Below are 64,238 nucleotides of genomic sequence, written 5' to 3'. Positions count from 1 at the left end.
TTAAATTTTTTTTTTTTTTTTTTTTTAAAAAACTCTAACACTTTTTTAATCTTTTCGTGAAAAACCAATAATAAACTTATAAGTCTGAAAATTCTTATTTTATTTATACGTCTTTTGCTTTTTTTTTTTTCCTTATTCTTTAAATTACATAAGGTTTACAAATTGGGGGATCAAATTCCCAAATTTCATCCAAAAAGGCTAAGAAAAGCTTCATAAGCCTAAGAAGTCTGTAACAGTCTTTCCTTTAAGTTTTTCAATAATCGTCAAGTTGAGTAACAAATTCAATTATGCTTCGTATTTTGCTTGCCAAATGAGATTCTCCTTCCCTTTTCAAACCTACAAAATGGAATTGATCTTACTGTTTAATTGAATTTGGTCAAACTCGATAAGATGCAGTTTTTATCATTGAAGTGTGTGTTTCAGGTTAGATTGCTACGAGTTGGCAAAAACAAGAAGAGCGAGTTAAAGCAAATTCACGTTTGACCTTTTAAAACTCAATCTTAACTCAGATCTAAATTTATAAATGGCATAAATTAATGTATCAAATGGTGATAAGATGGGCCAAAATAAATAAAAGATATTCTAGAAAGCTGGACAGGGTATTGGGCATTAGGCCCAAAATAAAAGAAGAGCTGAATAGTTAATTTAGGTGAAATCACTAAGTGGGTAAAAAATTAATGGAAATAACTTAGGAATGGGATCTTATCAAGAGTATTGGGTCACTGGCCTATTAAAGTGAGGACTGTTAAAAAAATTGGGTATAAAATTAGGAATGGGCTTCATAAGATTTTTTAAGAAATCAAAGAGAGGTAAGGTGTTATTACTAGTAAAAGAAAATAACTGATAAGCCTAATATAATTGAATAACAGTATAAAAAAATTAATTGATTATTGGAAATTTAAATACGTTATCAAGAAAACACAAAATATGCAAATTTCTAAAAGTTGCAGTGAATGATTAAGGAAGCCATACAACTATAATAATTTTGGAAATCTTAATTAGACCCTCCAAGGTTATGAGATCAAAAATTAGAGGAAAATAGGTAAGAAAGAAGATTAAATATACATAAATGTATATTAAGAAAATAAAAAGTACACACACAAATTCTATTGAAGGGAAGCTTAAAAGTAACGACAAAGTTCAAATTAAAATGTGAAAACAAATTAAAGTGAGATAAGGTAAAGATAAATCATGGGCATGTGATTAGCCACCATTTGATCATTATCATTAGGGATGCATGTGTGCATGGCTGAGAGCTAGTCGAAGTGAGTAAGTGTGGAACCTTGTCACATGGACGATAAAGAGCATCGTACATAATATGTGATGAGATTACTGTTCTCCGTGGTGGGTGGGGGGGGGGAGTGCATGTGTGGCTGTTTTCGGTTGAATAGTGAACCTCATTCAGTGAATGTATGTGTTGTTGTATGTCCACCGAGGGTGGGTGGGTGCGTGGCCAGTTTCGGTCGAATAATAAACTCTATTTGATGGACATGTTGAAATGTTTTCCATTATTACTATGAACATGTCCATGTTGATAGAAAGGATCCTTACTGATCCTTTTTTACAATGATTAAAACGATATTATATGATGGAAGTACTATTCTACACACATAACCTGGTAATTTTACGCAATAATAAAAGAAAGTTCAAGATTCAATCATCCTCTATATAAAATTACAAGTCACGAAGCTTACAAAATTCTTTATATTGTATCGCTATAATACAATTAAATTGACTTTACAAGACAAAAATTTTAAGATCGCTAATGGTTATTCAAGGTCTTTCATCGATCTTGAACTTGCTTTTGATTTGAATTAATCTGCATTAAGAAGTGTGAATTAAGGTAAACTTCACAGACTCAGTAAAAAAAATGGATAGTGCCCATAACAAAGACTTGCACACACTCAATCACACAAGATTTACAAGACATGTATTTTTTTTTTAAAACTAATTTTCAAGCAATACAGTAACCATAATTTCACATATCTTAATAATTCCTTCATTCATATTTGATTTCATAAACATCATAAATATCCTAACATCAGATTTATATAAACAAATAATGTTGTTTATTGATTTCATAACACTTGCACTTACACTCTCTGACAATCACTTGTACTTGTCACTAGATTACTTATCATTGCATATGTTAATATCGCTTTTACTTTGTATTGTTCACTTATCACTTTTCAGTTGCACTTTCATTCTCAATTACATTTTTATTAAGGTTTATGATTTCTATTTTTTTTCGTCTTTTAAGAGTTTCATGTGCGATACTATTTTCGTTGGCATCAACGAGGGCACTAAAGATCCCCTTCACCACATGGATACATCACATATCACTTTTTACTTTTCACTTTCACTTTCACTTTTCCAATGCATCCAAACACAGAACGGTTATGCATTAGGTATCACTAATCACTTTCTACATACACCCGAACATGGAACGGTTATGTATAGGACTTCTTAGTCACATATGGCTGAGGTTATATCCACGGATAGGGTTCACTACACTTCACTTGCTAAAATGGCTACACACACACATCCTCCCCTCATTGATACTAGTTCAATGGATTTCCATATTTTTTAAATATTCATTATTATTTTGCAAATCAATCTCATCGCTCTAACATACTTATTTACAAAACTTAAATACTTACATATCTCCAGATATAACAAGTATACGCTATTTACACATATTCCGATACAAAGTTTAACTTTCATAACTATCCAATTATTAACCAATACTCATATATACATGCACACAATTTATACAAATAGTTTTATACATATACATACACACAACACATATATGTATAGCTTTACATATATACATACATAACTTTATTAGTTTACTGAAATTTAAAGGATAATCCCTACAACCACAACACTTATACATTCTTACCTATATACACTATACCCATACATAGACTCATACATCATTTATTTACATTAATTCACAAACCATTCATTTACACATATTCTAATGCTTATATACTCATTATGCATACACAGAAATCATGTTTATGTAGGTTTACACTTATCATATCATACACATAAACTTGCTTTTACACATTTAATTATATATATTCATGAAACACTCACACACGATAACATACATACACATGATGAGTTTACTGAAAATACGTCAAAAAACTTAAACAATTTATAAAATTTGTAAATAATTTATTTTAAGGAAAATAAAATTTTATAGAAACATGAGCGTTTCTAAATGAGACTAACACAATCCCTTACCTACAATCGAATTGGAAATTATCGAAATATTTATTATCGAATTTATAGTCATATCCACATCCTAGTTATTACCCGAATAATTTTCTTATTTATAAATAGAAATTACATGAGTTAAATAATGAAAACTATAATACAAAAGTGGATAGATTTTTTTTTTTAACCTTTGACACGCGATTCAATTCGCCAAGGTCCCTGCATGTCAGCACACGCCTAACACGTGTCTCCGTGCATCGCCACATGCTTAGACATGTGGCACTCATTGGACCACCACGCACCACTATCGGAACTGCCGTTTGCTGTCGCGACTTGATTAGCAACCACCACAGAACACCTTGTGCGCTCAAATTTGGTACAGATATGTTGGAATCACATTAAAAAACACCATAGACCCACTGAATTGCACGATCGACCACTACACATAAGCCTTTTTCTTCGAGCATATCCGTTGCAGGTCTTCTTCTTTCCTGGCCGTGTACTGTATCCTTTTATTTTTAGATTCACACGTCGATCACACAGATCCAATCGTCGCACGTACCAGACCGCCTTATCTCTCTATCTCTCTCTCTCCCCAAGCTGCTTTCTCTCTCTTCGTGACCCACTCTCTCTCTTTCTACTCTTTCGACTTTATCTCTCTTCTTTTTCGATTTTCTTCTACTTTCCTTTACTAAGTGGGTATAGAAAGGCTCCTTCACACCTTGCATCCTCTTTCTCTGGGGGGTTTCAAAGGCATATATACTAATTCCTCTTCTTCTTACAGAGGCGTGTTCATCTTTGCAACACCCCCTTTCTTTTTTTTTTTCTTTTCCTATCATTAAAATGCTATTATTTTGATGCTCTCAAATAAACCGTGGACAGATTGATCAAGATCGCCCATTTTTTTTCTCATCAGAACCACTGACTCCATCAGTAAGTTAGCTCGCTTATATGTTGAGACTGTTCGACTTCATGGTGTTCCTTCATCCATTGTGTCTGACTGCAATCCTTGGTTTACCTTCCACTTTTGGGACAACTTACAAGAAGCTTTGGGGTCTAGGTTTTATTTCAGTGCCGCTTATCATTCTCAAACGGATAGTTAGACAGAATGTACGATCCAGATATTATAAGATATGTTGCATGCTTGCGCCCTCGAATTTGGGGATAACTAGTATGAGTATCTTCCCCTTTGTGAATTTACTTATAATAACAGTTATCATTCCAGCATCGGCATGACCCTCGTATGAAGCACTGTATAGAAAGCTTTGCCATTCTCTTACTTGTTGGAGTGAATTTGGAAACTAGCGCCATGTAAGACCATATTCGTTCAAGAGACCACTGAGAAGGTTGCAATCATCCACAATAACTTGGCCACTGCCTAGAGGCATCAAAAGAGTTACGCCGACAATTGTAGGCGACCCTTAGAGTTTGCCATGGGAGATTAGGTCTTCTTCAAGGTTTTTTCAGGGAAAGATGTGGTTCGGGAAGAGAGAAAAGTTGAGCCCTCGTTATGTAGGACATTTCTGGATCATCGAGTGCATTAGACCCATGGCATACTGTCTCGCTCTATCCCAAGAGTTTATGGGTCTACACGATGTCTTTCATGTCTCGATGCTTAAGAGGTACCACCCTGATCCTTCTAATATTATTCCTTGCGATGAGGTGTAGGTACAAGCCGTCATGACTTATGAGAAAGTTCTCGTGGAGATTCTTGGGTGGACTAATAAGATCTTGTGTAACAAGACAATCCCCATGGTAAAGGTGCAATGGCACCATCATACCACAGAGGAAGCCACCTAAGAGTTGGAGAGCGAGATGAGGGAGAAGTATCCGGACCTATTTGAGACAAATTTGGGGAGAAAATATTTTTAAGGTCAGGGAGATGTAAGACCTTGTCCATCATTGTACTTAATTAATTTGAAAAATCCAAATTATTCAGGCCTTTGGCTGCATTAAACTCATTTAAATTACACCGCATATCATTTACTGTAATTTGTAAATTTTGTTAATTTTTAATTATTTTTTTATTTAATTTTATTTTTATTATTTAATTTACAATTAACTTTATTTTATTTAATTTTAAAAATTGGGAAAATTCGTAAAAATAGTGAAACGAGAAGAAATCCCGAGGTAAAAATCCCGCAGGGAAGCATAAGTGCCTGCGCAGATGCCGCGCACAACAGATGCAGGACGTACAGACAGTGCCCAAGTCCCATCTACGCGAACGGCATAGGGATAGGTCTTGCGCGTGTCTTGTCGAGTGCAGGCGGGCCATACGCGCGTCACCTTATGTGTAGACAAGCGTTGCACATTGTGCGCGTGCTGTCTACGCAGCAGGCTTGCATGCTTGGGGCAGTGCACTGCCGTTGCCTCGGGCGATGCACTGTCGTCGCGGTGGAGGAAGCCCTCATTCCTTGGTTTTCATGCCGGACATCTTTTTCTCCTCTCTCTTTACAAGATTTCACCACTTGGCACGAATCTAACAGTTCTAAAATTCTACAAATAGGCCTTCCTACCTCATTCTTCCCCACACTTTCATTCTTCCTTTTTTTTAGACTTAGAGAGAGAAATGGAGAGAGAGAGTAATCTAGCGAGAGAAGGAAGAAAAGAAAAGAGGAATGGTTAAGGAGAAAACATCAAGTATTCGGTAAGGAATTTAGTATTTCTTTCGATGTCTTAAGTGATATTTTTTTAAAAAATAAAATTATTAAACACGATGATTGTAATTTTGCCTGCTTGTATGCCTTGTGTTTATAGTTCAGATAAATCAAATTGTTATTGTTTTTAAGCATGCTATGTAAATTATAGGCGCTTTGTGATTTGCATGTAATAAAATATAATATGAACTCGGTATTATTGTCTGGTAAAAATAAAGAGTAAAAAGAAAAAAAAGAAGAAAAAAGTAGAATGAAGCATGAATGGTCCAAAATATATATATATATTGACATGCATACTGCATCAAGTGTCTCGTTAGATTTTTATTTTTGAGAGATATCTATTCTCCTAGCTCTTCGGGGTATCTGTTTCTCCATCCCCTATCTTGTTTAGAAATACGTAAGAGGAATGCTTCTAGTGGATGACGGTGTACCCTCTGACAAGAGTGGTAATGTGAATATCTATTAGGGGTCACTCTTAATTAAGTATTGTCATGACTGTAGATATTTGATAGGGCCACTATGGTTTGTACGACATTTGTCGTAGATCGTACCATGGTTTGCCTAGTCAGAAATGGGCCTGAGTAAATTGTCGTATCTATATCTGATCTAGTCATTCTACTTGGGTAGTTGGAAATTTGTATCTACCTTCAGATATGGAAGTTGTAACAACTTCACAAAGCATGACATAAAAATCTGAGCATTTCATGATTTATTTAATTTTCTCTATTATTTGGCATGATGTATGTTTGATTGTTCATGTTAATATACTATTTTCTTAATTAATAAATTATTTTTATAATGAAAGATCGGTCTACGATGTGGCCAAATGGTAAACTTTTAAGTTAAATAATTCACCTTTAAAATTTTATGACATTAATTTAATACTATTTTTTTTACTGAGCATATGGAACTTACTCTTTCCATCGCCTCCCCAGATGAGAAAGAAAATGAGGAACCGCAAGCTAACCTACCCTTTGAAGTCTATGAGGCTCCTATGGATCCACAAAATTTGAGTGCATGATTGTTTCTGCACTCTGATGAGTCCAATAGCATAGTAAAAGAAGTGGCATTATTTTGTGTTTTGTTTTTTTAATTTATTTTGCAGCCACTTCAGGCCTCAGTTATATATATGTAATTAGAACTTATATATATATTTGTAAAGGATTTGTATTAATTATTTCGCACCATAAAATTTTATCATGAACTCGTTATTCTGAATCTGTATCTGACACCCATTTATTTTATTTAGCATATGTGATGTCACGTAACCTTACCGGTTTCACACTATTTTAATTACATACAAATTATTAATTGTTTATAAATCATATAGCATGCTTGAAATAAAAAAACAATTCAACTTATTAAGCCTACTAACATAAAGGAAGCAAAACAGGCAAAATCACAAAATTATCAATTTAATCTTTTTTTGTCTAAACATACCCCTTAAGACGTTTAAAGAAATATTAAATTCCTTACTGAAATCTTGATGGTTCTTCTTCTCCTCCTCTCTTTCTCTCTCTAGATCACTCTTTGTTTTTTCTCTTTCTAACTCTTAAGGTGAAAAAATGGAAGTGGGAAAAATGGGAGGAAGTGACCCTATTTATAAAAATGAGAGCCGTTGGATTTGTGCTAAGTGGCAAAATCCGGTGAAGAGAGAGAGTAAAAAGATGTTTGGCACAAAAAATAAAGTATAAAAAGACCTTCTCCACTGGAAGCCGCACCACAAGCGGCAACACGCTACTTGAGGTAAACGATGGCACACTGCTCGAGGCAACAGTGGCCTCACCTGCCTAGCACGCGTTGTAGGCCTAGCCTGCAGGCGCTGGGCTACCCTGCCGCACTAGGGCACCACACGCAGGCCTATTCATGCAGGCGTGCTGCGCGGATGGCCCGAGCATGTGTGCATCGCCTACCTGGCCACGCGGGAATAGGTCCTGCCTGTGCGCAACAGGATGCGGGCACAGGCCTGTCCTCTGTGCCGCATGAGATAGGACTTGCGCACTGGGTGCACGTCCTGTGCCTGCGCGGGCAGCCTATTTCAGTGGGATTTTCCCTCCCTATTTTTCATTTTGTTTGAAAATCGTTTATTTTAAAAAAATGACGATTAAATAATTAAATCAAAATAAAATTAGATAAAATTAAATAAAATTCAAATAAATAAAAATCTTTATAATTTATGAATTATGATAATAAACTGTATTAAAATAAATGAGTTTAATGTGGCCTTAAGGCTTGAATAATTAGGAGTTTCCAAATATAAATTAAGCAAAATGGTGAGTTAGGTGTTACAATTGATCTTCATTCATTTGCTTTCCTAACATTATTCCCGGTTACCCCGCTGATAACTTCAAATAATTTTCAAATTAAACTATTTTAAATTCACGAAAACTAGATTTTAACACTCACACACGCACACACTATGTTTTCCTTTCACACATGCACGTAACAGGATTAATTCACCAAAACATGTTATTTAAAGCATCTAAAAATTACATATCATGCATCAACAAGATTTCAGCCTATCTTACCTATAAATATGTGAAACAGAAACAAATTTTATACGAAGGAATGCTAGAAATTTCAAAAAACTCTCCTTTGCAACTTACGATAGTTAAAATAGAGTATGGTCAGAGTTTTGATTAATTTTCAAGTTCATAATTCATTTAACTTTGAGAAATAATTTCCTAACACTCCTAACATGTTATTCTAACAACTAACTACAAGATTTTTTAAAGGAAAACACAAATTAGGAAGGAATTTAAACGAAGAACGAACACCTACCTAAACAGGGGTGTTATTCCGATGCAGCAGCACAACTTGAACTTCCAAAGCTTGCTGCAGAAAATTTGGTGATTTAGTAGCGTATATAAGTGATCATAAACATCTAAGGAAGTGAGGAATTTTAATTTATTTAAAGTAATAGGAATTTTAGTTCTTCTTACTATTCACTTAAGGTAATAGAATTTTTAGGAGCTTTTAATTCTTATGAATTTTAAGAATTTAATTAAAAATACACCATTTCTTTGAGATTTATAAGTTTAACTCTCCTATTTTAGAATAATTATATTTCACATGTTATTCCATTCTATTATATTTTTATTAGAGAATTTATATTTATATATTATTTAGTTTACATTTGTAAATAAAATTCATAAAAACTTCCTAAACCCAGTATATGGAAGCACATAACTGACTGTTATAAAGAAAAAAAAAAAAGAAGAAAGAAAAGAAAATAGAAAAAAGAGAAAGAAAAGAAAAAAATAAGAGAAAGAAAAGAAAAGAAAAAAAAGAAAAAAAAAGAGAGAGAAGAAAAAATAAGCGTAGTGACCAGATCTGCTGCTGGTACATCGCATGTGGCGACGCGCATTGCTCTCGACATTGATGCCTGGCATTTTCGGTGACATGTGTGTGGTAGCGCGTGGTGACACTGGCGACTAGGATCGTGTGTCCCAAGATAAAATCTGTTCTTCATTTCGCGTTATATTGTTTTCAAAATTATTCATAATTTAATATGTTTATTTTTCATTGTAAACAAAAAAAATTATCTAAACAGTATACAATTTTTTGAGAGGACAAAGCTAGAAAGGATTACCAAAGCTTTTCCAATTACATCGTAGGTAAAAATTATGTATATTCAGTATTGAGATATAAATTATATGTTTATGTAAATATGTATATATATAGTGCAATATGTGTGAATGTTTAAATGTATATGTAATGTAATATATATATATATATATATATATTTATATGTGTACATATAAATATAATTAGTATCTTTAAGTATGTGTGGAAATGAAACCCAAGTATCATCATTTGTTTGTCATAAGTAAGTTCAATTTGGAGGACCAAATTCTTTTTTAAGGGGAGAAGGATGTAATAACCCGTATGTTTCCCATTATGATTTCTAGTGTTTAATATAGTCAAATATGTGTGCATAGGTAGCTAGGAAGTGTAATGGACTCTATTTCAACTCAAATTTAGTTAGTAAGTAGCTAAAGGATAGAAAATGATAAAGAAGCAAGTGGAAAAGTGCGAAAAAATCTAGAATAAACATGAAGAGGCATGAATAAATCTTGAGACCCTTTTTGATGAAGTGACATAATGAAAGTTGAAAACCTCTTAAATAAAGTTGTATGATGAAATATGACAATCTTTAAATTTAGTGGTATGACGGAAGGGTGACAATCTTTCTCTTGTGGCTCTCCACTTTTATAAATAAGGGATGTAGGAATGAAGAGAGAACATGGTGGATGGAAGATAAATAGTGAGAAATAGAGAGGTGAAGAAAAAAGAAAGAATACGAAGTGTGTGATTTTGTGAGACTATTATGAGATTTTTAGATACAAATCTTGGAAAATTTTTGCTTAAATTTGTGAGACAAAAGAAAAAGAGAGAAAAGGGAACGAAAAACAAAAGAAAAATGAACGAAAGATGAAGGCTCATGATAAAGAAGGACATGAATTGTGAGAAAGGTAAGTCTTTTTTTTAAGTTTTAAATTCGATATCTTTTCGATTTTTGGGATTAACTTTTGCATTAAAAATTTTTGAGTAAAGAAAGTGACTAAAATCATCATGGAACTCTGCTGGATTTTTGAGAAGAAAATGTTATAAATGAAACAAGAAAATTGAAGCAATATAATGGGAGACTCTATCCAAGTAGATACGTAAAACATAGATAAATGAAAAGGTTTGAAATACGACTACTTAGAACTTAAGGTAAGTGGATATTATGGATTCATTAGCTTATGTAAATTTAAAGTATTTTACGTACTTTTAATATAAAAGAATATGCAAATGGATGTTGTGATATTATGACTTACGTATTTTTTGAAAATATTTTATTTGTATTTTCGTATATGCTAAGCAAATATTTGTTAAAGTTTACTTCGATTTAAGTGCACTTCACTTTTTGTTTTCGAATTTTATTTTGACATGTGTGCATCAATCATTATAGAAAAGAGTTGTTTCGAAAACATTTATATTATGCTAGGCTTCAATGTGACTACATATGTCGTTCCATATTCGGGTCTATTAGCAAAATAATAAACGTGTACCCATATATAGTTGTTCTGCATTCGGATGTATGGAAAAATAGTGTAATATGCATGTCTTAATTGTTCCGTGTTCGGAGAGTATCAGTGTTTCAAGGTACTCATGTATGTCGTTCTGTGTTCGGGTGCATGAGAAATTAATGATAAGTATGTGTGTTATACATAATCTATGGTAACTGATTGATACTCCATAATAGTGATGACGTATACAATGAAGTAATATGAATTCGTTTTTTTTTATTTTATTAATCTGATTTAAGTGTTATGTGTTTATTCAATTCTGATGTAAGTGCTATGTGACCTAAAAAATATTTTTGTTTTGTGTACATCATTAATTAAGGAGACGAATCATTCTGTTCCACCTCAATCATGCTAGAAATCAATGTGATTTGGGTGCCTCATCGTTTCGTGTTCGGGGGATCTCAATGTTTTAATTGCCTATACATATCGTTTCGTGTTCGGTTGTATGATAAATCATGTGATCTGCGTGCTTTAACCATTTCGTGTTCGGGGGGTGGCGGTGTTTCGAGGTACCCATATTTACCGTTCCGTGTTCAGATACATGAGGAACTAATGATAAATATGTATGTTTATGCATGATGTGTGGTAACCGATTGATCCTCCATAATAATGATTGAGTATACAACGAAATATTTATGAGTTCATTTTCTGATTTGTGTATTTATCTTCTGATTCGTGTATCTATTTTTGGTAAGTGTATACAATATATGTTTTGTTATATAAATAAAACTATATACTGTATGTAATATGTTCTGATTTCATAATATTATTTATTGGGATATTTTATTTTATTTTTTTTTCACCATTTAGATATCGAAGATAGTGCTGATGAAAAAAAAATTATAAAACTATACCTTGAGATTAAGGTTACTACTTTATGCATTTAGTTTGTAATGTAAGCATATGTTTATGTTTATGTTTACATTTAATGAATGTAACACTTATACGACTCTGTTATGATTAATAAAGTTAAATTACTTTACTTAATTCGAGTTTATGTAATTTAAATATGCTCCGATCATTGCTTTGTAAGACGAGATATGGTCCATGACAATTTCAAACAATAGAAAGATTCACATGAATGATACAAAAAACTTTCCTCATGAAACTTATCATTACTACTATGCTCCTAGAAATGTAAAATATTTTGAGCAACCTGTAAGCATTTGTGATCCTTACGTCAATACTCAGGGATTAGAGATAGTTCAGTTGTTGCCTAACCCAATATCGGCTGAATATGGTTACCCAACCAAAAAAGGGATGGTTTGGGTTGGTGTTCTAAGGACTTGGGAGCTTCATATTGGTGGTTAGGCAAGCAAACTTCACTTTGATCAAGTTCGAATATTTTACTCTTTTTTAGTTATAAAACTAAATCTAAATGTTGACTTTTTATTACTTTCGTATTATTTCAGGATCTAAGTAAGCCTCCTGCTAGAAGAATCTGGGCATTCATTAATTTGGGTATTGTAATTTTTGTGAGTGATCAAGAGGAAGTTGCAAAGTGAACACTATAAAACTTTGATGTTATTCTCACATAATCTCCCCATCCCACCTTTTCTATTTATTTTTATTTTTATTTCACTTTTTGTTTCATGCTAAAGTAGTCAATTTTAGCAAGACAATCTTATCTTTAAAATTTTAGTATTCTCCACGTATTATAAACTAGAAAGATTAACAGTTTTTTGAAAATAAATATTTATTTCTTTTTTAGTTAAGTATATTTTAATTTCTTTTTATCCGAAAGCAAATAAAACTTAAAAGTTTTTTCTAAATCTATTATTAAATTTTGTCTTTATTTGATTATAAAATAAATTGGATTTGAATATGATCTTCTTCTTTTTTTTTTTAAAAAAAAGGCTATCTATGATGTCAATTTTTTTACAAGGAAGCAGAACTCACCCACCAAACTTCTTGTTGGAGTGTGGTTTAATTACCATGTGGATCAAGGTGAAAATGTTGCAGATCTCAACCACTTAAAGTTCACATGCCATCTACTATTTACCAATGAAGCAGAAACATTTCAAAAGCTCTTGAAGCTTTTTGCTTTGATCTAATTACCCTTTTTTACTTCATTTTTGCCTTTCTCTATAAGCATTAGATATCCAATGAGGAGAAAAAAAAAACATTTTCACTACTATTTTTCTTTTTCGAATTTTTTCAAATTATTATCAGAAAGTCAATTGAAGTAAAAAGTTAAGAGAGAACTGAAGCTCCTTAGCTATAGCACTTTAAAAAAAAAAAAAAATTGTTTAAAAAGAGCAGTGGTCTTGGTAGCTAGCCACCATTGCCATATGTAAGAGGAGAGAGTAAAACGTGTATAAAACAGAAAGTTGAAACCTAATTTTCTTGGAGTTGGAGTATAAGTTCCAGTTCCCTGGCTGGCATTTTTCTAGAAAATTTTATCTACTACAAACTATGGATTGATTAAGTCTGCAAACTAAATTTACCACAGAGATCTAATGATAAAATTACCTAAATCATAAGCTATGTTCATGAATTTGAGCAGCAATGAATCCTCCATCTCATGAACAGCAATGAATCCACCATCTCTTGAAATCAATCAATTTATGTTCAATTGGAGCAGCAAGCTGTAATCACAGTCAAATTCAAGATCATATATTCAGTTTCTAATAATAATAATAAAAAATGTTATTTGAAACTGAAGGGGCTATCAAGTGCTAGGCAGAGAGCTCTTGTTCTATCTTGGCTGCAGCTAATGATGCAAAATATGGATTGATCAACATCAATGCGAAATATGAATTGATAAGCGTCAATGTGAAATGCATCAACTTAGTCATAATACCCAAAAGAATGACACTAGCACTTCCAACATATCTTCTCTTTCATTACTTTTTGAGAACAGAACTACCATGTCTAATACTTGTCGCAGAAGAGAAAGAACGAGAAATTGACATTCAAAGGCTATGTTTAGGTGGAAATATTTAATAAATTGATAACAATTGATTTGATGGTCTATGTTTATCATTTCCTAGTAGAATTTGCATCCTCTACTAGTTAAACTAAACGTGATTTGCAAATAAATTGCATAAATTTCAAGATTTGTTCCAATCATACCGTAACTTTTCTTTTGTAATCACAAGAATACATGTGAAAGGAGGGATTTCCCAGTTTTATCACAAGAAATTACTGTAGAAATTCAAGACGTCTGATTCACTGTTGGAGATCAATCAAATAGTTTTATGAAAAAAAAATGGAAGAATGTGAGAGAGGAAGATGTACCCATGTCATAATACCGAATGATGTTTGAATACCAGTATTGGTTCGTTTAGTTCAATTACTACTCAATTTTTATTTTATTTCTTTGCTTAAATTATGATTTTGATATATAGAATTGAATTACTGATTTTAAGTTTGAATTATTTATACCAAGTAGGAATTGGAAATTAGTTCAGCAATTAAATTAAAAAAAGAATAGGGACGGAATGGATGATAATTTATCAAGAAAGATACTATAATCTATGTAGGATCAAAGATGTCCAAGAATAGGAACCCAGATGAGAAAATAAATTCTCTGTTGATATTTTTTGTTTTGCATTGCATAGATGGTGTAAACTGAAAATAATACGGAACAGAATTGACCTAATCATAAACAAACAAGGAGGTCCGACGAAAGATTAAAGAAGAGACAGAAGAGAAATGAAATTAATATACCTGTTATCTTCATCAGTCCAGCATAGAGATTGATTACAGTCTAGTTCAACTTGAAAAGCTTCTCCACCAAGTTTATGGTCGAGTTTACCAGATTCTATGAACTGCAAATCTTCCAAAAGAATCACATAATGTTTCTGCACATCCTCCGCACTCTTCTCTCCACCAACCATGGCAGCCACCAGCTCCCATCGATCTGGTACTTGTTCATCCACCATTGTTAAAGCCAGTTCAAATAGCTTGTTCTCTTCCCAACTCCAACCGCAGAATATGTTCGGAAAGCTATCCATGTCGCTAAACCAGAGGTTTGATTCTTTGGAGAAATTGTAAAAAAATTTGAATTTACATTTGCTTGGAAGGAGAGAGAGGAGAATCTTTTCAGATTCCTAGCCGGATTCTCTCTACCAGAGTCTAGCACACTTCTTGTTTAGGAGATGTCAGATATACATCATTTAAAACGTATGATATCCCAGTTAATGAGCAGGAAATCTTCTCTTTCTAGTTCAATCTGCGTTTTCTTTTTTTATAAAGGGATGTTTGGGTGACAGACCAGATCCGAGTCTAACAAAAAATTCTGTTTCTTCATTTTTTTTTTTTTTTTATAAAAAGACTCCTGAACAGGAAATCAATCATAAAAAATAGACAAAACCCAAATACTTATCCAATCCCTTTCTTGCAAGACCTAGAATCTATTTCCTTCCCAATTATAGTGTTGGGTTCAAAGAGGAAATACCTTATCACATGTAATTCAAGTCAAACTTAGAGATCATAAAACCACTAATAGAAAAAGAAAGAGACATTTCACCTTAATCCAATCAATTTTATAAACTTTTTACCTTGAAAGTGAAGAAAGAGACTTCTGTGGGCAGGATTGAGTATTACTTGATTTTTCTAAATTTCCAATTACCCCTTTTTTTTTAGTTGGCTAAGAAATAGAAAGGCTTAGAAGCAACAAAAATGTTTCCCCCCCCCCCCCAAAAAAAAAAAAAAAAAAAAAAGATAAAAAATAGTTATCCTAACTGGATGCCTTAGCACTTGGTAGTGAAATTTGAAAAACTAATCCAAACCCACTCTTTTTCCATTTTTCCTGCAGTAAGGTATAGCTTTTAGATTTGTATATACTGACCTGTCTCCTTCAATCCGGACACTAATGGACCCAGAGGGATTTGCATCGTATCTTTTAGCTTCCACTGTGGGCATAACATATACATATCGCCACTATATAGGCATAGCCATGTAGACATATTTCATATGTAAAAGAAATAAAGAATATCTCCCCTAACTACCAAACCAAACTTGAAGCAACCAAAAATGCTAGGAAATGACAATTACATCCAATCACTCTACCTAATCATAATTGATGACTTCAGCATCAACTTACAATGATTTTGTCAATTCATTCTCTATAATTTTCTTCTAGGTAGGCTGTCGATAATAACAATTCAAAATTAACTCCACTTGACAATCAATATTACGTCCATATCAGAGTTTGGGCCCATTGGATTATGCAACTAATACTGCTAAGCTGACACTGACACCGGCCTCTTGTCAGCTTTGAAATCCTTGCTAGGCAGACGAAAAATGACATGCACAACTATAGAAGTTACCCCACTCGCATTACCTTCTGCAAGTCTACAAGTTACCCAGTTTGGTAACTTCCCCATACTGCGTTTCCAACCAGCTCAAGCTGGACACGTTTTTTTAAACAGTCCAAGAGACAGAATATATTGGATAGAACATTACAAATAATTAACATACAACCTGTGATACATCAAAGTAGCATCCTGTTCTTAAAAAAACGTAAAATGACTTTCTATTGGGAAGCGAATGATGCAATTGCATCCATTTCATGCTGCAAGAGAAGAGCATCAATAAAGACATCTAGATCCTCGCCCTGCATAACATCATCTATGGCGTGATGAGTGATGCCAATACGATGGTCTGTGACTCGTCCTTGAGGAAAATTGTATGTTCTAATACGTTCAGATCGATCACCACTTCCAATCTGTTAAGGCGACAATAGCTCTGCATCAATGATGAAATGAAAAAGGAACGACTGATTTTTGTATGGAAGTCATCATACCTGCTCTGATCGAAGTTTCGATCGGGTTATGTGAACTCTAGACCTTTCCATTTCATATAGCTTTGCACACAGCACTTTCAGAGCTTTGGCCTTGTTCTGTGGAAGAACCAAACCGTACAGGAAACAAAAATCAAGGGGTCAAAAGCCAAAAGGGTAAATACTGTCCAATAAGGCATGAATATTGCAATAGAATGCTTGCTTACCTTTCATATTAATGCGACAATATGGCATATATATTACAATAGAATGCTCGGGCACCACTTATATTAATGCAACAATAATGCACATCACGACAACACAAATGAATACAAGGATTAATTCCCCTTAACTACATAGAACTGTCTCATATAATTACACCCAGCAGAAATGCAGATATTATCAGTGATTTAAAAGGAACCAGACAATATGCTTTTGGCTTGTTGTGTATCAACATGGAAAAGAGTGCCAAAAGCAGCACCTAATCTCAAGTTAAATAGACAAAATAGCAACTTATAACCTGTTTGTTTCAATTGTTACTGAACTCCTTTAATTACGTTAATAGAATATTGACTTCCTTTACTTAATTACTACGATATTCTTGACATTTAATATTAGGTCATACTTTTTCATATTTGAATCAATTAATATTAGGAATTCCTAACCAGAATTCCTCGTCGATGGGTTTTTAATAAATTTAGCCAAAAGAAATCAGTGGGAGAATTGAATGATTCAAACATTAGGATTATTATAAAATTCTATTTATCAAGCATATTCTAGTAAAGTAAAAGACTGTTGCAGGAATTGACCAAACAGGTCATTATCATTAAAGCATTTACAATCTAGAATTCATATCTCTGAATGATTCACATAACAGGAAAAGAAGTTTTATTTCAAAAGAAAAAAAAAAAAAAAGAATAGGCACAATTGTACATGAAAAAGTAATATGAGAACAGGATTTTTCATTTTTATATTTTTACAGACTAGCACATAAAATAACAAAATAACAAGAGAGCAGGCCATAAGCATATACCATAAATAATAAACTATCAGACCATTAATAACCTTTGGTGTTAGATCATTCAATATGCAAAGGAGTTCTCAGTGCAACCAAGGGAAAAAAATATCCAAAAGCAGCAGCATAGCTGTTAATTATCATAATAATTATCTTCCAGTAAACAGAAACAAAAGGCACTTTATGCCTGAAAGCATGTATATTCAAGAAATTCTAAACTGCTTTAGGAGTATCTTTACCATATGTTGTGATCTTTCATCTTGTATGGACACTGTCATCCCAGTGGGCAAATGTGTCATTCTAACAGCACTATTTGTGGTATTTGCATGCTGACCACCAGAACCGCCAGATCTGTAAGTATCAATCCTCAAATCCTCGTTCCTCAACTGGATATCTACCTATAGAAATCACAAAAATGACTAAGTGACAGAGGATTTGTTTATCTTACTTCCAGTACTCCACTATAACATAACTGATGGAATAACAAAAATATAGACCTAAAATTGAAATAATGTCCCTGTATGTACAAATGAGCATCTGCTGCCAGCCTCTAATGACTAAATGCAAATATCTGATAATTGCACTGTAGCTCAGACAAAAATTCATAAAATATCCAACTTTAAGCCAATTACCTCATCAGCCTGTGGGAGTATGGCAACAGATACAGCACTGGTATGAATACGTCCAGACTTCTCTGTTAGAGGTACTCGCTACCAAAGCAGAATTGTTAGTAACTGCAGCTAGAAGTCACATTTTGTGAGGTTAATAGGAGGTAGGAAAACCTGAACTCTGTGAATTCCACTTTCAAATTTTAGCTTCCCATAAACACCAGGTCCGGAAATTGCAGCACTAGCTTCCTGGCGAGGAGAATGAGACTTTAAAAAACACAGCAACAGAAAGGCACGATTCTGTATGAAATGTCTACAACATAAAGTTCCAAACTAGATGCATTGTCATTAATTGGGACAACTAGCAACAGACGAAAGACATACTTTATATCCTTTCAAGTCAGATTCAGTTACATCTACGACTTCAAATTTCCAACCAATCTTCTGCGAGTATCTCTCATACCTAATGTAATTCAAACCATATTAAAATTTTTCAAATGGCAAGGTGCAAAAACTAGAAATAAGCTAAAACAAATTCTTCTACAGCTTCTAACTATGCCACGGTAACTTACATTTTATATATGTCCATTGCAAACAAAGAAGCCTCTTCGCCTCCAGTTCCTGATTAACACCTTTATCAAAATTCAAGAGAAGGAAAACATTTTCTAAGAGGCAGGCTAACTGCCTAAACAATTGCTTCCCATGCGATTTAACTCAAAGGGTAACATCAAAACATATCCTTGCACTTTTATATTTATGTCAAATTGAACATCACATTTTTAATTGTATCAAACTAAAATGCATTTTCTGTTAATAATTTCCATTAAAGTTAACAGCATTCTACTTTTTTATCATTTAAATAAAAAATAATTGTCATATTTTTTTTTATAAAAAGCTTGGTTACCCTTTCTTTAAACCGCCATCATTATTCCTCAAATTTCTCTATCTTCAGCACTTTATTGTTCTGCCTCAAACTCGGTTACAAAAATTTCAAGCAGAAGCTTAAAATTTCTCCTATTTAGTAAGAACAAAGTCAAAATTTTCATGAAACCCAGTGATGCAAAGATGGATCTCTCATCTGCACAATGGTGCTTGCTGTGACTTCTGCTGGAAGCAAATATCTGCTCCATGATATTAAGTTTGAGTATCGTCTCTACCTTATCTTCACCATTAAAGTTTACATGGATTGCCATTGGATAAAGAAACTTTGACTTTTTGGAGAAAAAAAAGAACACAGCAAGATGATTTCTGCATGTTGATTTATTGGGCTGCTTTGTTATGGGTTTCTTTCGGTTAAGGTTGAAGAAGATTTTTCTTTTTTTGGTGGGGGCTGGTGGTTGGTGGTTGTCAGTTTGAAATAAAGAACAAGATATGTACATTAGCATGAGCTAAAGAAGGAAGAGAGATAAAAGAGAAGGTAGAAATGGAAAAAAAAAGAGCAAAAATAAGAGAAATGAGTTTATTCTGTTCTTTCGAATGATATTTTAAATTTAATTAGTAAAAAACTAGAGTTCTGCTAATTTAATTGTAAAAAACGAGAATTCTGTAAATTATAACAGAAATTATCGACAGATGTTATTCATACGTTGTAATAGTTTGAGGTGCATACTCATATAATAGAAATGAAAGGTGCAATTTCATATAAATGCAAAAGCGTGAGGGTATTTTGACATTATCCCTTAATTTAACATTTCTTACCTGCTCTTACCTCCAGAATACAGTCCCTCTCATCAGCATCATCCTTAGGAAGTAATGCCCTCAGCAACAAATTCTGCAGTCTTTTCTCTTCTTCCATGGCCCCACCCAACTCCTCAGTTGCCATAGCAAGCATGTCTTTGTCATTAGGGAATTCAGCTACCAGTGACTTCAACCCATGAATCTCCTGCATGAAAAAAAAAGAAAAAGAAAAGAAAAGCAAAAAGTATCAAGCAGCTGCTTCTGAGCCAGTCACAAGAATCACTTAAAACAAGCAAAAATACAAAGATATGAACAACCTTGAAAGGATCTGTACAAGATACATACCAACATCCAACGGAATGTTAGGATTTGATGTAGAATGGATCAGGTTTTGATTGCCTATATAGATTAGAAACTATAATCCTGAAAGTAAAAACTACTGGACTATTACGAGCGTGATATTACAGTTGTAGTAACTTTAGCATTTCACCATTATTAGTTTTTAGTTTTCCTATTTGTATTACTAATATTATTTTCTAATTCTATAAGTATTAATATTTCTTAGTTTAATCTTATTTAGAAAAGGTCACTAAGAAGCATTATGTAAGATGTCTATAATCTTGTTCCTAAAATTCCTAAGTAGATAAATTAATTGTAATTTATTATATCAAGATTGCTTATAGAAATGTGTCTTTTAAGTTAAAGCACTCACATACTTAAAAAATAAATAATTATGTATAAGCAAGCAAATAAGTAACTTAAATGAATGAAAAAACAAGCACCCATAAAAGTTAGATAGAACACTTAATACTTTTCTTGCTTGAAGTTACTTTTAAGCACCTCACAAACACCCTTTTATTTGCTAAACAGGTGGACTGAAACAGAATATTTAAAATTACTTATAAGCACCCAATGAGCAATTCCATACATACTTAGTATCTCATAAATTGAAGTCGTCGTCTGGATAAAAGACTGATGCAATTCCATCTCTTGCCAAGATTAACCAAAAATCAGGACATAGGTTTCTCCGTTTAGTTTTATATGTTCCTTAGCTCAGATCTGGTTATAGGTTTCAACTGTTGTTAGAATTGCACGTTGGATTCAAAATCAAAACAATTTAAATTGTACGGTTGAATCGCAATAAATCAAGTATAAAAGACGAAAAAATAATTCATTGAACGAACCAGAATTGAATTATTTGATTGATTCTAGTTAAAGACTCGTTGGTCAAATTCAATTCAATTGACTGTAAGGTGGATCTAGAAATTGAAATAAAAAATAGTTTTCTAATTTTTAAGATGCTTTTTGACATGAAATGTGGAAAAATAAAAACAATTTCTTTTACTTTTGACTTTTTTTTTCTAAAAAAAGGAAAGACATTCCATTTTCATCTATTTCCCTAGTTTTTCTAAAGCTTCAAACATATTTACACCATTTAATTTAAAAATATGCACCTTTTTGGTTCTCTGCAATACCAGCAATATATAATTTTAAATTTCTTAAATATCTTACCTTTAAATACTGTTTATTTGTATAATATATATGTGGCAGCAAATTATGATTTATTAACTATGTTTTAGGTCTTCATTTTGATTCCTGATTCTCGATTTAAAAAATTGGGATTCCAATTCATAGTTTGTATCCAATTCAACAATTGTACTTTTGACAAAAGAAAAATATGCTTCTGCAATGCTCTAGCTCTCTGACCTATTTTGACTGTAAAATCCGGGTTCATTACGAGAGAATCTGACACTCTCCTCGAGCAAGAAAATTTAAAAAAATTGTCTGAAAGTACTGCACAATAGTTTCTGAATTTCAGAACAGCACTTATATCTTGCAGGAAAGTAAAGGACTTTTCTTCGAGAAACAGGAAAGTAGAAAATAACTGACAGATGATGAGAATAACTGACAAAGAAACTAGAACACAGTTCAATAGTTTAGAACACAATATCAGAGTGCTTAACTCTGACCAAAAACCTTCTTCGCACATGAGTAAATCCCTTGAAGATCCTAACACCAAATGGAATAATTTCCGTAAGCAAATCTGATTGAATTACTTTTTAACAGCGTGCCTATAAGAGTATATTTTATGAGTAAAGAACCAACATAAATGTCAAACCCAATTATCCAACAACTCTATGCAGCTAAATAGCTACTTATATAGTTGAACTGATAATAACAAACACCCAGGTGAACAATGGGCAAGAAAGGCTTAGAGTTACAAGTGTATATGCACACTCGTGGACCACAAATCTTTTAGATGCATAGACCAGTCCTCCCTTGAATTTTTAATTATTTGGGCTATATCCCTTGTTCCAGACATGCTTGCCATTCTACTTGCATATAATATAAAGATAGTAAAACAGCACATACTGGACTCAGCGAGATCAAATTTGAATAATTTTGGAAATGGAGTGTGTTCATCAAATAGAAGCTGATCATAGAGCCAAAGCAATTCATTACCTTTTGCTTGGTCCTTAGCTCATTTATAAGGTCCATGGAATCCCTCAACTTCCGCAACTCTTTATTAGATCTTGAATACTCTGCTGGCGAGGCCTCTGGCTGTCTTCAACCAACACCACAATTCAGATATCAAAAAATCCATTATGGGCATTATACAACCAGAAAAATATTGTCGTAGAAAGAGGAATCATTAATTACCTTATTTATGAGATTTTCTAGAAGAGTGCTCCTGTGCTCAATAGCTGATAGTTTCTGTTCCATGATCTTAACAAGGTCCTCAGATAAGTAAGGTTGCGTTTCTGCCATTTAAATTTCCAAAGGCTCATGTACAACCAAAAAATTCCATAATCAAAACAAGGTCACCAGATAAAGCTTTGTCATTACAGAATTACAGGAATAGAAGTAAGGCCTCTTTCTCTTCAACATGTAGGGGAAAAAAAAAAAAGAAAAAATCCCGATCATATAGGAATGCTCAAAACTACTCATTTTAAAGAGAAACTGGCAGTTTATTCTAGTTTTCCTTTACGTACAGTTCTTGACTTTCTTTTGGTTTATAATTCATTTTGTCAACTACATCCATGGGAAAGAAAAAGAAAGAACGGAACAAGACGTTGTAAGGAAGTGAACTCCGAATGAAATAAGTGACCTAAGTTTGATTCGGCAAAACCACCGTAACCAAACTTCTAACTAGAAAATTATCAGTTAAAAACCCGTCAATTGACTACAACTATGCCTGGAAGCTAGGGTTTCCAAAACCTACAATCAGACTCCAAGAACGAAACAATCATCTAACTTTATCAGATCATGAAGTTAACAAGGAAGAGGAAGAACGCACCACTAGAGTACCGCCGAATAATTGAAAGAGAATTGTTGGCTAAAGCAGATAGAAGAAACGGTCTTTGATAGCAAGGATTTGCATGTGAAATTGCGGACACAGATTGAAAGTGCTTCAGTACACGAATCAAGTAACTCCAAGAGAACGCTCCAGTCTGCATGATCATGTTCCTCTTTGAAAGTTTCTGTCAAAGCGAAATTACGAGTTACTGCAGATTGAAGCGGCGAATATGGGATCCATTTTATACGAAATGAAAGAATGAAATTCCTCTTTGAAAGGAGTTGGTTTAATTAAAATAATAATAATAATAATAATTTAATAAAACAAAAAACAAATTTTATTTCATCCAATTAATAATCAATAAACCAAATATTATGTATAAAAGTCCAATATATCATATTAATTTCATTACAAATTTACAATCACTACCATTTATTCAGTTTCCATTTGTTGTTAATTGTTTAAAAAATAAAAATTAATAATTCCTCAGTTTGTAAATTGCTTTGGTTTGATTCAATAGAATCAAAACTGAATGGACAGTTTTTCTCGTCTTATATATTACTGATCAAATATTTAGACAAAAAAAAAAAAAAAAGATAAATATAAACAAATTCTTTCAGGCGCTTTAATTAAGTCAGTAGACTTCTAAAGTAACAAGAAAAGTTCTACAGGTATAAAAATTATATTCTGGATAATATTATACCTTTACCCTTTTTTATTAATTAATAAAAAAAAAAAAAAAAGAAAGAGAAACTCTAAGAAGCTCCCATTGCAAAATCTAAAAGATTATCCAGTAAGATAAAATTTGATAGTATTAATTTATTATTATAGAAATATGATAAATTACTAATTCAAAGGGCTAAATACTAAATTTAATAAGAAGAATCATTATCAAACTAGAAGTCCACAATCTAAATTTACAATATTCTTTTTATTTCACTCTTGAACTAAAACTTCTTTGTATATAAATTATTCTCTAGTCCCTCTCAGATTTTATTTATTTCCAAACAAAAATTAGGCAGAGAGTAAAGAAAAAGTTTCATCCTAAAGGTACTCTTTTGATTTCTTACATTATTAGCGTAATTGTTATATATGAATTTTTATGACTTGAATTCACTTTACTTCATGTGCTAACGTAATTTGTGTTTCGTAATCTGTTGTGATCTTTATTTTTGATCACATTTTACCCACATTAATCACGTCCCGAACTCATTCCCCGCACTTCCCCCTCCCTCGAATGCGTCCGGGTTCTGTTCTTCTCAGATTCTCATCTCACTTGTACCTGTTCTGCTTTCACGCATGGAGTTTAAATTCCAAACTCAGGCTCACAATACCGGGATATACTTATAGAGATTTACCATGCAAGATCTACACCGATTTATTTGAAAGGCCCTATAATCACCATACACACACGCTACGAATGAATTAATTCAAGATAAAAATAAAACTAAAACTAAAAACTTGACCGGAGTCACGGGTTCCCGGCAACTCACCGACACCACGGGCTGGGTCTCTAAAGAGTTTCCCGTCAGAACCTGACTACTTCAACCCGTGAAAATCGGGTCCCAATACGCAACGCAACTCTCGGCTCGCCGAAGACACGGTGAAAGAAGAAAGAGGTAAAGTTACCTGTCTCGGCGTCGAGGTTCGTCTCTCGGTCACGGCTCCTCCTTTTCCCCTGTCCCTCTGCCTCCGCGACGCTTCCCTTCTTCTTCTCCGGCCTCGCTCTTCCCCTCCTTCTCTCCTCTCTCTAGCTCCCGCCGTCCGATCTCCTCATAACGATTCTGAACCGTTGGATTAGTCGGGGTTCTTTAGTCTTTTAAAGCTTTTTAAATCTCGGTAGATCCCGCGATCTGGGTAGTCATCTTGTCTTTTCATCTCGGCCGTCCACTTCGCGCGCTATAGACCGTTCATCCTGCGTCTTCATATGGACCGTTCGTTCAGGCGGGAATGGCCCTTGTCCGTCAAGATCCGGTCCTCGTATGAGAACCGCTGGATCGACATCTAAACGGTGAAATCATGGCCGTTCATTTTCGGATCACGCCGCTTGTACGCACGCGTGGCCGAACGGCCTGTCGCGGTTTGTCACTGAGGTGTCCAACACTTCCAGAATTTATGTTTTGGCCCCCTTTTTTGAAACGTCAATTCATTTAGGTTCTTTTAATTTACTTAAGGCCCCTAAAATTTAAAATTTTCTTCATTAAAGCCTCCAAAGCCTTTAATTTATAATTCAAATTTATTTCTATTATAAAAATTAATTTAGTTAATTTACAACAATTTAATTATTTTTACATATAATTACATACTTAATTGGGGTCATGGTGTTATACACAGAAATCTTTATTATTAGTAACTTGAGTATTCATCATTATTAGTTTTTAGTTTTCCTATTTATGTTACTCATATTATTTTCTAATAATTCTATAAATATTAATATTTCTTAGTTTAATCTTATTTGGAAAATGTCACTAAGAAGCATTTTGCAAGATGCCTATATTCTTTCCTAAAATCCCTAAGTAGATAAATTAATCGTAATCGTAATTTCACTAACACTTCAACTTTGTTGCAGGAGAACAATGATGATAGAGAAAAAGGAATTATGCATGGTGATTGTGTTAGTAATAAATTTTTTAATATTGAGCGCTGAAGGTGTGCGAGAGATGCCATATATATCAGCTGTGGGAGACCCGGGAATGAAAAGAGATGGGTTGAGAGTGGCATTTGAAGGTTGGAACCAATGCAATGAAGTTGGTGAAGAAACTCCTGGTATGGGCAGCCCAAGAGCTGCAGATTGCTTTGATCTCTGGACTAAGCAAAACCCAATTAAAAAAGGTTACTACTTTATAATATTTAACCTCTTAATTCGTTCATTCTTTATATTTTATATGTATTAATTTTTTCCTGAATGACAGAATACTTGTTAAAACACAAGGTATCGGAAAAAGATAACAAGCTTGGGGTGGGTATGCCATTCCCTGGTGTTGGTTCAGCAATGAACAACACAGACCTATACGCAGCGAAGAAAGAATTATACCTTGGTTCTTTGTGTGAAGTTCCAGATTTTCCAAGACCATGGAATTTTTGGATGGTTATGCTTAAAAATGGAAACTACGATACAGAATCAGGGTTGTGCCCAGAAAATGGGAAAAAGACAGGACCATTTAGGCCAGGTAGGTTTCCTTGTTTTGGAAAGGGATGTATGAATCAACCCATTTTGAATCATCAGCAAACAGAGTTGTTAAGTGATGATACAATGAGAGGATGGTTTAATGGAAGTTATGAATTGGATGCTAAGATTGGAGATAAGTTTGATAATATCTCATTTTATCAAGTAATTTGGGAGAAGAAAATTGGAACTGGGAGTTGGGTGTTTAAGCATAAGCTCAAAACTTCAGCAAAATACCCTTGGTTGATGTTATACCTTAGAGCTGATGCAACTAGAGGATTTTCTGGAGGTTACCATTATATGACGCGGGGAATGCTCAAAACTGTTAGTACTTTTTTCTCAACTTTTTTTTTTTTTTTTTTTTTTTAAAATTTTCTGCTATTGCGTTTTTGGTAGAATATTGTCTTTTACTATTGGTTGTCGGTTATGTTTCTTCAGCTTCCGGAGTCACCCAATTTCAGAGTTAGATTGACTTTGGATATTAAACATGGAGGAGGACCCAAGAGCCAATTCTACTTGCTAGATATGGGCAGCTGTTGGAAGAACAATGGAGCTCCCTGTGACGGAGATGTACTCACAGATGTAACCAGATACAGCGAGATGATCATCAATCCAGATGTTACATCTTGGTGCAGCCCAGAAGAATTGCAAAACTGCCCACCGTACCATATTACTCCAGACAACAAAAAGATTCTCAGGAATGATACAAAAAACTTCCCTTATGGAGCTTATCATTACTATTGTGCTCCTGGAAATGCAAAATACTTGGAGCAACCTGTAAGTACTTGTGATCCTTACAGCAATCCTCAGGGACAAGAAATAGTTCAGTTGTTGCCTCACCCAGTATGGGCTGAATATGGCTACCCAACCAAAAAAGGGGATGGTTGGGTTGGTGATCCAAGGACTTGGGAGCTTGATGTTGGTGGTTTAGCCAGTAGACTTCACTTTTATCAGGTTTGAACATTTTACTCTTTCTTAGTTGTAAAACTAAATCTAAATGTTGACTTTCTATTGTTTTTATATTGTTTTAGGATCCAGGTACCCCTCCTGCTAGAAGAATCTGGACATCCATTGATTCGGGTACTGAAATTTTTGTGAGTGATCAAGAGGAAGTTGCAGAATGGACTCTTTCAGACTTTGATGTTATTCTCACATAATCTGCCCCATCCCACCTTCTTATCTTTATTTTATTTTTTGGTTCATGTTTTATGGTGCATAGGAACCTAAAGTATTCATTGCTAGCAAGACAATCTTAGCTTTAAAATTTTGGTACAAATTCATCTCCTTGGAAATGAATATTTACTTTCTTTTTTAATTAGGTATATATATATATATATATTTTTATATCTGAATGCAAATAAAACTAACAAGTTTTTCTAAATCCATTATTAGATTCTGTGTCTTTATTTGATTATAAAATAAATAGGATTGAAGATTATCTTCTCATGTTTCTTTTAATTTTAAAAAAGGCTACCTATAATGTTGAGGACAGCCTGTTGTCTTGTGAGGAAGCAGAACTCACCCACCAAACTTCTTGTTGGAGTGTGGTTTAATTACCATGTGGATCAAGGTGAAAATGTTGCAGATCTCAACCACTTAAAGTTCACATGCCATCTGCTATTTACCAATGAAGCAGAAACATTTCAAAAGCTCTTGAAGCTTTTTGCTTTGATCTAATTACCCTTTTTTACTTCATTTTTGCCTTTCTCTATAAGCATTAGACATCCAATTAGGAGCAAAAAAAAAAAAACATTTTCACTACTATTTTTCTTTTTCGAATTTCTTTAAATTATTATCAGAAAGTCAATTGAAGTAAAAAGTTAAAAGAGAACTGAAGTTCCTTAACTATAGCACTTTAAAAAAAAAAAAAAATTTGTTTAAAAAAAACAGTGGTCTTGGTAGCTAGCCACCATTGCCATAATATGTAAGACAATATATAAAACAGAAAGTGGAAGCCTAACTTTCTTAGAGTTGGAGTATAAGTTCTATGTCCCTGGCATTTTACTGTAAAATTTTATCTACTACGGACTAAGAATTGATTATCTCTGCAAACTAAATTTACCACAGAAATCTAATGATAAAATTACTGAAATCATAAGTTACGTTCATGCACTCGAGCAGCAATGGATTGTCCATCTTATGAGCTGCCACCATCGCTCGATATCAATCAATTTATGCTCAACTGGAGCAGCAAGCTGTAATCACAGTCAAATTCAAGATCATATAATCAGTTTCTAATGACAATAACAGTTGTAGACAGCAAAATTGTTATTCGAAACTGAAGAAGCTATCATGTGTCAGACCGAGAGCTCTTGTTCTATCTCGGTTGCAGCTAAGGATGCAACATATAAATCGATCAGTGTCAATGCGAAATGCATCGACTTAGTCATAATCCCCAAAAGAATGACACTAGCACTTCCAACATATGTTCTCCTTCATTACTCCTCGAGAACAGAACTACCATGTCCAGTACTTGTTGCAGAAGAGAAAGAATCAGAAATTGATAAAAATTGATTGTATGGTCTATGTTTATCATTTCCTAGTAGAATTTGCATCATCTACTAGTTAAACTAAATGTAATTTCCAAATATAACATAAATGATGGAAGAACAAAAATAAAGACCTAAGATTGAAATAATGTCTCTGTATGTACAAATGAGCATCTGCTGTCTGACTCTAATGACTAAACACAACTATCTGATGATTACACTGTAGCTCAGACGAAAATTCATAAAATATCCAATTTTATGCCAACTACCTCATCAGCCTGTTGGAGTATGGCAACAGATACAGCACTGGTATGAAGACGTCCAGACTTCTCTGTTAGAGGTACTCGCTACCAACATAGAATTGTTAGTAACTGCAGCTAGAAGTCACATTTTATGAGCTTAATAGGAGGTAGGAAAACCTGAACTCTCAAATTTTACCTTCCCATAAACACCAGCTCCAGAAATTGAAGCAAAAACACAGCAACAGAAAGGCAAAACTCTGTATGTAATGTCTACAACATAAAATTTCAAACTAGAAGTCATGTCATTAATTGGGACTACTAGCAATGGATGAAAAATATACATTATATCCTTTCAAGTCAGATTTAATTACATCTACCACTTCAAATTTCCAAACCATCTTCTGAGAGTATCTCTCATACCTAATGCAGTGTTAATTTAATTGTTAAAAACTAGAGTCTGTTAATTTAATTGTTAAAAACTAGACTTCTGTTAATTATAGCAGAAATTATCGACAGATGTGATTTATATGTTGTAATAGTTTGAGGTGCATCCTCATATAATAAAAATGTAAGGTGCAATTTCATATAAATGCAAAAGTGTGAGGGTATTTTACATTATCCCTTAATTTAACATTTCTTACCTGCTCTTACCTCCAGAGTATGGTCCCTCTCATCAACATCATCCTTAGGAAGTAATGCCCTCAGCAGCGAATTCTCTTCTTCCATGGCCTACCTAACTCCTCAGTTGCCATAGCAAGAAAGTATTTGTCATTAGAGCATCCAGCTATCACTGACTTCAACTCATGAATCTCCTGCATGAAAAAAAATAAAAAAAGAAAATCAAAAAGTATCAAGCAGCTGCTTCCGAACCAGTCACAAGAATCACTTAGAACAAGCAAACATACAGAGATATAAACAACCTTGAAAAGAATCAGTACAAGATACATACCAACATCCAATGGAATGTTAGGATTTGATGTAGAATGGATTAGGTTTCGATTGCCTATATAGACTAGAAATAATACTAAATGTAAAAACTATTGGATCATTACGAGCGTGATATTATAGTTTTAGTAACTTTAGGGTTCCATCACTATTAGTTTTTAGGTTTCCTATTTGTGTTACTAATATAATTTTCTAATCCTTTTCTTAGTTTAATCTTATTTGGAAAAGGTCACTAAGAAGCATTATATATTCAATGCAATCTCACTTTTGAGACAGACTACAGTTATTTAATGAGATACTTTTAGAGTTCATCAAATTTCTTAAGTTGTTTGATGCAATCAAACTCTCAATTGTGATATGCAAGATTTTTTAGATGTGATTTCTAGAAAATCGTAAGTATGATGTCTATATTCTTGTTCCTAAAATCCCTAGGTAGATAAATTAATTGTAATTTATCTTATATCAAGATTACTTATAGCAATGTGTCTTAGACGAACTTAAAAAATAAATAATTATGAATAAGTAAGGAAATAAGTAACTTAAATGAATGAAAAAACACGCGCCTATAGAAGTTAGGATAGAACACCTAATACTTTCTTGCTTAAAGTAACTTCTAAGCACCTCATAAAGACCTTTATATTTACCAAACAGGTAGATTTAAACAGAATATTAAAAATTACTTATAAGCACCCAATGAACAATTCTATACATCCTTAATATCTCATAAATTGAAGCCATCATCTAGATAAAAGACTCATGCAATTCCATCTCTTGCCAAGATCGACCAAAAATCAGGACATAAGATTTCTCCATTTAGTTTTGTATGTTCCTTAGCTCAGATCTGGTTATAGGTTTCAATTAGAATTGCACGAATTCAAATAAGACCATTGGATTCAAAATCAGAATAATTTAAATTGTATGGTTGAATCACAAAATATCAAGTATAAAAGACAAAAAGAAATATTTCATTGAACGAACCAGAATTGAATTGTTTGATTCAATTTATTCTAGTTAAAGACTGGTTGGTAAAATTCAATTTAACTTACTGTAAGCTGGATCTAGAAATTGAAAAAAAAAAAAATAGTTTTCTAGTTTTTGAGATGGCTTTTGACATGAAATGTGGAAAAAATGAAAATAATTTCTTTTATTTTTGACATTTCTTTTAAGAAAAAAGAAAAGACATTTCATTTCCCTCTACTTCCCTAGTTCTTCAAAGCTTCAAACATATTTAGACCATTTAATTTAAAAATATGCACCTTTTTGGTTCTTTACAATACTAACAATATATAATTTTAAATTTCTTACTATATTTAACTTTTAAATACTGTTTATTTGAATAATATATATGTGGCAGTAAATTATGATCTGTTAACTATGTTTTAAGTCTTAGAGTTCATTTTTATTCATGATTCTCGACTTAAAAAATTGGCATTCCAATTCATAGTTTGTATCCCGATTCAACAACTATATTTTTGACAAAAGAAAAATATGCTTCTGCGCGATGCTCTACCTCTCTGACCTATTTTAACTGTAAAATCTAGGCTCATTAAGAGAGAACCTAACACTCTCCTCGAGCAAGAAATATTCGAAAATTATCTGAAAATACTGCACAATAGTTTCTGAATTTCAGAACAGCACTTATGTCTTACAGGAAAGTAAAGGACTTTTCGTAGAAAAATAGGAAAGTAGAGAAATAACTGTCAGATGATAAGAATAACTTACAAAGAAGCTAGAACACAGTTCAATAGTCTAGAACACAATTTCAGAGTGCTTAACTCTGACCAAAAACCTTCTTGGCCCATGAGTAAACCACTTGAAGACCTTAACACCAAATGGAACCATTTCAGTAACCAAATTTGACTGAATTACTTTCTCACAGCGTACCTATAAAAGCCTAGATTTTCTGAATGCAGAACCAACATAAACATCAAACCCAATTATCCAAAAACTCTATATAGCTAAATAACTACTTATATACTTGAATTGATAATAACAAACACCCAGGTGAACAACGGACAAGAAAGGCTCAGAGTTACAAGTGTAAATGCACACACATAAACTACAAATCCTCCCTTGAATTTTTTAATTATTTGGGCTACATCACTTGTATATAGTATTAAGATAGTAAAACAACACATGCTGGAGTCAGCCATATCAAATTTGAGTAATTTCGGCACTGGAGCATATTCATCAAATAGAGGCTTATCATAGAGCCAAAGCAATTCATTACCTTTTGTTTGTTCCTTAGCTCATTTATAAGGTCCATGGAATCCCTCAACTTCCATAACTCTTTATTAGCTCTTGAATACTCTGCTGGTGAGGCCTCTGGCTGTCTTCAGCCAACACCACAATTCAGATATCAAAATCTCTATTACGGGCATTATTCAACCGGAAAAAATATTGTCGTATAGAGAGGAATCCTTGATTACCTTATGATTTTCTAGAAGAGCACTCCTGTCCTCAATAGCTGATAGTCTCTGTTCCATGATCTTAATAAGGTCCTCGGATAAAGTAAGGTTGCGTTTCTGCCATTAAATGTTCTAAGAGTCATGTACAATAAAAAAATTTCATAATCTTAACAAGGTCATCAGATAAAGCTTTGGCGTTACAGAATTACAGGAATAGAAGTAAGGCCTCTTTCTCTTCAACATATTGGGAAAAAGAAAAAAGAAAAAATCCCGATCATATAGGAGTGCTCAAAACTACTCATCTTAAAGAGAAAATGACAGTTTTATTTATTCTATTTTTCCTTCACGCACAGTTCTTGAAATAACTGACCTAATTTTCATTCGGTAAAACCACTGTAACCAAACTTCTAACTACAAAATTATCAGTCAAAAACCAGTCAATTGACTACGCCAACTATGCCTGGAAGCTAGGGTTTCAAAAACCTACAATCAGACTCCAAGAACGAAACGATCATCTAACTTTATCGTATCATGAAGTTAACTCGGAAGAGGAAGAACGCACCACTAGAGGAACACCGAATAATTGAAAGAGAATCGTTGGCTGAAGCAGAGAGAAGAAACGGTCTTTGATAGCGAGGATTTGCGAGTGAAATTGCAGACACAGATTGAAACTGCTTCAGTTACATGAATTAAGTTATTCCAAGAAAATGCTCCATTCTACATTCTCATGTTCACCTAATATTAATACAAAATTATGTATCAAAATCCAATATATCATATTAATTTCATCATAAGTTTACAATCACAATCATTTATTCAATTTCTATTTCAAAACTATTATTTGTTATGCATTTAAATAACTTTTTTATTTTTCAACTATATGTCATGTTTGCCTTTATAAAAATATACTCTTAATTATTTACATTTTCTTACACACTATATTTATTATTATTTTAACTATTATTTATACCATTTTGTTATCATTTCTTTTCTATCCACTTTTAACACCAATATAGTAACAAATCATTATCAAAATAATGCAAGCTACTATCATATAATAATTATATATAGTCAAATTTTGTACCAATGACTCAAAACAGGCCAAGGTAATGTACAAAATATCTTTTTTTTTTTAATACTTTTTGATATTGTGTTAGTCTTATAATATTGTATTTAATTTGTTTAAATTTATTTTTTAAAAAATTTATATAATTCAATAATTTTCATAAATTAGATTTGATAATTTGATGGTGAAAAGATTTGATACCAAATTTTTTTTAAAAAAAAATTAAGTTTTTAATAAATTTTTAAATAATTAAATATTATGAACGATTGATAATTGACGTGTAATATTTAATTTAATAATTAATTAATTAATATATTAATAATAAATAAATTTTAGTCCATAAATATTGATTTTCTTTTTTTTTTATGTGTGTGTATGCAAATATATTTTGATAGACTATAACAAGAGTGCATATAATAAATATTACGATATTGAAATTTAAATATAATAGATATCATATTAGCGTGAAAATGATTAACAAATAGTGAATTAGCGCCATAGTTTTATCGAATTAAACAAATTAAAGGAAAAAATTAAGAATGAATGATTATTCCACATGAATAGGAGGAAGTGGAAAGGGAAGCGACCCCCTTCCAATAAAAGGTACAGTAAAAGAAGTACACCTCTGCTAACATAGGCTTAATTTCTCCTTCTCCAACAGGCTGGTCATGCTTCTATCCCTCATACTCTTACAGGTTGAATGGCACCCGGGTGCCCCTCAGCCATCTGTATCCTTGAATCCAAGGTCCAACACTGTACAACCTAGCCTCAACTGGGTTCGTAATAACCTTGAACCCCTTCCACCTCACTCTCAAGTTGGTTCTTGCAGCAGGTCCTCTGTTGTTGTACTCGGCATAGAAGCAAGTGTTCTCATAACTGCTACCTTGCCAAGGCATCCACCCCTCTGGGTCAATGAACCCACCTAGTTCTGTCTCTCTTACAATGGTGGTGGCATATTGCTTCCACGGCCTACCAAGGTAAGACTTCATTTTTGCGTCTCGCGCAAGCCTCAACTCTGGCACGATCTTGCAATTTTGGATGATGAGCCCGATGTGTGCGTTCTTTCCCTTCGAGTTTCCATCAGCAGTCACTGTATTTTTTTGCCCATCGTTTCCTCTTCTCACGATAATCAATGAGTTCTGGATCACAGCCGCTCCCATTCCAAAGATGAAATCAACAGTGCCAGAGATGATACAGTTGCGGAAGAATTGTCTGCCTGAGTTATAGTACAAAGTATCTTGATACCCGTCGATTCTGCAATCATAGACCACTGCTAGATCAGCTTGGATCAAGAGAGCCACCGCCTGGTGCCCACTTGGTCCTGCAGTGTTTTCAAATGACATGTGCTTCGCCAAGAACCCTCTTCCATATACCGCTGCACCATTTATGTAAAATATTTATAATCGAGTAAAACGAAGAGTATTTTTAATAAAAAAATAAAGTTGGAATATGCTTTCAACTTACTAACTGTGCCGGTTTCTGATGTACGAAGGTTGGTGCCAAAGACATGTTTGTTATTAGTAACAATGGTCTTGCCTGCACCATCACCATAAAAGAACACATTGTACTGATTCTTTTCGATGGTAACAGACTCGCGATAAACTCCAGCCTTAATGTAAACAATGTATCTTTTTCTGGTTTTGACGTTCTTAGGGGGATTATAAGCGGCAAGAGCTGCTTTAATAGTCCTAAATTGCCCGCTGCCATCCTGAGCCACGACAGCGTCTGGCCTAATACCTCCACGGCCAGCAAGAAGCCTACGGTCTCCAGCTGATACCCATCTTGGGAACTCATTTGGCTCACCAACATCAAGAAGACGGCGTGAGGGGGGATGATCAGACAAATTTGTTGTAAGATTGAAGTTGAGACCAAAGCTAGAGAGGATTTTGTTTAAGTCAGCAACGATGTCTAGAGTATTGCTAGTCATCTTTTTTGCATCACTTGTACCATCTTCAATGGATTTCTTGAGATCTTCCTCCATAATTTCTTCCAAACAACTTTCCTGGTAAACCCAGACGTTGGTCATCAATTGCCAGATATCGTCAAATTTATCGCTCAAGTTTTTGAAGTCAGAGGAATCAAACTCATCTACAAATTCCTGTATATCTTCCAAAGAGAAGTTGAGCATCTTTTTACAATACTCAAGTTCCTTCTTTTTAACATCTTCTGCATGGTTCTTCACGAGTTCATCTTCAGTGAACTTGTGAGCTTGTATCAAAGCCTGCTTAGTCACCATGGCAATGGTCTTAATAAGCTCCTTTGGCTCGGTACTAGTAGCATTTTGCAAGCTGTTGGTGCAAACATCTTTGTAAGTAGTTGGCTCGCATATAGCCCTCACCGCCTTGGCCTGAGCCGTGAGGTTTTCTTCCTTACCACCCTTGTTATGAACTGCGGCAATGACACCAATGGCGATTCCCACAACTAGAAGAATAGAAATCCCCGAAACCACTACCTTACCGATCATTTTTGTTGAATCTTTTTAACCAGAATTACCTTTCTCTCCGACGAATAACCCTCCCCTTCTTGGGGAAAATTAAGAGATTAAACAACTCCGATCGGAGAGAAATTAAATATATATATTTATATCTAAAGAAATGGAGGATCTGTGGCTGGGTGAGGAAGCAAGATGATGCAAGGGACGCTTTTAAAGGGTTTCAAGGTTTCTAAACTTAGGATTTAATTATTGACGCATGAGATTTCACGTACGTACACTTGTTTTTGCATGGCTGGCCAGTAATCAACATTGGGTGGTATATAATATGTAAGAACATCCGAGAATGACGAGTCACCACATATTGGTATATCAAATATATGTATTCTTCAGTTCTATTCAAATCATTACAAAATTATCCGACATCAGTAATCAGTTCATTTTCCATATATCCAGGCTGGTAATTTTGAGATGAGTTTTTCGTTATCCAAATAGGATATATTATACATTAATTTATTAATTATGTTGATAATTTCAAATAGTTACGACATCTATATATATATAACTGTCATTATATAGCCGAGTCCCGCAATAGTAATTCAAAATAATAAATCAAATCCATTTTTTATCTTTGTAATTTGTTTTGGAAATCAAAGTAAATCTGATTAAAAATTTTGCTGAATTTAAAAAGTTTACTAATTATAATTTAATTTTTTAAAAAATTTATTAGAAATCTACCACTTGTTTAGTTAAAAAATCTACTGGAATTAAAATTGATGCAATTAAACTACTCTATACTTAGTAATTATACGTGTTAAGACTATACTAACTAGTAATTACATATAGTAATATACATCAAACTAAAAAATCTAATAAACTTTATATAATATTTAGTTGCATATATAATATTTAAACTTCACGGAGAAGAAAATATGACTAAGATTATGAGTTGAAATAATTCTGTAAATTTAAAGATTAAATTGTAAAGAAAAAATTAAGACCTAATTATAAGATAACGAATAATTCATTGATAAAATAATAGTGTGTCCAACTCAGATTTTACTAATTGTTTAGCAAAAAGATAGGCTACAGAAAAGAACTATTTAATTAAAAATTTTACTAACTATTTTATTATAAATATTATTTTAATTAAAATTATCACATTAAAGTATTTCTAATTAAAAAGTTAGCATGATAAACTATATAATATTTGTGTAGTACAAAACAATAATCTGTTTATTTTATTTATAACAATAATAATCTAAGTAATAAGAAATTATTAAATTACGTTTAAGAAAGAGTTTGACTTACACTTTGAGTTTATCCTCATGCATGTATGTATTAAATTAAGGTTTCTTCATAGAGAAAGAGTCCAAAAGTTTCTTTTTAGGCCATAAATAATGTATTATCTAATACAAAAATTTGGACAATTGAATCGTTAATAAGAAAAGATTTAATAACTCTGTTATACGTTAATTCACTATTACGATTGTACTGCAATGATATTATAGTCATATTATAATGGCCCCGGAAATTAAAAGAAAACGTATATATGAAAATTCTAAGTGCGTAACCAAAATAAAATATTATGATTAACATCCTTTGCACAATAACCAAAACGTATTAAACGTATGAAAGAATAAGCTAACTAAAGTAAATACAAGAAATGAATACTATAAGAAAAACTATAAAATCTTTAAGAATCTACTTGCCATCTTCCTGCGGAACGGGTTCGGGAACCAAGTCCTCATGATCTGAAATTGTTAAGTAAGGAATGAACTACACTAGTCCAGTAAAGATGTCACACTATCTCACTGTCACAAAACTAAAGGTTGGTAGAAAATAAAAATGACCAATGGAGCATAATTTATAACAAATTCATTTATCAATAATAAAACTCTTTACTATCCACTTACCTCGGTGAGATTCATAAAAATAACTTATAAAAACAATAATATTATAATATCATAAAATCATACGCACTCTGTAACATAGCACATGTCATACTTTTAATATTTCAATCATCATGCAACAAATTTCCTCTTTTAGCAGCCTACCAGTATCCATGGGGATCCATAGGAGTCCCCGCTACACGTGAACCATTCACCTTAATAACTTAACTCCAGGGCCGTTCCCATACCCCGTCCGGTATAGGCACCAAAATCATAAACCTCAATACTCCGTCCGGTATGAGGGTGAAGCGGGCCGTCCCCATACCCCGTCCGGTATGAGCGCCAAAACATTTAAAGTCTCCATACCCCGTCCGGTATGAGAGACAACATTTCTGGTAGGGTTCCCTATGGACCCGGTCCGTCCACCATCTCCCCGGATATCTAGTGAGGCTGTCGACTTATCCATTTATCAATTCACATACATTTTCTATTCTTTTCTTAGTTTTCTGTTTCTCACATAATCATGAATATTTAAACCAGTAACGAGCATCCAACAATGCAGGCATATCATCGGATTCACAAAATCAAGCAGTAGTGAAGTAAATATTGATTCATGCATTCAAAACTATAAAATAAATAGATCAGACACCATAATGCCTTTAAAATTGTAAAATAACTAATACAGCAACTGATCGAAAATATATCAGATTCGAGTCCCATTAGCAGTCTTAATTAATTATACATATCTATTAATTCATAAAATACAGTTTTATCATTTATTAAGCTTTAATGGCATGATAGGAAATAGGGTGAGAGACCCTTACTTGATTCGAAGTCTAAAATCAGTTTTTCACTATGCCTACGGGCAGTTCCTAGATTCCCTGAATTTTTTCTCGGGAACTGAAACACACTTCTAGTACCTGCACATGTCCTCAAAAAATCCAGATCAGACCTAAGGCCTCCTCGGCCAATTTCAAAATTCTGGCACGGCGGCTCCGTCGTGCTCCGGCGTCGGCGCCGCCGCCCACGGCGGCGATCCACCTCGAGTTGGCTGTTTTCGGGCGTTTCCGGCCGAATTCAGCCAAACTAGCCCAATTCCTGCGAGGAAACACACGTAGGGCCCTCGGTGGGCCAAAAAGATATAGAAAATCGAGACTTACCGGCAGTGGAGCTCTCGGGTGCGGTGGCTCTTCCAGCACGAGTCGCGATTTGGCATTTTGCTCCTGTCAACTTATAGAGGAAAGGACGGTGGTCACAGTGGTGTAAAAATTACATCGAACGAGAATCGGGAAGGGCCTCATCGGAGGCAAAAATCGAGAAAACCCGCGACAGCGCCGCTAGGCTTCGGCGATATTTTTCGGCCAATTGGCTGGTGGTTTGGCTCTGATTTGACCACAGGTGGGTTCAACATCGAAATCCAAGCCAAAGGGAGAAATTTTACCTCGTTTGGCGGCTGAAAAGTGCTCTAGTGCGGCGGCGGGTGGCGCCGGTCGGTTCTCCCAGCGGTTGGGTTGTCTTCTCCGGCGAGGGCTCTGGTGGCTAGGGTTTGGGGTTAGGTGTGGATGAGATTATTTATAATCTTCCCCTTTTAATCTGAACCGTCCATCATGATTTAATATGAGCCGTCCGATCGCGATTAAATTAAGAATGAATCTGGGCCGTCCATCGCGATGCGATCTGAGTCGTCTGCACGCATAAAATCTGGGTCGTCCGCACGCGCTTTTGATCTGGGCTGTCCATGCGCGCGGGAACGGATCTCAGCCGTCTGATCGCAAGCACGCGGATCGCCCACTTGGCTCCGTTCCACGTGGCTTCCCGTGTCAGCGTCTCTATCATGCGGCGTGTCCTGGTTTGCTGGGCCTGCTGACCGGGCTGCTGACGTAGCTGCTGATGTGGCGTAATTTTTTTAAATTGCGTTTTGACACCCCGATTTTCGATTTTCTTTTCAAAAACACCCCAAGAATCCGAATTTTCCCCCATTTTTCTCAAAATTGTTTTCAATTAAACTCCAAAAATAATTTTACCCATTTTTATCATTATTATTATTTTTATTTCTATTTAATTAAATTAAACTAAATTAAAACTATATATTATTACTTAAATAATAATTTATTTCATTTAAAATTTACAAAAATTTAAAATAAAACAAAAAATAATATTTAAAAATAATAATAATAAAATTTTGGGGTGTTATAACTCTCTCCCCCTTAAGGAAATTTGGTCCCCCAAATTTGTCTCTTACTCTTGATCGAACAAATGGGATACTAGGCTCTAAAGTCTGATTCTAGCTCCCAAGTAGCTTCCCTTGGCGTGTGGTTCTGCCACACGACCTTTACAAATGACATTTTCCGGTTGCGGAGTATTCTGCTCTTTCAGTCCGTGATACCAACTGGTACTTCTTCATAAGATAAGTCCTCTTGGAGTGGAAGCAGTTCATGAGCCAAGACATGAGAGGGGTCCGGGTTGTACTTACGTAACATGGATATATGGAACACATTGTGGACCTTAGAGAGCTCTAGAGGTAGTGCTAGTCTATAGGCAGCAGTACCAATCCTGTCCAAGACTTCAAATGGTCCAATAAATCGGGGGTTCAGTTTTTCCATCCTATCGAACCTACTAATTCCCTTGAAAGGAGTGACCTTAAGGAAATCCCGGTCGCCTTTCTCAAATGCTAAATCTCTCCTCCAGGTGTCTGCATAACTCTTCTGCCTACTCTGAGCCGTCTGAATGTTCTTTCTGATTTTAACTATTTTAAACGTGGTCTCCTCTACCAACTCCGGGCCGAATAATTTTCTATCACCCACTTCTTCACAACAAATCGGCGATCTGCATGGGCGCCCATATAACGCCTCATATGGAGCCATACCAATGCTCGCTTGGCAGCTGTTGTTGTAGGCAAATTCTATCAGGTGTAGATGGTCGTCCCAATGCCCCCTAGAGTCAAGGACACAAGCTCGGAGCATATCCTCAAGTGTACAGATTTTTCTTTCTGATTGTCCATCAGTCTGAGGATGGAAGGCAGTACTGAGAAACAGCTTTATTCCCATGGCTTGCTGGAAACTACTCCAAAATCGAGAAGTGAACCTGAGGTCCCTGTTGGATACCACTGTCATTGGAACTCCATGCAACCTGACTATTTTTCGGATATACATTTTTGCCAATTTGTCCAAGGGATCGGTCATCCTGATTGCTAAGAAGTGGGAAGACTTGGTAAGCCGGTCAACAATTACCCAGATGGCGTCATATCCTGAACGTTCCTTGGGTAATCCCGTTACGAAGTCCATGGTGATATGTTCCCACTTCTACTCCGGGATCAGTAAAGGTTGAAGTAACCCACCTGGGCGCTGATACTCTGCCTTGACCTGCTCACATACCAAGTATTTAGATACAAAGTCAGTTATGTCCCTTTTCATCCCATTCTACTAAAACCGGGGTCGCATGCTTTAGTACAATTTGGTACTTCCGGGATGTATGGTAAAATTCGAGTTATGGAACTCTATCATGATGTCTCTCTTTAACTCACTGTCGTTTGGGACACACACTCTGTCCTGGAACTGGAGTAACTCATCGGCAGTGACTAAGAATTCTGAGCTCACTTCCTGTTCTGCATCAATCTTGCGGGTTACTAGGGCGGAGTCGACTGATTGAGCTTCCCTTATTCTCTGTATTAACTCAGGTTGGATGGTCAGACGGCCCAAACATGTGACTCTCTTCAGGTCCTGAAGCCGAACCTGTTGTGTGGCCCCAATTTGCCTGCGTTCTAAAACCATCAAATGAGCTAAGATACCTGCATTTTTCCTGTTAAGAGCATCTACCACCACGTTGTCCTTACCCGGATGGTGCAAGATATCACAATCATAATCTTTAAGGAATTCCATCCACTTTCTCTGACGCATGTTGAGATCCTTTTGAGTGAATATGTGTTTTAAACTTTTATGATCGATATAAATCTGAAAGGTCTCTCCGTATAAATAATGGCGCCAGGTTTTCAAGGCGCGTATGATTGCGACAAGTTCCAAGTCATGGGTGGGAACTTCTCTCATAGTCTTCATTCCACTCAAACTTGGCATTCTTCTTTGTAAGTCAGGTTAGGGGAGCCGCTAGACTAAAGAATCCTTCGATGAACCTGCCGTAATAACCTGCCATTCCCAGAAAGCTACGGATTTCCTTAACTGATGTCAACTTCTCCCAGCCAAGTACCGCTTCAACCTTTTCGGGATTCACTGATACTCCTTCATTTGATATGATGTGTCCTAGGAAGGCGGTTTTCTCAAGCCACAATCCATACTTACTCAACTTTGCATATACCTTCTTTTTTCTCAGTACCTGCAAAACTTGGGCTATATGGTGAGCATGCTCTTCTCTGTTTTTTGAGTAGACCAAGATGTCATCGATGAACACGATAACAAATTGATCCAAGAATTCTCTGAAGACCCTGTTCATCAGATCCATAAAGATGGCCGAGGTATTGGTTAGCCCAAATGGCATGACTAGGAACTCATAGTGTCCGTACCTAGTTCGAAAGGCCGTTTTGGGGATGTCTTCTGTTCTTATTTTCACCTGATGGTAACCTGATTGTATGTCTATTTTGGAGAAGACCTGTGCACCCTGCAGTTGATCGAAGAGGTCATCAATTCTGGGAAGGAGATATTTGTTTTTGATTGTGACATTGTTCAATCCTCTTTAATTAATATACAGTCTCAACCTTCCATCTTCCTTCATGGCAAAAGTGGCTCCAGCACCCCAAGGAGACACACTGTGTCTAATAAAACCACTGTCTTGCAATTCAGTGATCTGTTTTCTCAGCTCTTCCATCTCAACGCGGCTCATGCGGTAAGGAACAACCGAAATGGGCTGGGTGCCTGTTTGTAGGTCTATAGTGAACTAAACTTCCCTGTCTACTAGTAGTCCAGGTAGTTCGTCCGGAAACATATTTGAAAAATCTCGGACTATTAGAATCTCTTAGATATAAATTTTCTTCTTGGGCTTGCCTAGTTAGAGAAAATAGCAAGGTTAAAGTACTTGAAAATTAAGGAAACTTGCCATCAAGGAATAAGTACCAGATGATTTTATTAATTTGTAAATGGCTCCTCATTAAGAGGATTGAATACAACCTTCTTGTTAAAGCAATCTATGGTGGCGTGATACGCCGCTAGCCAATCAATCCTTAAAATTACATCAAAATCCCCCGTGTCTAACCTTATTAGGTCTACACTCAATTTTCTGTTTGCTATCTCCACGGCACAAGCCCTGTAGACAACTTTTCCTAATAGTGTTTCACCCCCAGCAGTAGACACAAATAACATTGAATCAAGTTTATCAGGTAATACATTAAGTTTCGATGCAAAAACATGTGAAACAAATGAATGCGATGCACCAGTGTCAAATAAAACATGAGCAATATGGTTACAAATAGTGTATATACTTTGTACCACGTCCAGGTTGCCATCGGCATCCTGCTGTGTGAGGTTATAAACCCTGCCCTGAATAGGTGGTCTTTCTTGGTTCTGGTTCCTCAGGCACTCTCTCGCATAGTGCTGGGCACTACCACATATGCGACATGTGTTGTTGAGGCGATAGCATGGTTGGTCCCTGTGATCCCTGCCGCAGTGTTACAAATCTTGCCACGTGCTGCCCCTGGAGCATGAGGGGGAGTCTGGATCGCTAGTCTAGGCCTCTTATTTTGTTGGGCAGGCATAGTAGGTGCTGGTCTGCGGGGTGGAGCTGAGGGTCTGTGACTCCCTCCTGACTGAGGAAGAGTGTTGAAACTCCATTCCACGATCTGCACCTTTCCTAGAACGGCTGAATATGTCTTGAGCTCTAGTACTAATAAGTGCTGCTTGATCTCTAGGCAGAGGCACCACTGGAACCTCCTAGCCTTCCTACCCTCATATATCAATGTCTCAGGGGAGTATTAGCCCAGCTCTAGGAACTTACGAGCTTATTCCGATACCGTCATGTTTCCTTGGACTAGCTGGACAAACTCCATCTCCTTTAAATGTCGGATGTGCTCGAGGAGGTACTCCGTATGAAAGGCTGCTAAGAGCTGCTCCCAAGTGATTGGTGTAGGCAGGGTGGTGTGCTTGAGCTCCCATCAATGACCTGCTTCCCCCACCAGCATGTAGGAAGCAAGGGTAACCCTCTGCTCGGGAACCACTTCTAAGGTCTTGAAAGCCTTCTCTGTCTCCGCCAACCAGTACTGGGCATCTTCGAAAGAGGACTCCCCTGCAAAAGTGGAAGGGTTCAGTCTCCTATACCTCTTTACGTAGCCTGGGTCAATCAGAGAATGAGCTTAGTCCCGTGGAAGAGGGACTGGACTGGGTTTAGGATAGACTAGGGGGCCCTGTAGTGGCACCTGCTGATATAATGGGGGCACTAGATTATACTGTGGTGGTGCCGGGTAGTACTGTGGCTGGGGCATCGGATTATACTGCGGTGGTGGTGCCGGGGTGTACTGTGGAGGAGCAGGCTCGTGCCGGGGTGGCTTGGGATCCGCTCGCTATAGCGGTGGCTCAACCTGTGGTAGTGGGGGAGGGTTGGGTAACTCCCTTCTCTCCTCTCAGCCTTGCTGGGCAGTAATGATCCTTTCTAGCATCTCAAATATTCTGTCTACACCTTCTCGAAGTTAATCATCCCGGGTTGTTCGGTTTAGTGGGGGTCTTCCTCTACTCATCTCTCTGTACCTGCATTTTACAAGGAAGGGTTGAGTAACGATTAATCGGTTGATATTTCTCTAAATATTATTGTGTAAGGGACGAGTCCGAGGAATACGGCTCTGATACCAACTATAACGGCCCCGAAAATTAAAAGAAAACGTATATATAAAAATTCTAAGTGCGGAAGCAAAATAAAATATTATGATTAACATCTCTTACACAATAACCAAAACGTATTAAACGTATGAAAGAATAAGCTAACTAAAGTAAATACTAGAAATGAATACTATAAGAAAAACTATAAAATCTTTAGACATTTACTCGCCATCTTCTTGTGGAACGGGCTCGTGAACTAAGTCCTCCTGATATGAAATGGTTAAGTAAAGAATGAGCTACACTAGCCTAGTAAAGATGTCACACTATCTCACTGTCACAGAAGTAAAGGTTGGTAGAAAATAAAAACGACCAATGGAGCATAATTTATAACAAATTCATTTATCAATAATAAAACCCTTTACTGTCCACTTACCTCGGTGAGATTCATGAAAACAACTTATGAAAATAATAATAATATAATATCATGAAATCATACGCACTCTGTAACATAGTACATGTCATACTTTTAATATTTCAATCATCAGGCAACAAATTTTCTCTTTTACCAGCCTGACAGTATCCATGAGGATCCATAGGGGTCCCCGCTACACGTGAACCATACACCTTAATAATTTAACTCCAGAGCCATCCCCATACCCCATCCGGTATGGGCACCAAAACCATAAACCTTAATATCCCGTCCGATATGAAGGTGAAGCGGGCCGTCCTAATATCCCATCAGGTATGAGCGTTAAAACATTTAAAGTCTCCAAACCCCGTCCGGTATAAGAGACGATGTTTCCGGTAGGGTTCCCTATAGACCCGATCCGTCCACCATCTTCCCAGATATCTAGTGAGGCTATCGACTTATCCACTTATCAATTCACATACATTTTCTATTTTTTTCTTAATTTTCTATTTCTCAAATAATCATGAATATTTAAACCAGTAACGAGGATCCAACAATGCAGGCATATCATCAGATTCACAAAATTAAGTAGTAGTGAAGTAAACAGTGATTCATGCATTCAAAACCATAACATAAATAGATCAGATACCATAATGCCTTTAAAACTGTAAAATAACTAAAACAGCAACTGATTGAAATATATCAGATTCGGACCTCATTAGCAACCTTAATCAATTATGTAACGACCCCGGAAATAAAAGAAAAATGTATATATTTATTATAAGTGCGGAAGCGAAATAAAATAGATTATGATTAACATCTCTTACACAATAACCAAAACGAATTAACGTATGAAAGAATAAACTAACTTAAAGGAAATACTATGAGTGAATACTATAAGAAAAACTAATAAATTCTTTGGTTTCTACTCGCCGTCTTCCTGCAGAACGGGCTCAGGAACCAAGTCCTCCTAATCTGAAATGGTTAAGTAAGGAATGAGCTATACTAGCCCAGTAAAGACATCACACTATCTCACTATCACAGAAGTAAAGGTTGGTAGAAAACAAAAACGACCAATGAAGCATAATTTATAACAAACTAATTTATCAAAAATAAAAACCTTTACTGTCCACTTACCTCAGTGAGATTCATGAAAACAACTTATGAGAAACAATAATATCATAAACATCATAAGATCATGCACACTCTGTAATATAACACATATCATACTTTTGCATTTCAATCATTAGGCAATAAATTTCATCTTTTATCAGCCTACTAGTATCCATGGGGATCCATAGGGGGTCCCCGCTACACGTGAACCATTCAGATTAATAACTTAATTCCAGGGCCGTCCCCATACCCCGTCCGATATGGGCGCCAAAATCATAAATTTTAATACCCCGTCTGGTATGAGGGTGAAACGGGTCGTCTCCATACCCCGTCCGGTATGGACGCCAAAACACATAAAGTCTTCATACCCCGTCCGATATGAGAGATCACGTTCCCGGTAGGGTTCCCTATGGATCCTGTCCATCCACCATCTCTTAGGATATCTAGTCAGGCTGTCGACATTATCCATTTATCAATTCACATACCTTTTTCCATTCTTTTCTTAATCTCAATTATCCAATCAAACATAAACACGTAAACCAGTAATGGACACCAAACAAGGCAACACAAACATCAGGTTCACAATAATTCAAACCATAATAAATGAAACCGTGATTCATGCATACGAAACCATAGAATAAATACATCAGGCACCATACTGTATATAAAACTGTAAAATAAATCAAACAACACCTGACCGAAAAATACATCAGATTCGGGCTCCATTAGCAACCTTAATTAATTATACATACATATTAATTCATAAATACCGTTTTATCATTTATTAAACTTTAATGCCGTAATAGAAAATAGGGTGAGAGATCCTTACTTGTTTCGGAGTCTGAAATCGGGTTCTCACTGCGCCTACGGGCAGTTCCTAGATTCCTTGAATTTTTTTTCGATAACTGAAACACACTTATGGTACCTGCACATGTCCCCAAAAAACCCCAAATTAGACCCAGGGCCCTTTCGACAAATTTTGGAATTCCAGCACGGCGGCTCCACTGTGCTCCGGCGACGGCGCCGTTGCCCGCGATGGTGATCCACCTCAGGTTGTCTATTTTTAGCTATTTTCGGCCAAATTCGGCCAAACTTGCATTGGTTCCTGTGATAAAACACCCCTAGGGCCCTCGGTGGGCCAAAATATTACAGAAGATATAGACTTACTGGCGGCGGGGCTCTCAGATGCGGTAGGTCCTCCGGTGCAAGTTGCGGTTTGGTGTTTTGCTCCGGTGAACCTGTAGAGAAAAGGACGATGGTCACAGTGGTATAAAAATTACATCAAACGGGAACCGGTAAGGGCCTCATCAGAGGCAAAAATTGAGGAAACCCGCAGCAGCGCCGCTGGGCTTTGGCGGTGTTTTCCAGCCAATTGGCCGGTGTTTTGGCTCTAATTTGGCCACAGAGAGGTTCAACATCGAAAAATGAGCCAAGTGGAGAAATTTTACCTCGTTTGGCAGCCGAAAAATCCTCCGGTGCGGCGGCGGGTGGCGACGGCGGGTTCTTTCGGTGGCTGGGTCGTCTTCTCCGGCGAGGGTTCTGGCTGCTAGGGTTGGGGGTTGGATGTGGATGCAATTATTTATAACCCTCCTCTTTTAATCTAAGCTGTCCACTATGATTTAATCTGGACCGTCCGATCGCACTTAAATTAGAAATAAATCTGGGCCGTCCATGCGTGATCAAATCTGGACCGTCTGCACGCAGAGATCTGGGCCGTCCGTGCGCGCAGGAACGGATCTGGGTCGTCTGATTGCGCGCACGCGGATTGCCCACATATCTCCGTCTCGCGTGGCTTCCCGCGTCAGCGTCCCTGCCACGCGGCGTGTCCTGGTTGGCCAGGGCTGCTGACGCGGCTGCTGACGTGGCGCTATTTTTCTAAATTACGTTTTGACTCCCAGTTTTCGATTTTCTTTTCAAAAACACTACCAAAATTCAAATTTTCACCCATTTTTCCCATATTCAATTTCAATTAAATCCCAAAAATAATTTTACCCCATATTATTATTATTATTATTATTATTCCTTTTAAATTAAATTAAATTAAATTAAAACCTTATAAATTAATTATTAAAATAAAATAAAATTATCAAAATTCCAAATTAAAATAAAATAAAATAAAAATAAAATAAAAATAAAAATAAATAAATAAATAAAAAAATTTTTGGGTGTTACAAATTATACATATCTATTAATTCATAAAATACCGTTTTAGCATTTATTAAGCTTTAATGCCGTGATAGTAAATAGGGTGAGAGATTCTTACTTGATTCAAAGTCTAAAATTAGTTTTTTACTGTGCCTACGGGCAATCCCTAGATTCTTTGAATTTTTTTTCGGGAACTGAAACATACTTTCAGTACCTGCACATGTCCCCAAAAAACTTCAAATCAGACCTAGGGCCTCCTCGGGCAATTTTGGAATTCCGGCACGGCGGCGATCCACCTCAGGTTGGCTGTTTTTGGCCATTTTCGGCCGAATTCAGCCAAACTAGCACCAGTTCCCGCGAGGAAACACACATAGGGCCCTCGATGGGCTAAAAAGATACAGAAAATTGAGACTTACCGGCGGCGGAGCTCTTGGGTGTGGCGGCTCTTTCGATGCGAGTCGCGATTTGACATTTTTCTCCAGTTAATCTGTACAGGAAAGGACGGTGGTGACAGCGGTGTAAAAATTACATTGAACGGGAATCAGGAAGGGCCTCATCGGAGGCAAAAATTGAGAAAATATGCGGGGGCGCCGCTGGGCTTCAGCAGCGTTTTTCGGCCAATTGACCGGTGGTTTGGCTCCGATTTGACCACAGGTGGGTTTAGTATCGAAATCCGAGCTAAGGGGAGAAATTTTACATCGTTTGGCAGCCGAAAAGTGCTCCGGTGCGGCGGCGGGTGGCGGCAGTCGGTTCCCCCAGCGGCTGGTTTGTCTTCTCTGGCAAGGGCTCTAGTGGCTAGGGTTTGGGGTTGGGTGTGAATGAGATTATTTACAACATTTTCTTTTTAATCTAAACCGTCCATCATGATTTAATATGGACCGTCCATCGCGATGCGATCTAGGCCGTCCGTGCGTGATTCAATCTGGGCTGTTCGCACTCGCTTTTGATCTGGGCCATCCGTGCGCGCGGAAACGGATCTCAGTCATCCGATCGCACGCACACGAATCGCCCACAAGGCTCCGATCCGCGTGGCCTCCTGCGTGAGCGTCTCTGCCACGTGGCGTGTCCTGGTTGAGCGGGGCTTCTGACCGGGTTGCTGACGTGGCTGCTGACGTGATATAATTTTTTTAAATTGCGTTTTGATCCCCGGTTTCTGATTTTCTTTTCAAAAACATCCACAGAATCTGAATTTTCACCCATTTTTCTCAAAATTGTTTTCAATTAAACCCCAAAAATAATTTTACCTATTTTTGTCATTATTATTATTTTTATTTCTATTTAATTAAATTAAACTAAATTAAAACCATATATTATTACTTAAATAATCATTTATTTCATTTAAAATTTACAAAAATTTAAAAGAAAACAAAAAATAATATTTAAAAATAATAATAATAAAATTTTGGGGTGTTACACATATATTATTCGATCTCGTTATGAGTTCATATTATACCGTAATAAAGAGTTAAAAAAATCAATTGGATCATAACTATAATTTTATTATAAATTGTCATAATTTTTTACATTTTTCAAGGCGAATGGTCTTATTAATGCTATTCTTATATGGCACTATGCACCAAAATAAATATAATTACAACTAAATTATGAATCTTATCTTCTCTCATAAGAGAAGTTTTTTCATATGTTAGCATACTGAAAAATTCCAAAAAGTTTAGAATACTTTACATAAGACCTCTAAATCTATTTTTGAAACTCATTAGTTGCAATTTCTCTCTGGATTACTTATTAATACAAATACGAATAATTCAAAAAATTGGTCTAATCTAATGGTTGTCACTCTAGCTCTTGTCAAAACTAGTGGCTATAAATTCCATGATTTGGAACAATATCAATAGGGCATTGGTGTTCTATAATATACAATCTTTACTAGATTTGACCTTACTTTATTGGTTAATAAATTGTGCCAATTTCTGCATATTCTATCTACTAACTATTAGACTGTAATTAAAAGGCTTCTCTAGTATGTAAAGCAAATCCTAAACCTTGGTCCTTATTTTGTTCCCTCGTAAATCTCTTTGTAGTGTTTCTCTAATACTAATTGGGGTAGTTATCTTAATTATCGTCAATTCACATATGTTTTTGTTTTCTATCTTATTTCTAAATTTATTTCTTAATAACCCAAGAGACAATATACTAATGTCCACTCATCAACTGAAAAGTGAGTATAAAAGAATTGTCAATGTCATAGCCAAAATTCTATGTTATTGTCTTTGTTTATTGAACTTGGAATTTCTATATCATCCATCCTAGAACTTCAGTGTGACAATGTTGGCACTATCTATCTCACATATAATCCCTTATTTCATTCTCAATCAAAATAAATTGAACTTTATTAATATTTTATACAAGAATAAGTTGCAAGCAAACAATTGCAAGTTCATGTTTTCTCTTATAAGAACCAAATTGTTGACATCTTTACTAAGTCCCTTCTAAAACATTGTTTCTCAAATTTTATGACAAGCTCCATCTTTGTTCCATGTTGCCATCCATTTACGAGGGGAGAAGGAAGTGTTAAATAATCAATTCTTAAATTATTAGTGTTAATTTTATGATTGTATATTGTGTATATTTTAAATTTATAATATTTAAATATTGTTTTCTAGATTTAATTATTGTATACTCCTGCCTATATACAAAGACATAATATAATATAATATTTAGTATTTAGCCTCTTAATTTATGTAGCCTAAATGTTTTGTGGCATTTTATTAGACAATGACAAGCTCCATTAGAACATACCAAACCCCATCAATCCTTCATAGCATCTAACCCACCTTTATCAAGAGGTTTGATTATAGGAGTGTGTCCATGTAGTAACCTAAGCTCTTCAACTACTATATGGACACACTTCTATTCTCCAATCTCATCAGGATTTACTTTGCTAGATAAAACTATTCACATTGAACTTCAAGAACCCTTATGTAAGAGCTCTTTAAAATATTTTAATGAAACTTGAACCTTGCATATCAAGAATCAAAGCTCCTCTTGTATTATGCCATGTATTGAGAAAAACTCATAACTCAAATACTTAGAAGCTTTAAGAATCCCTTTGATGAAGCTTCAATATGGTAAAGCTCTCTAAAACACTTTGGTGGAGCTTGAATTTTCCATTTCCAAGTAGTTAAACCTCCTCGGTTTAAGTTTCTAATACCTATTCAATTTAAAATTTACCATAGTTGAACCTCCTTCATTTTTTGCTTTTTTGGTTGTTGATATGCTTCTTCTAAGTATGAGGAACTTGGAGAATTAGTATTTAAGCAATATGAGATCTTTTGTTGCATTTTTAGCCCATTCATTTGGACAAATCTATTTACTAGTTGTTTAGTTGTAACATAATAAATTTTAATTTGAATTTACAATAAAATTTATTTTTTATTATATATATTTTTTATAGTTATTACTAGACATACTTGTATCTTTTTTTCATTTAAAAAAATAAAATTCATCGTTAATATCTATATGATAGTAAATACATTGTATAAAATTATAACAAGAATTTTTTTTATTTATTTAAAACTAATTTATAGATGTTCAAGTACAGTTTAATTGTTGCTTAAAGCATTTTAGAATTTGTCAAAAGCAATGGCTTGCAAAGCATTTACAATCTTCCTTTTAATAATAAAAATTCTGGAATTCTTAATTAATGGGTAATTAAGGAAATGAATACCAAAATACTATAAATCATTGTATTTACTTTTTTATCAATTACTAATTTACTTAAATTTTTTATATCTATTTTTTAAAAAGAATTTGTAAATAATATTATTATTTTTGAGGCCAGCCTTTATGTCAACATAAATATACATATGAAATAAATGTGTGACTTTAACTTTTCACATACGTAGGTACTATTACAATTTCAATAAACTATAATCCTAATTATCCCTCTTTAACCTGATCCATAAACCAAATGAAGGTAAATGTTAATTTCCTCGACTTTAAATGATGAGATATATTAATTAATTTATTGCCATGTACATTAACTTTTCTTTGAAGTTAAATGGCATGAATACAATCTAATTAATTAATTAACTTACAAGTCCAATTATATTAACGTCACCACTTCCAGGAGGAAGATAAGGAGTATACTTAGACATATCAACATGTATATACTTTGTCTCGTAAACAGCCATCATATCCAATATAGTGCTCATATGCTTCTCCACGCCCAACAATCCCTCGCTCATTGCCTTCTTAACATTCTCCTCTCGTAGGTTGTCAAGACATCGAATCTTATGATCCCAGATCATATTAACTTGTTGTCTAAGATCAAAAAAATCATTGTTGAATTTGCTCATGTCTTCTTTTAAAAATGTTAGCGTGTCTTCCACGGCAGATACTAGTTCTTGTTTGCAGTAATTCAAAGACTTTTTGCTTACCTTTGGGTCATTTATGAACCTCTGGATCATGCCATTTGTGAACTTGCATCCCTTCCTCATTGAAAACAAGGCGCCTACCATGGACCCTCTGATGAGCAACTTGGGGTCCTCACCTTTCACTTGCATTAGAGTCTTTATACAAAATTCTTTATACGTGGCCACTTTGCAAATCTCGTTCACTGCCTTTATGTGAAGGTCTGTAGGTGGGATTCCATGAGTGAATGCGATATTGAAAGTGATGATGAAAAAGATAATGGAGACGAATATCTGGGCGGCCATTGGGATCAAAGAGGTAGGAGGAGATGCGAATTAAACCGAGGCTAATGCCTGGTTGAGGGTGGTAATGGGGAATGTGTTTGAGAGTTTTTTAATATGATCATTAAGTTGTTTTGCTAAAATTAGGGTTGGTAATTTTTGGCATGGTTGGTTCAACTTAATTTGCATATCTGTGGTGGCTTAATTAAGCTATTGAGGAGAGATGTGTGAATTATGGAAAACCACAAATGTGTAAATTTAAAAATAATTAATTAATTTATTACATTTAAACTACCTTTCAAATTTTTATGCTTAAATAAATCTATAGAGAAGATTATACTAGTACATTAATAAATTGAATTCACCCATGTTTAACTCATAATCCAACATCAAAACTCAACATAAATGAAATAATATATACATATACATATACACGTCTTTCTTGTTCTCTTATTGTAGATTGTTTTCTTTACAACTTTCGGGTTTTGTTTTTTGAAATTGCATAGCTTGAATTTTGTTTTAGATTTTTCCAACTTATGCTTCCATTAAAGGCTCATAATTAGATTCTTAGGTTAATGTTTCTGCGTTTGAAAATAAAATAAGGTGTCACCCTTCCGAGATCAGGACATGCTACAGCCCATAATAGTTATATTTTCCTCATATTATTCTTACTTTATATGATTAAATAAATGTTTAATATAAATTTCAACGTATAAAAATTAATAAATCTTGGTGGTGCATATATGGGGTAAGTAGAGTCTTTTAATTACATTCGTCTTGCACACCATTGTTCTAAAATATTCTAAATTCATCAATTAGGGATTTTTGTCGCCTATATTCGAACACAAAGTCTCATTGTTATTATATAAATCTATTATTATATAGATAAAAAATATATATATAACTTCTCAAAGTCAAATTAAGAACATAAATATATATATATTTTTCAATGAGCAAGTATAACAATAGAAGAATGATCTTTGAAGTTACTTATAAGCAATAAATAATCAATTTAAAAAACACAATCTAAGAAGTTCGTTGACATTTTGACTATTAAATATTAAGAAATGTATGCATGTTAGAAGACTAATTTAAGTATTAAAGAATGCATAAATTTTGACTAAAAAGTATATGAAATCATTAATAAAAAGAAAGTTATTTATTACTCAATTTAGTTATCAAAATTTAATATTTATAATAATTTAATTTTTTATTACAATTTAGTTTCTGAATTGTTTATAATGCTTCAATGCATTAATGTCTTTGGATGGAAAAATTGAATTTTTGCTGCAAGAAATTATTCAAAGTCCCAATTCTCTCGTCACTTTTTTTCTATCCTAATTTCTAAATTAGTATCACAAAATCAATTGCTAAATAATCAAATACTTTCTAAGTTATATAAAAAAAAAAAAAACAAAACAAAACACAACCAACTATTCTAAGTGTAAAAAATGATTTAACTCATATATGAAATAAATAAGTTATTTTTGTTATGTATTTTATATTTTATTATAATTAAAATAATACATTTAAATATAATTTCTATGAAAATAGACAGACCAACCATCTTTTCAAATTAAAATAATACATTTAGATTAAGTATATTAAAAGCAACATGGTTTTTTTTTTTTTTTTTGTCAATCCAAATCATCTGCACTTCAGTTAAAATTTAATTTTTGAAGGTAAGTTAAAAAAATTAATTATTTATATTAAATAAATATAATCAATACCAAGTGGGCCCATTATAAAGGAAAGAACTAAAAGATTACAACAAATTTTTTAACTTTTTATCCAAGCATGAATCAATGAAGAAGATGAGTTTGGACCCATTAAAAAAGTCCAAGAAAAGAAGACAATATGACCATTAACCCAATGCTATAATAGTATATAATGTACCCTAAGGGCAAAAAGAAAATAAGTAAAAAAAAAAAATTTGTAAGATATGAAAAAAAATATTTCCATGGAATTTTATTTCGTAATTATGTGAGAAATCTTCACAATTAAAGATTAGTTAAGAGGAAAAATTGCTCATAAATTGCAAGCTATCTTTAAAAAAACTTTTTAAATGTCAAATCTCGCAGAAAAGAAAAATACTTAAGAAAGAGAAAAATATCTTGACAGAATTTCTTCCTCTAAATCAACCACAATTAATTAAAATAGTCCATATTTAAAAAAAAATTTCTCATAGGAAAATCATATCTAATATATTTTAGCTGTAATTTTTTTTTTAATTTTTCTAGTTTTCCATTATAGTTTAGATTTAATTTTCTATATAATTTCTACCATTAATTAAAAGATTATTTTTTCCTTATTATTCGCATGACCTATACTATAAATAAGTCTTCAATTTAAAATTGTAATTCAATTTAAAATTTTTAACTTATTAATAAAATTCAAGTATTCTTATTTTAAACTTACAAACTTGCAATAGTGAGTGAGTGGGTCTTCGACCGACTTGTTGTGCTAGAAATTGAGATCACTTATTGATGTAAGTCTCATGACATCTTTTCAATTCTAGTTCTTTATTTCTTTTCCAATTACCTTAGTTTTCACTCCCCCGTTGAGTGCGAATTAAATAGGGAGGGTTTGCTTAGGATTTTGAGTTTCTAATTATTGACGTATATGCGGAGTTTTGGATCCTGTTATGGATACTGAGTTCTGCATCATTACCCTTTAACCCGACGTTCATTGACTGATTGTGTGATATTGTTGGGTAAGATCCCTATCTGTTGAAAGACCAAGAAGCAACATACAGTGTCTTGTTCATATGCGGAAGCTAAATACCATTCCATGACTACTACATGTTGTGAATTGAAGTGGTTGAAAGAACTTTTACTATTATTGGGAGTAAAAAACGAAAGTCCTTCATATTTATAGTATGATAGCGAAACGATATTATATATTACTGTTAATCCAATTTACCATGAAAGAACAAAAGATATTGAGATCGATTGTTATTTTGTTCATGATGAGATATAACGAGATAATATTGCTATATCTCATGTAGCGCCCGGGAAATTGAAGAGGAAAAAAAAAAAAAAAAAAAAAGAGAGGCCACGTCAGCAGACCCAGTCAGCAGTCCCGGCCAACCGGGACCTGCCACGTGGCAAGACCACGTCGATCCGGGATGGACCACGTTGGCAATCCGCGTATGCGCGGTTGGACGGCCCAGATCAAGCGTGCAATCGGACGGCCCAGATGCAATCGCACGGACGGCCCAGATTCAATCAAAAACGGACGGTTCAGATTAAATCAAAATGGACGGCTGAGATCAAAAGACAAAAAGGTATAAATAAGACCCCCACACCAGACCACAAAACCCTAGCCGCCTGCCCTCGCCGGAGAAGACGAACCAGAAGCCAGTCGCCGCCACCCGCCGCCGCACCGGAGGGATTTCCGACCGCCGATCGAGGTAAATTTCATACCCCCGACTCGTTTTTCCACGCTGATCTCCCCTGTGGCCAAATCGGAGCCAAAATCCTGGCAAAACGGCCGAAAAACACGGCCGAAGCCCAGCGGCGCCGCCGCGCCCCTCCCAAGTTTTTGCCTCCGATGAGGCCCTTCCCGACCTCCGTTTAATGCAATTTTTATATCACCGTGATCACTATTCTTTTCTCTACAGGTTGATCGGAGCCGAATCACCAAAATATGAACTTCACCGGAGAGCCGCCGCACCCAAGAGCACTGCCGCCGGTAAGCTTCGGTTTTCCGTAATTTTTTGGCCCCCCGAGGGCCCTAGAGTTGTTTAATCGCAAGGATCGATGCAAGTGTGGCCGAAAACGGCCAAACCGAGGCGAATCGCCGCCGCAAGCGGCGGCGTCGTCGCCGGAGCACGGCGGAGCCGCCGTGCCGGAAATGCGATATTGGCCGAAAGGGGCCCCGGACCTAATTTGGGATTTTTTGGAACACGTGCAGGTACCAGTAAACATTTGAAGGAAATGGAATTTGCTCAATTGGTCTAGGGAAATATGACAGTGTCGGAGTATGCTCGTAAGTTCCTGGAGCTGAGCCGACATGCCCCGGAGACATTGTTGGATGAGGGCCGAAAGGCCAGGAAATTCCAGTGGGGTCTCCGCCCGGAGATCAGACAACACTTACTGGTGATGGAGCTCGAGACATATTCGGCAGTCCTGGCAAAGGCGCAGATCATAGAAAGGAGTTTCGACACCCGCCCTCAGCTAGCGGGAAGTTCCCGACCCTCAGCCCCGCTCCGCAGGCCAGCACCTACCATGCCTGTCCAACCCAGTAAGAGGCCCAGACCCGCCGTCCAGGCCCCTCCTCAGGCTACGGGGGCAGCACGTGGGAAGATCTGCCAGTACTGCGGCAGGGATCATGGGGACCGACCCTGCTACCGCCTCAATAACACCTGTCGCATATGCGGCAGTGCCCAGCACTATGTAAGGGAGTGCCCTAGGAACCAGAATCAAGGGAGGCCTCCAATCCAGGGCAGAGTTTACAACCTTACCCAGAAGGATGCCGACGCAGACTCGGACGTGGTACATGGTATGTATACTATCTCTGGCCACATTGCTCATGTTTTGTTTGATACTGGTGCATCACATTCTTTTATTTCACATGTTCTTGCTTCCAAAATTTGTGTATCACTTGATAGACTTGATTCATTATTGCTTGTATCTACCGCTGGGGGGGAGACATTGCTAGGAGAGGTTGTCTACAGGGCATGTGCCGTGGAGATAGCAGATAAAAAATTGAGGGTAGACCTGATAGGGTTAGACACAAGGGATTTTGATGTAATCCTAGGAATGGATTGGCTAGCGGCGTATCACGCCACCATAGATTGCTTTAACAAAAAGATTATATTTAATCCTCCCAACGAGGAGCCATTTACAAGTTAATAAAATTATTCGGTACTGATTTCCCCTAATGGCAAATTCTTTTTTTCTTAATTCCAGTGCTTTAATCTTGAATTTTCTCTAACTAGGTAAACCCAAGAAAGAAGTTTGTATCCAAGAGATTCCAGTAGTCCGAGACTTTCCAGACGTATTTCCGGATGAACTGCCCGGTCTACTAGGGGACAGAGAGGTCGAGTTCACCATAGACTTACAGCCAGGAACCCAGCCCATCTCGGTAGCTCCTTACCGAATGAGCCGCATCGAGATGGAAGAACTAAGGAAACAGATCACTGAGCTACAAAACAGTGACTTCATTAGACACAGCATTTCCCCATGGGGTGCCGGGGTTACTTTTGCAAAGAAAGGAGATGGAACGTTGAGACTGTGCATTGATTACAGAAGGATAAACAAGGTAACAATTAAGAACAAGTACCCTCTTCCCCGGATTGATGACATTTTCGATCAGTTGCAGGGTGCACAGGTCTTTTCTAAAATAGATCTACGATCAGGTTACCATCAAGTAAAAGTGAGAGCAGAAGACATCCCCAAGACGGCATTCCGAACCAGGTACGGACACTATGAGTTCCTGGTTATGCCGTTTGGGCTAACCAATGCCCCGGCCATCTTTATGGATCTAATGAATAGGATCTTCAGAGAATTCTTGGATCAATTTGTCATCGTGTTCATCGATGATATCTTAGTCTACTCAAAAAGTAGGGAAGAACATGCTCATCATCTTGCCCAAGTCCTACAGGTACTCAGGGAAAAGAAGTTGTATGCGAAGTTGAGCAAGTGTGGATTTTGGCTCGAGCAAACCGCCTTCCTAGGACATGTTATATCAAAGGAAGGGGTGTCGGTGAACCCCGAAAAGGTTGAAGCGGTACTTGGTTGGGAAAGGCTGACAACAGTTAAGGAAATTCGCAGTTTACTAGGGATGGCAGGTTATTACCGCCGGTTTGTCGAAGAGTTTTTTAGTCTAGCAGCTCCTCTAACTTGACTCACAAAGAAGCATGCAAAGTTTGAATGGAATGAGAACTGCGAAAGGAGTTTTTCAGAGTTGAAAAAGCGACTGACTACCGCACCAGTGCTGCCTCTACCGAGTGGATCAGGAGGGTAGACAGTTTATAGTGATGCCTCCTATCTGGGCCTGGGTTGTGTCCTAATGCAGCATGAAAAGGTTATAGCATATGGGTCTAGACAGCTAAAGAATCATGAGAAGAACTATCCTACCCATGACTTGGAGCTTGCCGCAATCATACACGCCTTGAAAACCTGGCGCCATTATTTGTATGGAGAGACCTTTCAGATCTACACCGATCATAAGAGTTTGAAGCACATCTTCACTCAGAAGGATCTCAACATGCGTCAGAGAAGGTGGATGGAACTCCTCAAGGACTATGATTGTGACATCCTATACCATCCAGGTAAGGGCAACGTAGTGGCCGATGCCCTCAGTAGGAAAAGTGCAGGCACCCTAGCCCATCTGATGGTTTCAGAATGTAGGTCCATTGGGGCTACACAGCAGGTTCGCCTGCGAGATCTGAAGAGAGTCACATGTTTGGGCCACCTAGCAGTCCAACCCGAGTTAATCCAAAGAATAAAGGAAGCCCAGTCAGTCGACCCCGCCCTAGTAACCCGCAAGAAGGATGCAGAACAAGGAGTGAGCTCAGAATTTCAGATCTCTGCCGACGGATTGATTCGTTTCAAGGACAGAGTGTGTGTCCCAGACGACAGTGAGTTAAAAAGAGACATCATGATAGAGTCCCATAGTTCAAGGTTCGCCATGCATCCAGGAAGTACGAAAATGTACCAAACTATGCGACCTCGGTTCTGGTGGAATGGGATGAAGAGAGATATAGCCGACTTTGTATCTAAGTGCTTGGTATGTCAGCAGGTCAAAGCAGAACATCAACGCCCGGACGGGTTACTTCAGCCTTTACCGATTCCAGAGTGGAAGTGGGAACACATCACCATGGACTTCGTATCGGGACTACCCAAGGCACGATCGGGACATGATGCTATATGGGTAATTGTTGATCGACTCACTAAGTCTTCCCACTTCCTGGCCATCAGAATGACTAATCCTTTGGACAAGTTGGCAAGAATGTATATCCGGGAGGTAGTCAGACTGCATGGAGTTCCAGTAACAGTGGTATCCGACAGGGATCCCAGATTCACTTCTCGGTTTTGGAATAGTTTCCAGTAAGCTATGGGAACAAAGCTGTCTCTTAGTACTGCCTTCCACCCCCAAACCGATGGACAATCAGAGAGGACAATTCGTACGCTGGAGGATATGCTCCGAGCTTGTGTCCTTGACTCCGGGGACCATAGGGACGACCACCTACCCCTGATAGAGTTTGCTTACAACAACAGTTACCAAGCAAGCATCGGCATGGCCCCATACGAGGCGCTATACGGGCGTCCGTGCAGGTCACCGATATGTTGGGAGGAAGTGGGCGATAGAAGATAGTTTGGCCCAAATTTGGTAGAAGAAACCACGTCCAAGATAGTTAAGATCAAGAAGAACATCCAAACAGCTCAGAGTAGGCAAAAGAGTTATGCTGATACCCGGAGGAGAGACCTGGCCTTTGAGAAAGGCGACCGGGTGTTTCTTAAAGTCACCCCCTTCAAGGGAATTAGTAGGTTCGGCAGGAGGGGAAAATTAAACCCCAGATATATTGGACCCTTTGAAATCTTAGACAAGATTAGTACCATTGCCTACAGACTTGCACTGCCTCCTGAGCTCTCCCGGGTTCATAATGTGTTTCACGTATCTATGCTACGTAAGTACAATCCGAACCCTTCTCATGTATTGGCTCATGAACCGCTTCCACTCCGAGAGAACTTGTCTTATGAAGAAGTACCGGTCGGTATCACGGACCGAGAGAGCAGAATACTCCGCAACCGGGAAATATCATTTGTAAAAGTCGTGTGGCAGAACCACACGCCCAGGGAGGCTACTTGGGAACTGGAATCAGAATTTAGGGCCCAATATCCCCATCTGTTCGATCAAGAGTAACGAGGCAAATTTGGGAACCAAATTTCTTTAAGGGGGGGAGAGTTGTAGCGCCCGGGAAATTGAAGAGGAAAAAAAAAAAAAAAGGAGAGGCCACGTCAGCAGACACAGTCAGCAGTCCCGGCCAACCGGGACCTACCACGTGGCAAGACCACGTCGATCCGGGACGGGCCACGTTGGCGATCCGTGTATGCGCGATCGGACGGCCCAGATCAAGCGTGCGATCGGACGGCCCAGATGCAATCGCACGGACGGCCCAGATTAAATAAAAAACGGACGGCCCAGATTAAATCAAAATGGACGGCTGAGATCAAAAGAAAAAAAGGGTATAAATAAGACCCCCACACCAGACCACAAAACCCTAGCCGCCTGCCCTCGCCGGAGAAGAAGAACCAGAAGCCGGCCGCCGCCACCCGCCGCCGCACCGGAGGGATTTTCGACCGCCGATCGAGGTAAATTTCATACCCCCGACTCGTTTTTCCATGCTGATCTCCCCTGTGGCCAAATCGGAGCCAAAATCCCGGCCAAACGGCCGGAAAACACTGCCGAAGCCCAGCGGCGCCGCCGCGCCCCTCCTCAATTTTTACCTCCGATGAGGCCCTTCCCGACCTCCGTTTAATGCAATTTTTATATCACCGTGATCACCATTCTTTTCTCTACAGGTTGATCGGAGCCGAGTCATCAAAACACGAACTTCACCAGAGAGCCGTCGCACCCGAGAGCACCGCTGCCGGTAAGCTTCGGTTTTTCGTAATTTTTTGGCCCCTCGAGGGCCCTAGAGTTGTTTAATCGCAAGGATCGATGCAAGTGTGGCCGAATTCTGCCGGAAACGGCCAAACCGAGGCGAATCGCCGCCGCTTGCGGCGGCGCCGTCGTCGGAGCACGGCAGAGCCGCCGTGCCGGAAAGGCGATATTGGTCGAAAGGGGCCCCGGACCTAATTTGGGATTTTTTGGAACACGTGCAGGTTCCAGTAGTGCGTTTCAGTTCCCCAAAAAAAATTCAGGGAAAATTAGGGACAGCCTGTAGGCGCACTGTGAAGCCGTGTTCGGACCCCGAAACGTGTAAGGACCCCTCACCCTATTTCCTATCACGGTATTAAAGTTCAATAAATGATAAAACGGTATTTCATGAATCAACGAATGTGTGAAATTGCTTAAGGTTGCTAATGGAGCCCGAGTCTAGTGTGTTTGTCGGTTAACTGTTATTTGGCCTGTTTTACAGTTTTAAATGCAGCATGAGGTTCGATGTTTTCATTTTATAGTTTCGTGTGCATATTTTACTGTTTTATTAATTATGGATTGAATGACTGGGATATTGATGCTGTATGTTGTCTGTTTGGCATAAATTATCGTTTTGCTTGTTTGTATGTGATTGATAATGCTAACTGAGGAAAAAAGAGAATGAAAGATTATATAAATGAAAATTGTATAATGTGGTCAGCCTGACTAGATATCCTGGGAGATGGTGGACGGACCGGGTCCGTAGGGAACCCTACCGGGATTGTGGTCTCCCATACCGGACGGGGTATGGAGATCTTATGTGTTTTGGCGCCCATACCAGACGGGGTATGGGGACGGCCCGTTTCACCCTCATACCGGACGGGGTAATGAGGTCTATGGTTTGGCACCCATACCGGACAGGGTATGGGGACGGCCTTGGAATATGATTTCAAGTGTTAAGGGTTAACGGGTAGCGGGACCCCTATGGATCCCCATGGATACTAGTGGGCTGGTAAATGAGGAAAATATGTTGTGTAACGATTGAATTACGAAAGGCTTGATAAGTATTATGTTATACAGTTTATATATGATTTAATGATGATGATGATGTTATTGCTTTCGTATATTGTTTTTATGAAATTCACCGAGGTAAGTGAATAGTAAAGGTTTTATTATTGATAAAAGGATTTGTTGTAAATTATGCTCCATTGGTCTTTTTGTGTTTTCTACCCACCTTTACCTCCGTGACGGTGAGATATCGTGATGTCTTTACTGGGCTAGTGTAGCTCATTCCTTATTTAATCATTTCAGATCAGGAAGACATTGTTCCCGAGCCGGTCCCGCAGGAGGACGACGAAGAGGACGCCTAAAGACTCCATAGTCATATTCGTAGCTTTTACTTTCAAGTTTCTCCTTTAAGTAGTTTGATCTTTTATATTGTGAGCACGTTTTTGGTTTTAGTGTAAGGGATGTTAATCGAATTTTTGACTTCGCTTCCGGATTGATATTTTTAATATACATTTTATTTTGAATTTCCGGAGCCGTTACATCTCATGCATGTACTTATGAGCAATTTACAGATATATTGACCAAAGGACTTAGTAGACACTAATTTGAACATTTCTTGCACAAGTTGGGCATTTTTAATCTTCATACATGAACTTGAGGAGAAGTATTGAGGGATTAGAATTAAGGAGATCTTATTGTAATAGGCTTTGACTATTCTATATATATGTATTCATCTGTATGAAAAAGACATGAAATTTTTTTCTTAAAATTGACAATAAACAGGATCTATATAGACACATAGATCCATAGATCCATACGCCTCGATTAGAAAATAATCAGTAAAAAAAGAAAATTTCAAAATTGGCTATATCTCAAAACAAACAAAAGGAAAACAAAAAGTGAAACATAAATCACAGGTCAACTAAGCCCTTTCGAAGAATTTCTTAAGAATAAGAATGAGAAATCTCATGTAAATACCATAGAATAAGGTTTGATCTTATTCATAGAGATTCCGTAAATATTCTACTCCAAAAATGTAAAATTCAAAATAATTATAATTTTTTAGATATTGGATGCAATTACGAATTCATGATCTGACATATATAATCAATATTTTAAGTTTATATTGTATAATCATTTACAATTAATATTATAAACTTAAGTTTATATAGAGATTAAATAATGTGGTATTAATAAATATCTTGGCTTAAAAAAAAAAAATTAGTTCTAGCATACAAAAATTAATTTGATAATATTCTTACTGCTAAAAGTGGTAATTATAATGTACTTTTTAAGTATATGTTTGGGAGAGCACCAAAAACTGAGAAGGAAAAATATTTTCTCATACTTTTAGAGTAGGTTATTCATAAATCAAAGATTGTCAAATAAGTTATCAAAGTGAAAAATATTTGGATAAATACAAAGTTAGTCTCTAACATTTTCTATTTCATTTCAAATACCAAATTTCTCTTAATTTTTTAACAGAAAAAATTAAAATAATTAAATCATATTTAAATGTTTTAAAAATAATTTAAAATAATAATTTTAACTAATTATTTAGATTAATATATTAATAAATTAATGATAATAATAGACTTATTTTGTTGGTATTAATTTATTAATTTGATTAATCAATTCAAAA

The 64,238-nt window shown here is 35.9% G+C and overlaps 5 protein-coding genes across 18 annotated transcripts; 1 reads left to right on the top strand and 4 right to left on the bottom strand.

Annotated features, from left to right (window-relative positions):
• Positions 1–13,252: 13,252 nt before the first annotated feature.
• Positions 13,253–15,532, bottom strand: LOC110816244 (protein RADIALIS-like 3). Its single transcript, XM_022044359.2, has 2 exons — positions 14,633–15,532; positions 13,253–13,548 (listed from the first exon to the last, which is right to left on the bottom strand). Exons 1-2 carry the CDS (start codon positions 14,917–14,919, stop codon positions 13,521–13,523), a joined length of 315 nt encoding a protein of 104 aa, XP_021900051.1. The 5' UTR covers positions 14,920–15,532; the 3' UTR covers positions 13,253–13,520.
• A 692-nt stretch (positions 15,533–16,224) lies between these two features.
• On the bottom strand, positions 16,225–25,090 carry LOC110816222 (Peptide chain release factor 1). 6 transcript variants are annotated; one of them, XM_022044331.2, is made up of 12 exons: positions 24,916–25,090; positions 23,287–23,470; positions 22,650–22,750; positions 22,452–22,550; positions 20,010–20,193; positions 18,884–18,932; positions 18,696–18,774; positions 18,486–18,611; positions 18,336–18,413; positions 17,943–18,101; positions 16,713–16,808; positions 16,225–16,634 (listed from the first exon to the last, which is right to left on the bottom strand). In XM_022044331.2, the coding sequence occupies exons 2-12, from the start codon at positions 23,450–23,452 to the stop codon at positions 16,443–16,445; spliced, it is 1,329 nt and encodes a 442-aa protein (XP_021900023.2). In that variant the 5' UTR covers positions 23,453–23,470; positions 24,916–25,090; the 3' UTR covers positions 16,225–16,442. The 6 variants fall into 6 exon arrangements, with proteins under 6 accessions (XP_021900023.2, XP_088075470.1, XP_088075469.1 ...); XM_088219344.1 differs by having other exon boundaries at positions 24,780–24,919; XM_088219343.1 differs by lacking the exon at positions 24,916–25,090 and having other exon boundaries at positions 23,287–23,552.
• Positions 23,890–27,817, top strand: LOC110816221 (uncharacterized). The gene is made up of 5 exons (XM_022044330.2): positions 23,890–24,336; positions 25,856–26,118; positions 26,199–26,776; positions 26,891–27,406; positions 27,484–27,817. The coding sequence occupies exons 2-5, from the start codon at positions 25,863–25,865 to the stop codon at positions 27,607–27,609; spliced, it is 1,476 nt and encodes a 491-aa protein (XP_021900022.2). The 5' UTR covers positions 23,890–24,336; positions 25,856–25,862; the 3' UTR covers positions 27,610–27,817.
• Positions 27,818–28,389: 572 nt separating this feature from the next.
• On the bottom strand, positions 28,390–33,351 carry LOC110816248 (peptide chain release factor 1, mitochondrial-like). 9 transcript variants are annotated; one of them, XR_015818946.1, is made up of 5 exons: positions 33,099–33,326; positions 32,558–32,653; positions 32,359–32,457; positions 29,825–29,995; positions 28,390–28,647 (listed from the first exon to the last, which is right to left on the bottom strand). XR_015818946.1 is itself a non-coding variant. In XM_088219350.1 (5 exons), the coding sequence occupies exons 2-4, from the start codon at positions 32,612–32,614 to the stop codon at positions 31,878–31,880; spliced, it is 228 nt and encodes a 75-aa protein (XP_088075476.1). In that variant the 5' UTR covers positions 32,615–32,653; positions 33,099–33,351; the 3' UTR covers positions 28,938–29,995; positions 31,851–31,877. The 9 variants fall into 9 exon arrangements, 3 of the variants coding, with proteins under 3 accessions (XP_088075476.1, XP_088075474.1, XP_088075475.1); XR_015818944.1 differs by having other exon boundaries at positions 29,211–29,995; positions 33,099–33,322; XR_015818948.1 differs by lacking the exon at positions 28,390–28,647 and adding an exon at positions 31,851–31,949 and having other exon boundaries at positions 28,938–29,995; positions 32,359–32,461; positions 33,099–33,339.
• Positions 33,352–34,122: 771 nt separating this feature from the next.
• On the bottom strand, positions 34,123–36,234 carry LOC110816231 (pectinesterase 5-like). The gene is made up of 2 exons (XM_022044344.2): positions 35,067–36,234; positions 34,123–34,977 (listed from the first exon to the last, which is right to left on the bottom strand). The coding sequence occupies exons 1-2, from the start codon at positions 36,064–36,066 to the stop codon at positions 34,292–34,294; spliced, it is 1,686 nt and encodes a 561-aa protein (XP_021900036.1). The 5' UTR covers positions 36,067–36,234; the 3' UTR covers positions 34,123–34,291.
• Between the last annotated feature and the right edge of the window lie 28,004 nt (positions 36,235–64,238).

The sequence above is a fragment of the Carica papaya genome, chromosome 5 (assembly GCF_054855325.1).
Source record: "Carica papaya isolate Zhongbai chromosome 5, ASM5485532v1, whole genome shotgun sequence".
NCBI classification, from domain to species: domain Eukaryota; kingdom Viridiplantae; phylum Streptophyta; class Magnoliopsida; order Brassicales; family Caricaceae; genus Carica; species Carica papaya.
Note: the sequence above shows the minus strand (reverse complement) of the source record. Positions and strands in the feature narration are given on the sequence as shown.

Coding starts and splice junctions, on each gene's coding strand:
- LOC110816221 (XM_022044330.2), top strand. CDS start 25,863: ATGATGATAGAGAAAAAGGAATTATGCATGGTGATTGTGTTAGTAATA. Junction 26,119..26,198: donor GCAAAACCCAATTAAAAAAG/GTTACTACTTTA, acceptor CCTGAATGACAG/AATACTTGTTAAAACACAAG. Junction 26,777..26,890: donor CGCGGGGAATGCTCAAAACT/GTTAGTACTTTT, acceptor ATGTTTCTTCAG/CTTCCGGAGTCACCCAATTT.
- LOC110816244 (XM_022044359.2), bottom strand. CDS start 14,919: ATGGATAGCTTTCCGAACATATTCTGCGGTTGGAGTTGGGAAGAGAAC. Junction 13,549..14,632: donor TGGACTGATGAAGATAACAG/GTATATTAATTT, acceptor CTGTGATTACAG/CTTGCTGCTCCAATTGAACA.
- LOC110816222 (XM_022044331.2), bottom strand. CDS start 23,452: ATGATCATGCAGACTGGAGCGTTCTCTTGGAGTTACTTGATTCGTGTA. Junction 22,751..23,286: donor TATTCGGCGGTACTCTAGTG/GTGCGTTCTTCC, acceptor TTTAAATGGCAG/AAACGCAACCTTACTTATCT. Junction 20,194..22,451: donor AGCTAAGGACCAAGCAAAAG/GTAATGAATTGC, acceptor TTTTTCATGCAG/GAGATTCATGGGTTGAAGTC.
- LOC110816231 (XM_022044344.2), bottom strand. CDS start 36,066: ATGATCGGTAAGGTAGTGGTTTCGGGGATTTCTATTCTTCTAGTTGTG. Junction 34,978..35,066: donor ATCAGAAACCGGCACAGTTA/GTAAGTTGAAAG, acceptor TAAATGGTGCAG/CGGTATATGGAAGAGGGTTC.
- LOC110816248 (XM_088219348.1), bottom strand. CDS start 32,614: ATGGAACAGAGACTATCAGCTATTGAGGACAGGAGTGCTCTTCTAGAA. Junction 32,458..32,557: donor CTCTTCTAGAAAATCATAAG/GTAATCAAGGAT, acceptor GGCTGAAGACAG/CCAGAGGCCTCACCAGCAGA. Junction 29,996..32,358: donor AGCTAAGGAACAAACAAAAG/GTAATGAATTGC, acceptor TTTTTCATGCAG/GAGATTCATGAGTTGAAGTC.